Genomic DNA, 71554 nt, shown 5'->3' on the forward strand with positions numbered 1-71554 from the left:
GAAACCCATAGCTTACTTTAGTGAGAAATTAAAAAGAGCTCCACTGCAATATTCTACCTATGGCAAGGAACTCTATGCCTTAGTGAGAGCTTTAGCAAATTGGCAACATTATTTGTGGCATAAAAAGTTTGTGATTAGAACTGATCATGAGGATTTGAAGCATATTAGGGTCTAAAATAAGCTTAATAAGAGACATGCTAAGTGGATAGAGTTCATTGAATCTTTTCCATATATGACTAGTTATAAGTAAGGTAAAGAGAATATTGTAGCAGATGTTTTATCTAGAAGATATGCATTGATGAATACCTTGACGTCTAGGTTGTTGGATTTTGAGAGTTTGAAGGAGTTATATTCTAATGATGATAATTTTAGAAAAGTCTTTGGAGAGTGTCAAGTGAGCTTGAATAGGTGTGTGCAAGTTGTTAAGGAGGGAAATGAAGTTAGAACTCCTAGATTTGAATTGAAGAAGGGCTACTTGTTTAGAAATGGAAAACTTTGTGTGCCTATGTCTTCATGAAAAGAGTTGTTGGTGAAAGAGGCACACAATGAAGGTTTGATGGGTCATTTTGGAGTGTCAAAAACCTTAGCTATTCTTAGTGAACATTTCTTTTGGCCTAAAATGATAAGAGATGTGGAAAGAATTTGTGCTGGGTGTTTGGATTGTAAGCATACTAAATCTTGTACCCAACCCCATGGCTTGTATACCCCTTTGCCTATTCTTATCGGTCCTTGGCTAGATATTTCCATGGATTTTGTTGTTGGGCTCCCTAGGACTAAGAATGGTAAGGATAGCATCTTTGTTCCTATGGATAGATTTTAAAAAATGGCTCACTTTATTGCTTGTCATAAAAGTGATGATGCATCTTATGTTGCTACTTTATTTATTCATAATGTGATTAAATTGCATGGTGTTCCCCAAACAATTGTTAGTGATAGAGATTCAAAATTTCTTAGTCATTTTTTGAGGTGTTAGTGGGAAAATTTGAGAACCAATTTGCTATTTTCTACTTCTTGTCATCCTCAAATGGATGGTCAAACCGAGGTGGTTAATAGAACTTTAGGTAACATTCTTAGAGCTATGGTTGAAGAAAAGTTAACTTCTTGGGAGGATCAATTGTCATTAATTGAGTTTGCCTATAATCAAACAATTCATATATCTATTGGTATAACCCCTTTTGAGTGTGTTTATGGCTTTAATCCTTTGACTCCATTAGATTTAACTCTTTTGCCCAAAGATGTTATTGTGAGTGTAGATGCAAAAGTTAAGGCAAAATCTATGAAGAACATCCATGAGAAAGTAAGATTGCAAATTGAGAAGGCTAACAATGATGCAACTAAAAGAGCCAATAAAGGACGAAAAAAGTCACCTTTGTACCTAGTGATTGGGTATGTGTTCACTTTAGAAAGGAGAGATTTTGAAGCGAAAGGAAGAACAAGCTTATGCCAAGAGGAGATGGACCTTTTCAGCTTGAGAAGATTGTAGACAATGCTTACAAAGTGGACTTACCAAGTAAGTATTTGATTCGTAATGTTTTCAATGTTAGTGATTTATATATTTTTGATGTAGGATTTGCGAATTCGAGGACGAATTCTTTCAAAAAAAGAGGAGAGTGATGTATATCAAAGTGTCGTTACTTTAAGAAGGCATTTCACAAGAAGTCAAGCTAAGGACCTCCAAGCATATTAAGCTTTATGGATGAAGATGGAATCTTTGGAAGGCTCCAATATGGATAACTTGAAGATATTTAATATACTAAGTGTGTCTACTATTTAAATTAGCTTGTAATTTAAATGAAGGACAATTTGATCCTTTCTTACTTCTTTTAACCCTTAGTATAAATAGTTAGGTATTAGTGTTGAACCACTAGTTTTTTGGAATATTGAATATTTGTGCCTCCTTTGAGAGCTTGAAAACTCCTTGTTGATTTTTCAACAATTGTCCTAGGATTTGCAAGTAAGGTTGCTACCTTCTTGAGGATTTTAATAGATTGGTTGCTTTTTGATTCCCAATTAAGGGGTGTTTTGGTTAGTTTCACCATTACATCTTTTGATTGTTTGAATCTAATTGTGTCTGTTTTTCTTTAGTTTCTATCTTTAATTACTATTTTGCTTTTATAATCTTGTTTCACATCAATCACTACCACCTTCGCAACCACAACCCACCACTACCAACCACCACCATCAACCGTCATCACCAATTACTTCCACCATCACAACCACCATTGCTGACCAATGTTGCTACCAACTATTATTGTCAACCGCTACAAAATCTAGCACCTCCATAATTCTAATTATATCTACCGTCAACGCCTCCACGAACGCTAACACCAATTTCAACACCACCACCATCATCAACCACAATCGATCAATCCCTACTACCGACCAACTCAACTATCACAACTAGCATTACTGCAAATACCACTAACACATCATTAACTCCACACATTCTTCGGTCACCACCACTATTATTATCACAAGTATTGCCACCCCTACCACCACTTCAGTTACTATTATCACTATAATCTATCTCTACTAACATCCATCTACATTATCATAGTTAACAATATCTCCAACTAGAACCAACATATCATCAAATATTATGTATTCATTTTTCAATAATCGCAATCAACACCTCAAAAAACTAACATCAACCAACTACGAATCGCGACCGTCATAATAGTCACTACAATACCAACCATCTCTACCATCACAACTGTCACCACCAATATTACACTCACTAAAATCAATCATTACCACCACTACCACCGGCACAAACTATCTCCACTATCACTAACAAAAATAAATATTTTTTAATCAAATAATAATTTTAATGTATTAAATTAAATATTTTTAATATATAATTAATTTTTATTTGAATTGTATTTTTATTATATATACAAATAAATAATTTTGCACATTTAAATATTGAAAAATAAACAGTCTTAATCATTCAATTTTCAAATCAAGAGATAATATCTTAATCATTCAGATGTGCATTCAGATTCAGACATCTGAATCTTAATAAAAACAAATGCATCCTAACACTAGTTGCTATGAAATTAGATGACTGGGACGGGAATGTATCAGTGTTACTTGAAACTGAATGTGCTAAAGTTTCTAAACCAAGAAATAAATCGAGTGAAGATTTATGTCTCACTGAAAATGGCAGTGACTGGAATGATAGTGTTATAGTCGAGGCATGAAAATACCACCAAAATTATTTCTATTGAAGTCATGCTAAAGAAATCAGACAATACGAAGCACGAGTAAAATGTGGATGTGGAGGCGTCATCAAGGTTTCTGACAACTTTACAAATTCAAAAGATGACAGAGATGAAGGTGCTATAAAGATTGAAATAGGAGATAGTGACATGCTAGAGTTTTAGTTTTTTTGGAAAAATAAAAACTGAAATTCTTGATCTTATTATTGCAATATTATTGAGCTTTGATCCTGGAGTTATTACATTAGTTTTGTTCGAAATTAGCTATGTTTTACATTGTTATGAATTTCATGATAAAAGAATTCAGGATGAAAAAAAAACCTAGGTGGATAAGGAGTTCAAGAAGGAAATTTAGTTTGTCCTAGAAATTTTTACAATTATATTGCTCCTAGTGAATAAATAGACATTAGTGGTGTGGGAAGCTTAACTGGTAGATTCTTATTAACCGGTGTAGTTGTCGCGATGAAAACTTTTATTATTGAAGGTTATGGAAGTTCTGAAATGTGCATTTCTATTATGATTTTGTTGTATAATTGCACGATCTTAAGTGTTACTGAATATGTTGTCCTGTGTGTATCCCAAACTCTAAGGCAGTATTAATTGTAAACATGAATTACAACTCTGGTTATGTTGAATTGATGCAACAAAGTGTTACAAAGATAAGAAAAGTTTTTGTGAGACATAATTTCTCACCGTTGTCATCTGATCCTGGTGCACCATTGTGGAAAATGTTGTTTTCGACTTGTCTGCAAGCTAGGTAAACTGAGGTGGCTATTTGATTGTATCTTCTGCAAGATAATGTGTTCTAGTTGTCCCAACTTCTATTGTAGACTTGAAAATGGACAAGTTGTATGGTTGTAAGAAACTCTGAGAGAGTTGTTCGTGAATTGGTCAATCGAAAGTTGAGTCAAAATGAAGATATTTAGTTTGGGAATATTTGAAGAAGTAGTACTTTCACAGAGTTTGATTATGACATTTCGAGTTGCAGTTGGGCTACATATTTTGTTGTCAATTATCAAAGATTTTACTAGTGTAAGGTGTGAAGTTGTAAAAGTCAGGAAATTCACAATTGATTTGCAACTCAATCTTGATACAAATGGTGTATTAATTGGTTTGAAGGAAAGGAGCAAGTTTGTGAAGGAGTTTGTTACTAAGGTGATTCTAAAGAAACTTTAATGTTTCTACACCAAATGACTATGGAGTTGAGTGGAGAGGTACATTCATTGCAATAAAAGACGTACTTTAATTTTGAGATAACCCTTAAGAAATAGAGAGAAACTTTTGGTCCTTCTTGCCACGAGATGTAGTTAGAGATAATCAACTTATGCTACTTATCTTGAAGAACTTTTTTGGAAGTTTTCTTTTGATCCTAGTGCCTTAAGTTTGCATTTTGAAATGATTTTTAAATTTCTGGATTTTTGAATCATCCTTAAGGTCAAGGGTTGTTTGATCGGGGCGAAATTATTATGACCCTGGAAGTTAATTACAAAGAAGCTGAGAAATAAAGGAAGAGAGTTAATGAAATTATAACACGTGGAGGGTGCAAATTCATTTGGCAATTACCGAGCTTGGACGGTTGAGATTAAGCCTAGTAGCTCACTGTATGTATAACTCCTAACAAATCATAACGAGAGTAGAAGGAACTAACAAATCACAACGAGAGTAGAAGGAACTTTTGAAATTTCACTCTCATTCTTCGTGTTCCTTGTCTCTCATCTCTTTCTTTTCTCGCTAACTTCAAATCTAATTCTCACCTCTTTTTTTCTATAGATTCAAGGACAACAATGGACCACATGTAGTTTTCTTCATTTAGTTCAATCTCTCATTTCCTTGTATTCTATATCTATTTTTCCATTTTTGAATATAGATTAGAAAATTGCCCAAAAAATTCGTTGTTTTATTTAGATTTTAGTTGTTAATTGATAAAATATATAGAATATTATAGCGTATAATCAATTATTGATCGGGTTAATCGTTAACATTTCATACCTTTTTTATTTACAATTACTTAAAGACAAAAAACAACTAAAATCTAAACGGGTACGGATCCATTTATAGCCATTTTAGCAACTTAACCTTCACGATTTTAATAGATTATGACAGCTAAAGCAAAATAAATCACTTTCTCAAACATGCATAGTTAATTTTAACAAATTTCACGCACGACCTGATTGTTCCACCAACTAATTAGCACCTATAGTCATTGATTCATAAGTAGATTATGACAAGAATAATAAAAAAAACCTTCTTAATAGTAATATTAAATTTACAGATAAATTATATAACAATATTGTAGGATAAAACACGCGCCACTAAGTGAAATTACAAGATAGTGAGGTAAAAATGAGAAATGCTCTAAATTAAATCCTAATTTCCTTAGTCAGTTAGCCAAATGATATAGAGTTATAATTAAATAAAATGCTACTTGATTATCATTTCATCCAATAAATAAATTGATCAAATCAAGATCCAAATCGATAATTATAATACAATAACCTAAGATTCAAACAAATAAAACAATAGTCTTAACCACCAATCCAATAATCAAATTATCATTCAGAATTTTTAATTTGATTCAAATTTTGCAGTCTCCTATGAGAGAGTGGCATAATAAATCAGATTTATTAAATCTAGACCCTTATTAATTAGTGCTAAAAATAAAAAATTAGAAGAAAAAAGACCCATTGCTGTTTCCTTTTTCTGTTCCCCAAATAAAGATACTACTCCTACCAAATTTATCAAATTAGTCACTTTCTTCGCTATTCCCCCCCCCCCCCCCCCCCAAAAACCGAATTGCAGAACCAAATTGACAACTTTATAAAATTCAATAGCTTCTATACTCTTACCGGGACATAAAATTCAATTTTAGCCCATTTATAGTATTCTACAGTTTGAATTACCCTTTAGTCAGTAACAGCTGGGGCTGGTGAATTGGACCCATATGGGAAAACAGTTCTCGTAGAAGAGGAGGATTTGATCGTTACATTTCAGATAGCTTGAAACAAGAATCTGATCGACCAATTTGAGCCTGGTTCTTGAAAGGGTAGAGTCTTTTCTTTCTTTCTTTCTTTCTTTGGCTCAGAAGGTTTTTCATGTTTGTAACTCTCAATTGAGGTCCCTAGCATTTTTGTTTTGGTTCTTTTTTTGTTTGGGGTTATTGCATTTTGGATTTATTTGCTTGGTAGATGTTGATATTTGAGGAAAAAAAATGAGAAGTTTTCATTTGTGTTTGGTGATGGTGGCTGAAAAATAGCTCCTTTGAGTTGCACCAGACACAAAAAGCACTAGGTGATCCTTGCCATCTGTCGTAGCCTCGGTGGATAGAGTTAACTAGTACTTGTTGCTGGTGGGAGTTGGCAGGTATCCCGTGGAATTAGTCATCTGCGCGCAGGCTGGCTAGGATACCACAGTTATTAAGAAGAATAGCTTATTTGAGGGCATGTTAAAGATTGTGTCGTTTTTGTTTAATTTCTATTCAGGTTTCATGGATGGGATGTATGTGAAGCGTTGGACTTTCTTTTTCTTTTTCCTTTATTTTTTCCTGTAAGAGGAATTTGAGTTGAATTGATGGGTAGAAAGCTTAAGATAGTTCAATAGAGGGGCTAGAAGTTTTATAGTGTGATGTATATATCCATGATACAGAAAGGTTTTAGGTCCAAGTTTACATAGGTCGAAGTGTGCATCTCGAATTGCATAGAAGTTTAAGCTATTGTTATATCTAGGAGATATGCATTGACCTCTGAAATGCTTCCTTTCCCGTCACTTGCACCTCAATTTCTTGTCTTAACCAAGTACATTGAGTTATAGACGAGAAATAAAACAGCAACACACCTAGTGTAATCCCACAAGTGGGGTTTGGAGAGGGTGGTGTGTACGCAACATAATTGGTCAGTGTATTTTCCATCAAGTGATATAGACTGATAGTGTTCATAGCTGTCTTTCATAATTATTATGAATGTTTTTCTCGAAAAAATGAGCTAAGATGACTTACAATCAAGTATAGGTTGCATCTGCTCAAACAATCTTGTTGTAGTACATTGTCTTCAGCAACATATTGTGTTTAAGCTATGATTTTCTACTTGTCTGTTTAAATTTAAATCCTTCGTACTACAATTAGCTTCCCATATTACTCACGAGGACACATCGTCTCAAGTCAATAGTTATTAGGAAATTTTCAGAAATAGTATATGTGCAACACAAATTCCTTTTCATGAATAGGAATACCCGATGTTTACTGTCATAACAAATTTTGATTGTATTTTACTACTGAAATTGTTTTTTTTTCTATGATTTGCTTTGTTGATAATCTCAAACCAATTGGTTTCTCCTTCTTCTTTGTCACCCATTTTTCTTTCTTATTTTATCTAATGGGGATTGTAGAGCTTTATCTGGCAGTAAATAGATGTAGGAGATAGGGAAACACTTAGCCTCTGGAATTCTGATCCTGAACATAAAAAGGGCAGCCCGGTGCACTAAAGCTCCCGCTATGCACAGGGTCCAGGGAAGGGCCCGACCACTAGGGTCTATTATACGCAGCCTTACCTTGCTTTCTGCTACAGTCTGTTTCCAAGGTTTGAACCTGTGACCTCCTGGTCACGTGGCAGCAACTTTACCAGTTACTCCAACGCTCCTCTTCAATCTGATCCTGTACATGGAGAGGAAAATTCATTATGCCATTCAATTTATGATTCACTGTTCAACTCTTAATGCACATTAATCAAGTATAAATTGTATAAATTGGTATTACTAGTGTGTATTATGTTTGCAGCAAACTGGCCAAATCATACTGTGTATAAATTGTCATGCTGAATGCTACTTCCAACTGGTGGGGGTGGGATGAATTCTACAATGGATGACATGAACTTAATCCATCAGGCTCAGCGGCACCATCTTGTAGTGAGAGAGATAGGAGAAGAGATTGATTTGGAAATAGGGCCTGGAGATGATGACCCTTCATTTAGTAATAATACTTTGATTAATGTTCCACCACAAGAATCTGCAGTCGAAGAACTTGATGAGAGCAAGCAGATGATGATTCATCAGGCTTCCGGTGGGAATCAGGACTTGTTGAAGACACAACCGGCGAAAAAGAAAAAGAAGGTCATTAAAAGATGGAGAGAGGAGTGGGCAGATACGTATAAGTGGGCATATGTTGATGTGAAAGATGGCACAGCAAGGATATTCTGCTCTGTTTGCAGAGAATATGGTAGGAAGCATAGGAGGAATCCATATGGAAATGAAGGCAGCCGAAACATGCAGATGAGTGCTCTGGAGGAGCATAATAATAGTTTACTTCACAAAGAAGCTCTTCGTCTCCAAATGGCATCCAAAGATAAGATTGTTGTTGATAAACCTATATATGTTAAAGGTAATTTCTTTTTTTCATTTAGTTTGTTGGTGACCATATCCACCTTGTCCTTTTCACTTTTGTTTTTATCTTAAAAATTGTACAAGACTTCTAAAGCATTATTTATTTAATTTGTCTACACCTTTTCAATTACATGATAACTCTTAACTACGGAACCTCCTCTTTTGGTATATTGATGATAAATTCAGAAGTCATCTATTATAAATGTTTTAAAATATCCACTGATGCAGAAAAACGTATTTGTAGTGATCAATTTTTTTTCTTTTTCCCTAGAGGAGTTCATTTACTCCAACCTTCCCCCAACTTAAAAGTGAAATATATGGGTTTGATGTCAGTACTAAGAGCAGTGCTACTTCGTTAATATCTAAGCAAGAACTTGTAAATCTTTTCAACGTTAATTTTTTTCCAATTTCTATTTTGTAACTGAGAAATCCCCGGGGCCAATGGGGCACAGTTCAAAACATGATGGATAATGGGCCTACCCCTCTACCCTTCACTTAAATTCTGGTCTTTTGCACAGGTTCAAACCCATGATGTGCGCCTAACCCACACATCACACTGCACTCTTACCGCGAGACCAATCTCCAAAGGTATCTTTGGGCATCTTCCCACATAAGCCTTTTTCAATGAAGTAAGGTTATTTTACGATATCCTATTATGGATTTAGTTATAGGACGTTGCAAGGCAAAAACAGAGTTAGTGTAGACCAAATTAGGAGTTTGGGAAAAGGTTTTCTTTTTTTTGACCTATGGTGCTGGTTCGTTAAGAGAGGACCTGCAATCTCTTGAGTTGAAGTACTCAAAAACTGGGTAATTTTCTGTTTCCCCTTCCATTGAATTCAAATAAATTTAAATACAACATTGGTGGATTATCCACCGCTTAATAACAAGGAAATAACTTCCTACTACTAATGAAATGAGAAAGTGGAGGAATAACCTCCTTACTACTACAAAGAAATAGGAAAACTATAATTAATAGATAAGTTATCCTTGCTACTAATAACTGCTACAGAGAAATAAGAAAATATAATTAATAGCAGCTGAAAAAATCTGCTTTCTGATTAAATTTTCCATACCCAAACTGCTGGTAATCTAAAAGGGTGCTACCATTACTACCCTCCATCAGATTGGGCTTGTCCTCAAGTGCTAAGTGTGGAAAGTAGTAGTATTTCCCTTTTTTCAGCAAATTCTTCTTCATCGTCGATGAAATCAATCCAGAATAATTTCTTGCACTGATGGCCCCGATAGATTAGTTCGTCACAATTGAAACAAAGTCCCTTAGCCGTCTTTCTTCCATTTCAGATCTAGTCAATTTCTTTACAGATCTGACGGGTTGTTGAGGTGAGAAATCTGCTATTTTTGATTTACATGCATCTAATAATTATGAACAAAGGTGTTGTTCCTTGCGTTCATAAAGTCGGGAAATACTCATAGCCGTAGCCAAATCTGGAGGATTATGCAACTCTACCTCAATTGCTATATAATTAGCAAGACCACTAATATAACGTTCAATTTTATGCGCTTGTGTAAGCCGTGAAACCAATTGCTCAAACTTTTCTTGTTAATCTGCCACAAATCTAATTTGGCATAACTTAGCAAATTCTCCCAGCTTTTGACTTCTAATTGGTGGTCCAAAACGAAGGTTGCATTGACGTTTGAACTCATCCCAAGTGCATTGAGGCATGCCATTCTCTAGTTGAAGAAACGAACGTTGTGCAATTCCTCCCAAGTGAAACGAAGCAAGTCCAATTTTTTCTTTGTCTGGTGTTTGCTGGTGTCGAAAGAAATGCTCACACCTGTTCAGCTTCAGCCATCCCAAGGGTCTTCATGGCTACAAACTCATGGGAAATCCAACTTTGTATATTTAGGAATCATGGAATTCCCATTAGTTTCTGACCTTGAACTTGCAACCACTGCTTTACTTTTCCAACCTTGATTATGACTGCCATTTTCAGTTGCTTTTACATCCTCCTTTGAATTTGCAAAATCCTTTGTGAGCACATCCAAGCGAGCATTTATGGATTCCTTCCTTGCTAAATTGATTGCGCATTCTTGTTGAAATAAAGACAATAATTGTGCCAGTTGTTGTTGGATTAGTTCTCCCATAACTCCTGAGCATGCCAAGTTGTTATAGTTCCCTGTTATGGATCTAGATATGGGACGTTCCAAGGCAAAATCAGAGTTAGTGTAGACTGAATTAGGAGTCTTGAAAAAGGTTCTCTTTTTTCAACCTATGGTGCTGGTTTGTTAAGAGAGAACCTGCAATCTCTCGATTACTCAAAAACTGGATAATTTTCTATGGTGCTGGTTTGTTAAGAGAGAACTTGCAATCTCGAGTACTCAAAAACTGGATAATTTTCTGCTTTCCTTCCCATTGAATTCAAATAACTTTAAATACAACATTGGTGGATTACCCACCCACCTAATAACAAGGAAATAGCTTCCTACTACTAATGAAATGAGAAAGTGGTGGAATAACCTCCTTATTGCTAATAACTGCTACAAAGAAATAGGAAACAAAATTAATAGATAAGTTATCCTTACTGCTAATAAGTGCTACCGAGAAATAGGAAAACATACTAATAGCTGCTGAAATAATCTGCTCTCTGATTAAATTTTCCACGCGCAAACTGTTGGTAAACTAAAAGGGTGCTAACAGGTAATCCATTAAATAGCATCCAAATGAAGCAAGCAAAAGATTACAAGAAAGGGAGATATTGTCTCGTCATGTACACAAAAAAACTTCCATCTTTAAGGAGCTGACGCAATCCAAAAATTGAACACAACTAGTTAAAGGGGCCTGATTGAGCCATCTAAGCAAATACAATAAGCATTTTGCTTTGAGTACATGAGTATCTTCCCACATAAGTCTTTTTCATTTTATTCTTGTTGTATCCCTTTGGAAGATTATATCTTTCACTTATGGAAAAGTTAGAAGTTTCTAGAGCAGGCTTTATCCAGTATGCTTGCATGAATTTGCTTGACTATTGAGTGGGAAAATATATTAATTAACAATTACATCGACTCTTATGTTGAGAAGTATTTGTGCAACGTCGGGTATGGCTGGGTCTAGAGTTGGTTTTAATCTTCTATGCCATATTGATGGATGGGGTTGTAAATTTGTGTAGTTTCTCATAACGGGGCCATCTCTGTTCAATTCTTTGTGCTTTGCTATTCCTTATATGAAACAGTTTAGTCAAAAAAAAAAAAATCTTTGTGCTCTGTTTTGTTTAAGAAAAACAATAACCACCAAAATCTGTATGTTCTCATCTTCAACATTCACACACACGTATTTTCGCTCAAGCATACATTATCTTTTCACAAATCATTCTTGTTTCTTTTGTGTGGGTGTGTGATTTTGTTCCCATATACTGAGATACTTTTCTAACTTCTTCATTGCTGTTCAAATCCCTAAAAAGCACTTATGTCAAAAACGGCTGGATCGATTATTGAAGCTGCACTGAAAAGGGATCCTCATGAACTAGAATTCATACAGTCTGTTCAAGAAGCAATTCATGCTTTAGAAAGAGTCATTTCAAAAAACTCAAGGTATGTCTTGAATGTAAATCGATACTTTTGAAAAGTAATCATTACTATTCTGATAGGTGAAACTTTACTATATGTTAGTTATGTAAGCACCATGGAGCGGTTATTAGAACCCGAGCGCACAATTATTTTTCGAGTGCCGTGGGTTGATGATAGGGGTGAGACGCATGTAAACCGTGGGTTTCGGGTTCATTTTAATCAGACTCTAGGTCCATGCAGGGGTGGCCTCCGGTTCCATCCATCAATGAACTTGAGTATTGCTAAGTTTCTTAGCTTTGGACAGGTGATTTTCTGCCATCTATCTTAGTTTTTAGTTTTACTTGTGAACACTTATAACGTGTGTATAATTGCTCTAAAGAGTACAAGCAATTGTTGTATCCTTTTCCCATCTAATCTTTTTTGATGAAGGTGTAATATGAAGTTGAGTTGAGAAAGTATGCTGCTTCTCATAATGTTTGATTTGCTCTCATCTGATAGACTTTGAAAAATGCCTTGTCGCCTTACCGACTTGGGGGTTCTTCAGGTGGAAGTGATTTTGATCCTAAAGGCAAAAGTGATGGTGAGGTATACGTTTATCTTTAATCATGTTGATTTCTAGTCACAAGTTTTTTTTCAAGTGTTCAGACTTTCTTCTATAGTGGTCCCCGAAGTTTTCTGGCATTGTGGCATAGTAGTAGTAGCAGTTGTTGTTGCCGTTGTTTTTAAACCTTCTATTTTCTGCCTTTCTCACTGTAGGTCATGCGATTTTGTCAGAGTTTTATGAATGAATTGTATCGTTATTTGGGTCCTGAAAAGGTATCTAAAGACCAATGTCTACGTTTTTTTCCGCTTTCAGTTCCTGTCAAACCTGATCTAGTCTCTGTAGTTTGATTTATTATCTGATCATGTAGGATCTTCCTTCGGAGGAGATGGGTGTTGGTACTCGAGAAATGGGCTTTTTGCATGGACAATATCGCCGACTGGCGGGTCATTCACAGGTGAAGATGGTTAATTTTCTAATATTTGAGATCTGATTCTTCTGGTGCTTCAATTTCTTTCTTTTCCTGCATCCAGTGTGGCAATAGATAAGAATTGTATCAAGACCAGACAAGCTAATTTCCTTAAGGGTATACGAGAATCAAGAGGCTAATAATTCTCATATTATATGAAATATGCTGAATTTCATGGGTGACAGCAGAACTCAATGTTAAGCTAAATGATCGGATATTTTAACTCAAAGAAGCAAAAAGAAAAGAAAACGAAAAAGGGAGATATTATTCTCATCAAGATGAAGGAGGGAAGGACATGAGGGGATTCTTGTTTTCATTTTTTCAACTGTGAGTCCCGGAGGGCCAGTGACTCACGGTTTAAACCAGTCAATAATCGGCCCGCCCTTCTATTCTCCACTTAAATACCCTTTTTTTCTTTAATAAGGTTTGAATTGGTGACGTGTGCCTAATAACACATCAAATGCTATGCTCTTACCACTAGACCAAAGCCCTAGGGGGGCAGGACATGAACGAATACATGTCATTATGTTATATTTGTTTATTTGTGTTAGCTTAGCATTATGTATGTTCAAATCTGCAAAACTAAAGACAAGCTCCTTAGATAGATGCTCCTAGGCACGCTTTTCGATGTTAGTCCTTTCTAGCCTGATTCAGTCCAACAATTTTACTGGGGTTTTTTCTGGTAGTTAGGCCATGACATTATAACGGAGGAAGATAGGACTTATTGCAATGTAGGGTTTTTCCGGTAGTTAGGCCGTGACATTATAACGGAGGAAGATAGGATTTATTACAATGTAGGTTTTTAATTGTATGACATTATAATGGAGGAAGATAGAATTTATTACAATGCAGGTTTTAAATCCTGATGGCAAGAAGCGGCAGAATATAGGCAAGCAACAGGAGCAATCAGTCAATAAAAAGAATGGAGTAAATGAATTGAAAGGTCTAGAGATGGGAAGCATATTTATGAGTAACCGCAAGAAGTAAGGGGGATATTTCGCTATACTTGATCAATGATGCTTAATATAGTATTAAACTGCATAAAGAAAAGGAGATTGATCAAAAAAATCTAATTCTTTCTTGGAAAGCAGATTTGATATGTTTACAGGAAACTAAAGTGAAGGGGGATATTAGGGAGGTAGTAAATAAATTGTAGGGGAACAGATGGGTCAGTTTTTCTTAATTGGAGGCAAGTGGAACTAGGGGAGTTATTATCCTAATGTGGGATATCAGGGACTTGATGGTGTATATGCACCTAATGATAGGAAGGAAAGGTAGGAGAGATGGTGGGAAATGTGGATACTTTTGTGAGTACTTTCGACATCACCTTCTTGGTGCTATATTTATAATACACGTACCTTTTTCCGATAAACGTTTATTCATGCGTGAACTGCCAGATTTGGTGGCTTTGAATAAGAAGTTTACTTTAGACCTTTTTCTTTTGACTGAATATTGTATATCATCCAAATGATTATAAACATTTTGCTTTTCCCTTTCTCCGCTCTCTTTCTTTTCCAGTTACATGAATTATTGTTACATATAATATGTTATGCAGGGAAGTTTTACAGGACCTAGAGTTAATTGGTCAGGCTCCAGTCTTCGAACTGAGGCCACTGGCTATGGATTGGTAGAGTCTCTTTTCTTCTCTGTTTGTTTTGCATTGTTAAATAGTTGTCTCGTTCCTGCCAACTAGTTTGACTTGCAATTTTCAGGTTTTCTTTGCACAGCTTATACTTGCTGACATGAACAAAGAACTAAAAGGATTAAGGTACCGTCCTTTCCAAATGACAGATTTCCTTCTGTGTGAAATCAGAAATATAAGAGAAAAATAGCCTAATATTTGGGGCTTATTTTACTGATCTTCATTAATGGCAATATCAGTGGATCTGTTTGCTATTATAAGTGTACCTGCATCAGGGGGGCAGCTGAAAAATGGAAAGCCTGATAGAAATTCATGGAGATCTTTGTCAGAAGACATGATTGGGTAGCATTTAGATATTAAACTGTCCCTCTCCATTTGTCATAATTTATGGATTTCAGCTTGAGTTCATGTATGGATCTTCCAGTTTGAAAGCTAAATAGTTTCATGATCAACATTTATCAAAGTCCGGAACACATAGAGGTCCATTTAAATGGATATTAAAACTAGCATTTGGTCAAATCTTGGGCATATTTTTGAGAAATTATCATCTTAACACCCTTATTAATAGTTTAAGTGTACACACCATAGGTGGCACTTTATTAGGTCATCAATCATCATAACATGGCCCCTCCAAGACATATATTATGGGCTTCAAAACTATTTGCAATTTTGCATAGGCAGGTATCAAAGTAGAAAAGGAAAAGTTTGCTCTTGATATTTGCTGATGTATGAGGAGTATTTTGTGTGGCTGTTCCTATTGCACCTTGGCATCAAAGTACTGTAATGTCCATTAGCAGTTTCCTCCCATCTTATTGCCTTTACGTCTTGAGTTTCTTTCCTCTCATGATTATCATTGATAGATATTTATTTTGAGCTTCATAGCTACAAATAATATGGCACACTATAGCTGTATCATTACTCATTATCCTGACTTTAGTTTTTCCGTTTGTGATTTCGCTGATGAAGTTAACTAATAATTCCTAGGGTTTAGATTTTACTGAGCCGAGGCAGAAGGTTGTGTAGATTGAGTAGGATGAAGTCAATAGTTGAAAGCAGAGTTACTGGAACATTTCAATTTAGCCATGAAAAATCTGTTTGGCCACTTTGTTTTGGGATGAAACGATAAAAAAGAGATTAAACATGATGATGGGAGGAACACCCACAGTAGCCTAAAAATTGAGATTGTTCACAATACTTATTGTTCTCTTTGGCTTTGTTCCTTCTTCGAGGAATGTGTGGCTTTATAATAAAATCCTCTGGTTTACCTTGTCTTTTATGTTCAGGTGTGCAGTTAGTGGTTCTGGAAAGATTGCAATGCATGTCCTAGAGAAGCTTATTGCTTATGGAGCTGTTCCCATTACTGTATCTGGTAAACTTTCTGAGTTCTTTGGAAATATTTTCAACGTGCACTGACTACTGAGTGCAGAGACGGATCCAATTTTTGAAGTTTATGGCTTCCTGTAACAACCTCAAGTTAATATACAATAATAGTTGAATTCACAGATAAACATTTATTAGGTATTTAGTAAATTTCTTAATACAAATACAATGTTTGGACAAAAGCTACTGGGTTCATGTGCTTTAAGGTTAAAACTGCCTTTGACTGAGAGGTATTCCATCACAAATCTGTATTCCAATAGCAATTAGTCCAGTCTGCAACCTACCTTATTCAAATGAATATTATTGCTTGGCTTAGAGCTTACCATTTAGGGATTACTGAGCAATCTGTCTATGCTTGTAATAGATATTCTTCTGGAAGGCGAGAATGAGAGCTTGTTGCGCCACTTATACATTGCAGATACAATAGGGTACTTAAATTATTAAGTTTGCGAATTACGATTTAACAGACGCAAAGGGTTATCTGGTGGATGATGATGGATTTGATTTCTTGAAGATATCTTTCCTGAGAGACATCAAAGCTCAGCAGAGAAGCTTAAGGTTTTTCTTTTTTCTTTTGTTTTCATAATAGCTATGCAGACAAATATATTTTTAAAGTTTTGAGCAAATGGCATACGCAATTTTTGCAGAGACTACTCTAAGACTTATGCTCGCTCAAAGTACTATGATGAAGCTAAGCCTTGGAGTGAAAGGTGTGATGTTGCATTCCCCTGTGCCTCACAGAATGAAATTAATCAATCTGACGCCATTAGCTTGGTAAACTCTGGTTGCCGTATACTTGTAGAAGGTATTGGTCAACATCCATCCTGCTATCATTCACACTTTTTCGTGATTATTTGCCATGATCCTATTCCTACTTGTAAATGAGTGGTGTAGTTGCCATGTTTTATTTTACCACTTTTAACTGTATTGCTGTTCATTTTTAGGCTCCAATATGCCATGTACCGCTGAAGCAGTTGACATTTTGAGGAAGGCTAATGTCCTAGTTGCTCCTTCTATGGCTGCTGGTGTGGGAGGGGTAGGATCTTCTGTTCTCAACTACTCTCTGTTGATGATATGTATCTCGTTTGTTGAAAAATAGCAAGCTCTACCTGAATTTGCTTCGGAAGTCATTTTCTTTATACATAAAAGGATTTGAAGATTTAGCATTATGGCATTCTACTATCTTTTTCCTTTAGTTCAAAGTAAGTTAATGGTTCCACGTGGCACTAATACTGGCATTGGATCTGCCAACATGGGCAAAATATAATGCTAAAGTAGTAATTTCAAACTGTAATATCGATCTTCTTGATGGATTGTATTGGGAAGGCTAAGGATGAAGCATCTTGGTATCAGGGAAGAAAAATGTTCATTCCTGTGAACTCCTGATGAAAATGGGAGAAGGAAGCTACATTCTCTTCATCCGATCACAGTTTTATGTTTACACCGAAAAGAATTTCGGAATCTGTCCTGCAGTTCTCTGGCTTTTCATGAGGGCGTATAACATTTTTGATGCCCTATAATTCTTGACAAAAGATTCATTTCCAATTTCTTCCGTCATCTTCTTTTTACTTGATTAACTTTTCCTTTATTGGTGTCTTATTTTTAACATCTCCTCTACGAGCTAGAGCTTGTGAAGTAGTAGTTTTATCATTTATGAAGCTTGTATTAGACACAAGTTTAGCAAGAAAATTAGGGCAACAAGCATAAAGCACCACCAATTTGTGTCAACAGTATATTTAGATAAGGAAGGGGAGCCTTGGAGTAATTGGTAAAGTTGCTGCCATGTGACCAGGAGGTCACGGGTTCAAGCCTTGGAAACAACCTCTAGCAGAAATGCAAGGTAAGGCTGCGTACGATACACCCTTGTGGTGGGGCCCTTCCCCGGACACCGCGCATAGCGGTAGCTTTAGTGCACCAGGCTGCCCTTTTTTTTTTTTTTTTAAAGTATATTTAGCTAAGCTCATAGTATGTGTGACTTGGTTCCCATATTTTCTTCTGTGGTGAAGTGACTTTGCTGCAACTTGATTGTGTCCATTTCTTAGATTGATGAAAGTTCTTACTATCCATTGCAGGTTGTTGCAGGGGAACTTGAACTGAAAGAGTGCAATTTGAACTGGTCTCCAGAGGATTTTGAGTCTAAATTACAGGTTAACACTTAAATCTTGATGCAGAACTGGAGTTTTTTCTTTTTCCTTTTGGTTATGGGAGGAGGGGGTAACAGTTAGAGGTGTCAATGTGATAAAACCTCTCAGTTTGTAAGTGATAGTCAAATAGATGTAGTTTGAGCAATTGCCAATCAAATAAAATTACTATGCTTCTTATTGTGCTCTAGCAGACAGAATTAACGATTGCTGGAGTCAATTTTGTAAGAATATTTCCGTGTTATTCATCTTCATTTAGTATGTTATCATGCTTGTTGGCCTTAAATATTCTGTAAGCCAACACTAATTGTCTCGAGATGAGCTAGCAGTATCATTTTTCCTCCAGGTGCTTCTTTTGTCTGTTTTCCATTTTGATGCAAATGTCACACCTAGTTACAGTGAAGTTGTATCTCTTTCTTTCTGCAGGAAGCTATGAAACAGACTTACCAGAGAGCCCTAAAAGCAGCAACTGATTTTGGTTATCAAAAGGAAAGTCCAGAGTAAGTTTCTAAAACTAACACCACGAAAGATTAGCGTGGGCAGTTAAATACATTCTTCCGGATCTAGTGTAATCATATTAAACGGTCAGAAGGAAATTGTTCCCGTGATAGGTTCTTGCCTGAGTAGATATTTTCTTATTCAAATGTGCTCAATTCAATAGGTGGTTGTCTCCTAATATTTGCAGGGCGTTGGTCCATGGAGCAGTGATCTCTGCTTTCCTAACGGTTGCCAATGGTATGGTGGACCAAGGATGTGTATAAATTTCAGTTTTTTCTTGATGTACTTTCGTGCCATATCCAAATTACATTTTCATTTGGCATCAATAACGAAGAAAGAGTGCTGTTGGATCCATCGCATCATCAGGCTACTTTTATGATCTTGCACAATGCTTGGCAGTGTAGATGGTGAGAGGAATATATGTACTATCATTGTAATGTACATGTATTATGTAGCTGAATTATGTCAACAACTTTGATAGGATACACTTCATTATCTAGGTTAGCTAGGTTATGATGTTAGCTGGTAAAATCCAAAAGTAATTGTGAAAGCAAAATATTTGTCTTATTAAGTTGATGGGCTTAATTTTCAGCAATGAAATCCGTATAATTTTGTTGGACTTGAATAAACCTTTTCAAAGTTAAAATGAAAAATGCTTTAGGCAACTAGACACCCAATAGTCAAATGCAGTTTAACTCACCAAGAAAAAAAAAGGGAAATGCGTTTTATTCATGTTCGTTGATAAGAATCAAGATTTTCCAATATCAAAATTTTGCAAGTCACATCTGATACTTTCTCAAGAACAAGGGATAAACATGAAGAGGACAAAAACAATTTAGATGATCTACGGTAGGTGAATATTGGGTGAATTTTTTCAGTTGTTTTAATGGATGTAATTATCCAAAACTTATGTTGGTGAGAAGTAGTGAAAGCGCAAATGGGGGTGGGGTGAATCGAACTCTTTCTATTTCCTGGTCAACCATCTGTAATAGAGTCAATTGATAATGGAGACAGTAAAGAACACTTAAAAATGTATAACTTGAATGGCAAAAAGTAAATGACATAGGATGTTTTTTGTTGAGGAATGAGAGTAAAGAAAGAAAAAGGAGGGAAACTCAGTTACTGTACCAAGAAGTTAGTTACATTGTTGAAGTTAGTTAGTTAGTTGACACTTCACTGTTAAGTTATCTTCTACTTTATATATAGTCGACTATGTACTACAAACAAAGATAATACATCAATACAAAATAATGATTTACCCTTCTTTCTTCTCTGATTCTAAGATAGTTGATCTTCTCCTATCTCTTCCCTCATTTCTCTGCTTACAGTGATTCATTCTTAATGTGAGTTACTGCATTATTATTCATGTTATCAGAGCCAACTGAATTGAATCAGTACTCTTATTGATCCTTCAAATTCTGATTTGAATTCTTTGGTGTTCATCTACACATTCAAGAATTTCAGAATTCTGAAAATTTCTTGAGTTACTCCAAAAGTAACTGCTTGACTAATTGAGTTGCTTTGAAAGGAACTCTACTCTATTAAAGATGACTACTGATGGATCAGTTCGCAACAATAGTGGATCAATCCAATAGCCAGTGCAGACTTCATTGGATTGCAATCATCCTCTGTTCTTCTCTTCTGTAGATGTATCAAGTACTTCTTTTGTATCTTTCCAATTAAAGGGGAGTGAAAATTATGTTGTATGGAGTAAGGCTGTTCGAATTGCACTACTAGGACATAATAAATTTGGTATAGTTGATGGCTCCTGTAAGAAAGAAAATTTCTCTGCTGACCTGGGAAACCAATGGGAAAGAGTCAATGCTATAGTACTTTCTTTGCTTATGAATCCAGTGTCTACTGAATTACTTGGAGGGGTAGTCCTTGCCTCTGCTGTATATTCTGTGTGGTTAGATCTTAAGAAAAGATTTGATAAAATAGGTGGTTAAAGAACTTAATAACTCTCACCAAGAAATTGCAACCATGACTTAGGGAGTTCAATCTGTGTCTGTATATTTCACTAAGCTGAAAGACTTATGGGATGAGTTTGAATCTTTAGTTCCATCTCCTGTCTATAGCTGTGAAAAATTAAGAGATTTCTTGGATTATCTTCAAAGACAAAAGTTGTATCAGTTTCTAATGAGCTTAAATGACACATACTCCCAAGCAAGAAGCCAGATCTTGTTTATGACATCACCACCAACTGTCAACATGGCCTACTCTATGATTATGAGTGATGAGAATAAAAAAATTGTGGCTCAGTCTGTGCATGCCATAGGTCTTCTTAGTGCTGCTCCTAATGCAGCTGATACAGTTTTCATGTACTCTAAGACTAACTATAAAGGTGGTAGTTATCAAGGTAACTATCAGAAAGGGAAGAGAAACTATGTGTCAACCTATAATCTAGTATTGTGTGTGATCATTGCAAGATGAAAGGTCATTACAAGATAGATTGCTACAAACTTGTTGGTTACCCTCCTGGACATCCTAAACATGGAAGCACAAGATTCATAATTGTAACGCCCCGAGAGTACACCCTGGGCGCCACACGATGCTTATGGTCCCAAGAGACCACAAGCTAACCAATGAGCTGGTACCTACTGTGAGCATTGAGTAAAACTAATAACAAAAGATCATATGCGGAATTTAACTGAGGAATGCCATAAAGTTTTAAATCATAGTTCTGATAATGTCTGTAAAATAATACTAAAAATACTGATAAAATGACTGACAATAACAACCGAAAAATTGAAGACTGAATAACTATCTGTACTAGTCTGAAAAAATCTCTATTGACTGACTGTGGAGCTGAGGGGACAAATCCCCAACTAACTCCTACTGAATAGAAAATATTGAAACTGATAAAGTAAGCGAAGGTAAATAACTGCTACAACTGATAATCTTGTATATCTATGCATGATCAGGGAACTGAGCATCCTAACCTATAATATTAGACATCATAGCGCAAAAAATGAGTATGCGGTCGGTACTTTAAATGTACTGGTATGCTAAATGAGGTTAGACTGATATGCATGGGTTCATGTGCATGAGTAATAACTGACTGAATGTATAGCATGGAGTATTGAATAAAATACATGAAATTTGTAAAGACTGAGAATTTATGACCAAGCATAAAACATATTCTGAATATAATTTGTAAACTGAGATACTGAATACTGATAAGTGAATAACTTATATCTGTATGCTATGGTCAAGCAAAATTAAAACTGAATTACTGAGCTGATTACTGGACTGAAATTGCGGGAGCTATTATCTAATCGACATGCCCCAATGAGAAAATTGGGGTCCAACCTGTGACCCCAGTTGGAAGGGTGTCAGTATCGTGCCACGGGTACTAACACTGGCTATGTGGATCCACTAATATGTTGTCCCGAAGGACTAAGGGTGTCAAGTCTAAACTGATGGGTGACTCTTTATATCTTACGCTGGCTATGTAGTTCTGGAGTACAGGGACTGCTACTAACGACTCTGCCTAACTGACGGGGAAGCTGCCATCCCTGCACTCGCTAGGTGCTAAATCCTATTCCCAACTGAACTGACTCGGGATACTAAACTATTCTATGTTTAACTGATTATGATAACTGACTAAACTGATAATGCTCATAACATATCTGAAACTATTCTGAAGATACTGAGACTAAGTAAACAACTATATTTTCGGGTATTCATAACCCCCAAGACTCGATAACAATAATAGCAAAATAATACTAAAACTTTGAGGACATAATGTGAAAGCATTTATTCAAAATTCATTCTTATAGGCATTTCATCAAACACTTGATATTCGTAGTTTAAGCCAAGCATGGGAATAGTTTAAAGCTTGTTGTAATAGGATGTTTTCAACATCAACAACACTAATTGTGATTTAAATCAGCGAACAATATTATTCAAACGTGTGGGATTTAATAACAATAATAATTCCATGTAAACATGGTATAGAATCAAGATTCATGGGGATTCATGGTTAAAAATCACAATAACTTGCAAAAATCATAACTTTAAATTTAAAATTAGATTCTTGGACTCCATGGGTGGAAAGGACTCATGGATGAACATTTAACATGCCTTGGTTTCTGAATTAGTGAGACTTGTTGGTGAATTCTTGAGACTTGGACTTGAATTTGATGAACCTAGGGTTTTGTTCTTGAGAAGTTTTGTGAAGAATGATATGTTTTGCCCTTTCCCATGCTTAATTTTGTATTTTTGACTGATTTAACTTGGGAAAAAAATGACCCAACTACCCCTCTAGACTCGAGATTAATTACACAAAACGTGCCCAGTGATGCTGCAGATGATGCATCACATCGATGGTGTTGATGCAATTGTCGACGCGCCGCGTCGATGGTGGCGACGCGTCCTGATCGCGTTGGCTCACTATTTTGGTCATCCAAACATGTTTCAAACGATGTCCAAAAATTCTGAAACTCACCCGAGATAATCTATAGATAACCCTGATCATGAATCAATTTAAAAATCAATAATTTAAGATCGAAAAGATAAAAAATGAGACCATCGAAATATCGAGGACAAAAATGAGACTAAGTCTTAACACTTAGCTGTAATTTTTCTAAGTCTGGGACCTCTTTTGACATGCTATATAGGACTAAAATGAACTAGGACTTTACGAGGTCTTACAATAATGAAGCTAGGACTGGCTATGATCACAAGTACAAGTAGAGGAAAATTGCTTCTAGTACTCACAATGTTGTGGTTGACGATTGGGATCAACATCACCAAAATTAAAGTGTTGGACTGCTATCTTTACCCCCCAAGGTTCACACCTGAGCAATACACTCAGATATGCAAGATGCTGGAGCAACACAATCAAGTGACATTATCCATGCATCTGCTAGTGCAACAAATATGTCAGGTATTGGTAGTACCTTGATGGTCTACAATAATCCACCTGAGTGGATTATTGACACAGGTGCTACAAACCATATGACTCTAGATATTGATATTCTAAACAAAAATTCAATATCTCAGGCAGTGAATCCAAAAAATAGTAATACTACCAAATGACGATGTATCACTAGTGGCACACACTGGATGTAGTAATATTTCTAAAAATAGTACTATCCAAAATATTTTTCATCTACCCCAGTTTAAATACAATTTGTTATCAGTCTCAAAGGCTACTAAGCAACTTAACTGTTCAACTATATTCTTCCCTAACTTTTGTGTATTTCTGGATCTTTGGAGTGGGAAGGTGAAGGAGATTGGTAGAGAGAAAAATGGACTATAATTCTTATTGAGACAAAAGCTTTCAGGACATGGCAAAGTAGCAGGCTGTGTGTTCAATACTCAGAATACAAATAAATATGATCTAAGGCTATGGTATAAGAGGCTTGGACATGTTCCTTTTAGGATACTATCTCACATATTTTCTATTTCAAAGACTCATGTCAATGACAACATAAATAAGTGTGAAGTCTGTCCATTTGCTAAACAAACTAGGCTAGCCTTTCCTTCTAGTAGTACATCTAGGGTTAAAGCTTTTGATTTAGTGTATATGGATCTCTGGGGTCGTTATAAGGTTCCTACTTGTGATGGACACAGGTCCTTCTTAACTGTTGTGGATGATCTTACTAGAAAGACATGGGTATTTTTACTCAAGCTGAAAATTGATGTCATTGTTGTTCTTAAGCATTTTTTGTATTACGTTCAAAACCAATTTGATACTTGTGTAAAAGTGATTAGAACTGATAATGGTACTGAATTTTTCAATCACATGCGTTTTGAACACTTTGCAAATCTAGGCATAACTCATCAAACTTTTTGCTCATATACACCTCAACAAAATGGTATAGCTGAAATAAAGCATATGCATTTGCTAGAAATAACAAGAGCTATTAGGTTTCAAGATAATATACTTTAAGGTTTTGGGGAAATTGTGTTAAAGCTGCTACATATCTAATAAACAGGATTCTTTTTTCTGTATCAGGATATATCACACCTTATGAAAAATTGTACAATAAGAAACCTGCACTAGATCATCTAAAGGTCTTAGGCTGTTTGTGTTTTGCAAAGATAGTACATGAATTGGATAAACTTAAGCCTAGATCAAGAAAGTCTATTCACATGGGCTAATCAGAAACAAAGAAAGGTTACATCCTTTATGATCTTACTGGCAAGATATTCTTTGTCAATAGGGATGTCATTTTCTTGGAAGATATATTTCCATTCAAGGACACTATGACTCAAGCTTCACAATCTTTATTTCCTACATGTGACTTGACAATAGGGAGTAGTGATGAGTTAGTTACTGATAAGACAAGAGATGATCCTGGTTCATAGTTACAAACACCTGTTGAGAACAGCTCACAACCACAACCAACTATTCAGAATGCCTCACAATCACAATTTTAGACTGAATAACTAAAAAATACAACTAATACTACTCTAGTCCAGTCAACTACAGTTCCTGCTGCATCAATTCCTACTACAACAAGATACTATACCAGAAGAATAACTAGACAAGCTGTTAGACAACCAGCTACTGAATTGCCTCAACAAGCTACTACATAAGCTAGAATATATCCTGATCAAAGAAAATCCACCATGGGCACACATCCACCTGGATGGATGAAAGACTTTGTGTCATTAACTATAAATGACAATATTTTATTTTATATCCTCTCTCAAACTATGTTTCTTATGTTAATCTGTCTAATAAATATCAATCTACTTATCTAAATTCTCTAACCTTGTTGAACCACCAACTTATGCAGAGGTAGTTAATGATCCTAGGTGGGTAGATACTATGCAATCTGAGATAACTACTCTTGAAAACAATAATACTTGGCAGGAGGTCACTCTTCCTAAAGGCAAGCATTCTATAGGGTGCAAATAGATTTACAAAATTCAAGTACAAAGCTTAAGGAGAAATAGAAAGATTCAAGGTAAGGTTGGCAGCAAAAAGGTTCAGTTAAAAGGAAGGGATAAACTATCAAGAAACCTTTAGCCCAGTGGTGAAAATGGTTACTCTGATGACTCTCTTGGCTATTGTAGCAGCTAGAAATTGGCATATCCATAAAATGGATGTATACAGTGCCTTTTTACAAGGTGATTTATAAAATGAGATCTATATGGAACTCCCATAAGGTTTTAAAGGTCAGGGGGAGACAGGTGTGCAGACTTTCAAAATTCGTATATTGGTTGAGCAAGCACCAAGATAATGGAATGCAAAACTGTATCAAGCCTTGATCAAATGTAACTTCAGACAGATTCAGTATGATCATTCTCTATACATCAAAGAGACAAGTGGAGGAATAATTATTGTACTAGTTTATGAAGATGACATACTAGTAACTAGTAGCAGACTTGATCAGATAAGTAAAACCAAAGAGGATCTTCACAAAGATTTTAAGATGAAGAATCTTGGAAAACTAAAGTACTTCCTAGGCATTGAATTTGCAAGGTCTAAACAAGGAATTGTGATGCATCAGAGGAAGTATACACTGGCATTAATCTCAGAAATAGGTCTCAATACTGTTAAATCAACACCTACTCCTCTTGCTACTATAGGGAAATTGATAACTACAGAATATGATCAACATGTTTCATATGATGCAAGGTCAAAATATTAAGTACTAGCTGATCAAAGGATGTACCAAAGGATAATAGGGAATTTGTTATACCTCACAATAACAAGATCAAACATAGCATACAGTGTGCAAACCTTGAGTCAATTCTTGCAGTGTCCAAAATAGTCTCACATAAATGCAACACTTAGAATAATCAAATATATAAAAGGAAAACTAGGATAAGGTAGTCTTATGTCTAGCTAAAAGGAGATATTTTTACAGCTCATTGTAATACAGATTGGGCTGCATATGCTTTCTCTAGGAAGTCTATTACAGGCTTTACTATTAAATTAGGTGAATCTGTAATTTCTTGGAAGTCAAAGAAATAATCAACTATTTCTAGGAGTCCAACTGAATCAGAGTATAAAAGCCTTGCCTCAACAGTTGCAGAACTTACATAGCTAGTTGGTTTGATCAAGGATCTAGGTGTTCAACTACAACTACATGTGACCATATTCAGTGACAATAAAGTAGCCTTGCAAATAGCTGCAACTCCTATCTATCATGAGAGGACTAAACATATAAAAATAGACTGCTACTTTATGAGAGAAAAGATCCAACAAGGGCTGATCAAGATTGAATATATATCCACTCATGACCAACCTGCAGATGTTTTTACTAAAGGCTTAACCAAGGTTCAACATGAATACTTAATGTCCAAACTTGGCCTTGTTAATATTTTTGCAGGCCAAGTTTGAGGGAGAGTGTTGAGGAATGAGAATAAAGAAAGAAAAATAAGGGAAAGACAGTTACTGTACCAAGACGTTAGTTACATTGTTGACACTTCACTGTTAAGCTATCTTGTACTCTACATATAGTCGACTATGTACTACTAACAGAGATATAATTCTAAATATATCAATACAACACAATAATTTACTCTTCTTTCTTCTCACTTCTTCTCTGATTCTAAGATAGTTGATCTTTTCCTATCTCTTCCCTCATTTATCTGCTTACAGTGATTTATTCTTAATGTGAGTTACTATATGATTATTTATTTTTATACTGATTGGGATCTAATATGAATCTTAGTCCAGTTTCATCGGGTTGCAAGAGTGTTCTTTGTAAGCTCTTTGAGGTTTGACTTGTACAGTTGTGAAGGAGTGTAGCTATTGCATCTACTCACAATCTCTTTTCTAGTAACTTTTGATATGATGTATCATCAATAATATTTTTTTAGAGTCGTTAAACAAATCTTCAAACTTGACTTGTTGTTGGTTGCCTTCTATGATTTTGACCACTAGAGCTCTTGGTACTTGTTGCTTGATTATGAATCCTTATTGAGTCTTTTTTCCCTTTCCTTATGTGAATACAATATTTGTTTTCATCTTATTCAACTTCATTTTTAATAAATTAGTTTTACTTCTTAGAATTTTCTTATTTTCCTGTACATGTAAAATAAGTACTTTCAATAAATAAGTCATCGTTTAAATTATACATTAATCATCTTCTTCTTTTAAATGATGACGACAGATGAATTAATTAATTCTAGTCAATTTTTCTATTTGTAATGTCTCTAAACTTTATAACAAGTTGACTCTCTTGAATGTGGGCACTTAGTGGACTCATTTGAAGTTGACTTATTCCCGCGCTCGTTAATGTGTGCAATCACATATGATAAAGATACAATCACCACGAATATATAATTATGTAACTAATATGATGCAGATATGAACAAAGATAATTTTTAGAGCAACAAAACAGCTAAAAAGAATAATCAATTGCGCTGATGTCTAAATAACGCAAAGTTTAGGACAATTCAAAAAATATCTAATGAGGCTTAAGAAAGTAAACCAAGATGAAAACCATAATTTCCTTCATAACATCAATTGGTGCCAATAAGATATTTTGTCAGACATTTTAGGTGGAAGGTCTTTCAAAAGTTTGATAGCTTTTTTATCACTTGATCTAGCTTTATCTTGAGACGCGCAACATCAATACTTGTTTTCTTCATATTGTCATGAATTTGCCTCACATTGCATAAATTGAAAGCCATAAAATTCATGAGACTCAAGTTTTGCATCTAGAGCTGTCAATTTAACAAGAACTTTTGAAGAGCAATGATAAAAGATCATAAAAAAAAAAAATACGAGATCAAGAATTTTGGAAAGAGAAACAATCATGGTATCATTACAATCATCCTTCTTCGTTCAAGTATCATCAAACAGAGTTATCTCATACTATCAAAGGCTATAAAATTATAGCATTGCTTGATAGTGATATTAGGGATGATCATCAAGGCAAATGCAACTAGCTTCAAGAAGACTGGTGATAAGCATACTATAAAAAAAAAGGAAGGAAATAATAATTAACAAGAGACTTTTGTAAATAACAAAATTTATCTCTCCTAAGAGAGATTGGTAAAAAATTAGCAAATTAACTTTCAATTAAAAAAAATATAATTTCAATACTGCCTTTTATGACATGATTTCTAATAAAATAATACTTAATATCAATATTATTTGCTTTAGAATGATGCACACAATTTTTTGAAAGAAAAATAATATTTGAATTATCACAAAATATTTAAGATGGTTTGAAAGATAAATCATAATCACTAAGCCGATGAGACATAAAAAACAATTGAGCACAATATTGTGATATGCAAATGTAGCCAATCCTTATGATGGGGAGACATAAATTCTTGTTTTTAGCTATTCCAAGAGATGAGAGTTTTTTCAAGATATTAACATTTTTCACTAGTACTTTTTCAATAAATATATCATAGAATTTGATGTATATCTCCATTCCTTTTTTCCAACTAAAGAATCGTTTTTTTTAAAATAAGATATCTTTATTTGAGATATTCCTTCTTAAAATAAAATTTTAACTTTTACATGATTATATTTGATATGATTTTCTCACTTGTTAAGCAAATTATATATGCAAAAACTTTATCCGATACTAATAAAAATTAAGAGGAGAAAGAGACGAGTTGAACTCTTTTGGGATTTTCTAGTTAATTATTTATAACAGAAGTTAATTGGTAATAGAGTGTAAAGAACACTTAAAAATGCATAATTTTAAAAACAGAGTAAAGTGGCACTTGATGTTTTTAATACTAGTTAAAATTCTTGTGAATTTTATTGTAGACTATAGTGCTCTTGGATTGCAAAAGTATTCTATGTAAGTTTTTTGAGGTTTGTCTTTTACATTGTGGTGAAGTTTAATTTCTATGTCTATACTCAATCTCTTTTCTCGTTGTTGGGATTCAATATTTTTTTTTGTTGGGATTCAATATTTTATTTTCTTGTTGAAATTCATTGTGAATATCTAGTCAATTCTTGTAAATATATTTTAGGTACATGCTAGATATTTTTTTTCCTTTTTTTTAGATGTACCCAATATTTTTTTTTCTTTTATTATGTAGGGTTATTGTATTAGGTTGGCTATAAATAGGGGTATTTTGTACAAAGAATTCATCAAGTAATAAGAAGGAAAATCTCTTACTCTACTTTGTTTATTTTTGCATGGTATCAAGAGCAATTTTTTTTTTTCAATTTCAGTCCTTAATTTCTAACTTCTTCTTTGTCCTTTTTAAAGATGACTATGTTGTATCACCTTCAAAATCACCTTCTGTTATTAGCACTTCACAATCTGAAAGAAGTGATAGTATTCCTACAATCAACGTAGTGGACTCTTCACACGCTTTCTACATTCACCCTTCTGCTCTTACAAGTATGAACCTAATTTTCACCATTTTTTATGGGAGAAACTACGGTGGATGGAGAAGGACAATTATTTAGCTCTCTCAACAAAGAACAAACTAGAATTTATTGATGGATCCCTAGTTTGTCCTAAGGCTGAAACAGGACTTCAAGGAGCTTGGTCAAGATGTAATGATATGGTCCTATCTTGGTTATTGAATTTCCTTTTCAAAGAAATTGCTGAGTCTATTTTGTATTTCAAAAGTGTCAAAGTGTTGTGATCTGATCTATAAGATAGATTTGATTAGGCTAATGGTGCTAAACTTTTTCAACTTAAAAAAAAATTAAATACAGTAGCTCAAGAAAATTTCAGTATTTATGCTTATTTTACAAAAATAAAGAGTCTATGGGATGAGTTAGATGCAATAAATTCATTCTCTGCATGTACTTGTGAGTGTGAATGTGGGTAAAAAAAAAGGTGCAAAGGCTTATCAAGATGAGAGACTTCTTCAATTTTTTATGAGTCTTAATAACATTTTCATAGGTGTTAGGAGTAATATTTTGTTGTCTTCCCCTCTACCCACTATTGATCACGCTTACTCCCTTGTTATTCAAGACGAAAAGCAAAGAGAAATTTATACCACTCCTGTTTATCCATGAGAATCAGCTTCTTTCTTTGTTGGTAATAGTTGGGAAAAGAGGTTCAATGAGTATAAAACTCAAGCTGAAAATTCTATCAAGAATAGTTCTATGATGTGCAATTATTGCAAGAAAATAGGGCATGCCATTGACAACTGTTATAAGATTCATGATTTTCCCTCTGATTTTAAATTCACTAAATTTTAAAAATATCAAAAGAGATCTGTTGCTGATAATATTTTTAACACAAGAGAGAGATCTCAACAGACTGCAGAGAATGTCACAAATCTGAACTCTTTAAACGAAGATAATCTTTCGTAACTCTCGTAACTTTTACAAAAAATTGAATCAGAAAGATGCAGGAAATGTAGATTCATCTGCAAACATAACCTGATTTGGTATGACTAAGTTTTTCAATTCTTATGCTTGTTTGTTTATAATTGACCACGATTCTTGAATATTAGATAGTGGAGCATCTGAACACATAACTTTTGATAAAAAAAACTTTAAAATCTTAATTCTTCTTTCAAAAGCTATAACAGTAACTCTTCCTAACTCCCACAATGTCAAATTTGCTCATTTAGGATCTGTTTCTCATGTGCATAATTTAACTTTGCAAAATATTTTATATATTCCATCTTTTACGTTCAATTTAATTTCTATTCATAAGTTGTGTAAACAACTTTAGAAATTTATTCTTTTCACCGCTAACACTTATTTCATGTTGCAAGACCCTTCATAGAAGAGCCCTCAGGTGCTTGGTAGATAGCAATAAGGTCTATATGTTCTCAAATCAAGTCGTTCAGAAGTTTCTATAAAGAGCCTACCTAATTTTAATCCTCATAGTCTTTTCTTTTCTAGTTATTTAGAAGATAAATTTACTTCTTGTCAAGTTATTTTGATTTCAATGTAAAGAAAAAACTATTGCACTACAAATTAGGGCATATGTGAAGAAATAATATGAAGAATTTTTTTTCAAATTCTGCATCTTGTTCAAATTTTTTATCTCCTTGTGTTATTTGTACCATGTCAAGCCAATATAAGCTATCCTTTTAATCTAGTGTTATTTTAATTAAATCTATTTTTGATCTAATACATGTGAGTAACACCCTGCATTTTTGAGCTAGAAATTGATCCGTCGTTCCTACGTATGTAAACTCTAATTTCATGATTTGTATGTGAATATATGTGTCATGATCATTATCCTAGTATTAAGAATACTTTTGAATTGAAAAATGTTCATAAAAAATACTTAGAGCAAAGTTGAGCTAAGAGCCTTTGATTCGGTCAATTTTTGGTATTCGATTCTACAAGGGTCAACTTTGAATGTGTAAAACTTTTTATAGATGTAGAATTTTTTAGACCAAGACCCACCAAATGATAGATAATTGAGCTAGCTTTCCAGATATATCAATTTCGCCTTAATTCGATACTCGAGCGAAAAGTTATGCCTATTTTTGTGAGAAATAGTAAAGTTCCATGATATGGCCACGTTGCTCGATCTCTGCCTCAGAATAAGGAGCGCGAAGCGTCGGTCTCTCCCTTGGAATAATGTCTGCACCACGGAGATGATTCCCTCACTGTTCCAGCTCCCTAAGGGTCAAGGGGAAATTGAGTCCTTTCCCCTCAATTCCAATCGCTCAAAGCACGATTTATAACACTAAAAGGGGCATTGTTTTTTCATCTTCCTCAAAATTTCTCATATAGAAACCTTCTCTTTTCCCAAGAATAATAATTCAAGCTTATTCTCTAAAGAACGCAAGGATTCAAACTTTAATTTCAAGAATCCATTCAATTAACGTGTGTGGATATTCATCAATGGGTCCTTTTCATCCATTGAGCCCAAAAAATCTTATTTTTAACTTGAGAGTATTAATCTTATTCTACTTCATGTAATTAATCCACGAATACCTTGCCAAATCAATTAAAAGTCATGTTTACAAGTGTTTACAAGTGAATAAGCTATTTCATGTTTTGAGTTGAAAGATTTCATGCCATGTTCCATTGTTTTTACGCTAAATTCCCAAGTTATGAATTTAGCCATGTAATCATGTTGTTTTCTCATGCCTAGCCCATCTCCATGTTCAAATCCACGTTTACTTTTTGGATGAAATATTTATGTCTTGAGTCTTTGAACCATGATTCCATACTATAGTTTTAAGCTTGATATCTTATTTTATGATCATTTAGTACTGGCGGGTTATGAACACCTGCTACCTATGTGTTTACATGATTTCAGATTTTCAAGAAATAAGTCAGTTACACCATGACTTCTATCATTGTACTCAGTTGTTATGATCACGTTGAGCACTATCAGTTGTTATGTTCAGTTGAACTTAAGTCAGTACTAGTGTCAGTTCAGTTGGGAGTAGGATTCAGCATTGAGGAAATGCAGGGATGGCAGCTTCCCTGTCAGTTTAGGTAGAGTCATTAGTAGTAGTCCCTGAGTTCCAGAACTACGTATCCAGAGTAGGATATGAGAGGTCACCTGTCAGTTTAGGCTCGACTTCATCTCAGGGGTCACTCGTCAGTTTAGGCTTAACACCTTGGTCCTTTGGGACAACAGATTAGTGGATCCACACAACCAGTGTTAATACCTGTGGCGCAGTACTGACACCCTTCCAACTGGGGTTACAGGTTGGACCCCGATTTGCTTAGATTGGGACATGTTGATTACATGATACCTCCCACAATTTTAGTCCAGTTATTCAGACCAAGTACAGTTCAATTTTACATAATCAGTATTCAGATATTAGTTAATTAGTATATAGTTATCAGATAATCAGCATATAGATATCAGTTAACCAGTATTCAGATGTCACTTATTTAGGATTTAGTTATCAGTTATTCAGCTTTCAGATATTAGTTAGTCAGTATTCATATATCAGCTGCTTAGTATGCAGACATTATCTATCCATTTACTTAGACTTCAATTATTCGGTCACACAAGCATCAATAATTCAGTCAATCAGATCTGCTTAGTACAGGTTATGTTTGGTTTTGTGTGTTTGTTCATTCATGCTCAAAATATTTGTATATTCAGATCCTTGAGTTATGTTAGTTTTCACCCTATAGTTTCAGACCCAGTATTCATACATCATCCTCAGTACAGTTTTTACAGCATATTCAGCCTTATGATAGATTTACTTACAACATTTATGTTTCTACCGCTTCCTGGCTTACAGAATTATTTTCATCTCATGATTTATAAATTTCACTATGATTTATAGTTTTCACATATAGCCACGTTTCAAATGTATGCTTTAGCAAATAACTTATATCCTCAGTTTTAAAGTATGTTTTAAGTATTTTCATAATTTAGTGCATGTCTCTATATACTCAGTACATTCTAAAGTATTGATTCACATATATGTCTATGTGCTACATTGTCTCAGAATATAGGTACCAGTTGTAGCCTACACATCATAATTAGATAACTTGTAGCTTCTAGCCAGTAGGTGATGAGTTCTCTTGTTTTTGGGCCTCCAGTCAGTTGTAGTTCATACACTATATTATTATTATTCTTGTGTATTGATTTGTGGCAGTTGGAGGCATGTCTTAGCCACCTACAATCAGTATAACAGAGGCTTCATAGATAGTTAGTCAGAGCCACTCATGTAATTCAAGTTTCCTTATTCAGTTTTATTATTTTGTAAAATTTATCAGTATTTTATTTATTTAGACTTTCTCATAATCATGTTTTCGCTCAATAAATTTAGTTTTTATACAATTCAAATTAGTTGCTCAAGCAGTATGCCAGTTCGTGGGTTAGCTTGGGATCACTTGTGGTTCCAAGCACCGTGTTATGACTAGGGAGTAACCTCGGGTCATGACAAACTTAGTATCAGAGCACAAGGTTCAAGTATCCTAGGGTGTCTATGAATCCGTGTCTATTAGAGTTTTGCGAAACAGTATGGAGATATTTGTACTTTTCTTTGATAGAATACAATGCATTTAAGAAATATTTCTCTTTTTCCATATCTCAGATAGTGCAGTAGAAGTGTTCTCTAAGGAACTTTTGCAGATTCTTACATTAATCCATTCATGCCAACTCTGCCTTATTCTTGAGGCAGCAGAAATGGCCAAGCTTAAATCCTAACAGATAGAGTTTTCTCAGATAGTCCTCATAGACAATTATAGGATTGAACGCAGGCTTGAAAGTATCCCATCAGTGCTTTTAAGTTCTGAAGTTTGAAAGATTCCATTCGTGTTCATAAAAATCGTGCACTAAGCTAAAGTCAGATATGCTTTCAGATCCCTTTTCAGAATCCTATGACAGCATATGATCTAGAGTTAGGAGCATGGACCCAGATATTTAGCAGCAGTAAAGTGGGGATAGTGATTATCTAGATTTAGTAGATTTTGTATCCATGGGGCTAGTTGTATGAAAGATGAACCAGTAGGCTTAAAACATTGCATGTAAGAATTTAAGTTTATTGATTCAAAATTAAGTATGATGATGTGGGTGTGATTTAGAGGTGTACCTAAGGTGATATGGGATTGTATTATTTCTAAGTTTTTATAGTGTGTATTCTTGATAGTACCCTTGAGTTGCTAAGTATGAGTGATGCTAGTTGTGTAATACATGATGTTCTTACCAGCAAAGTTATGGGCTATAGGTTGTTAATGTCAGGTATTTTGGTGTAATGGTAATCTCATGGTTTAGGGAAAAATATAAGTTTAGAAATGTGATATTAGTAGGCTATGAAGGAAGTTAGTATAGTTCATTAAAAGTTAGGAATATCCATGTTAAGTGTTAGAATCTAAGTTTGAATCTTGGAAGATTGAACAAATAGAAAGGAGAATTGAAATTCTAAATGGTGTGAACTCAATGTATGGTGATACTCATGAAGATTCTAAGTTAGTTAGTGTTTAAGTTATTATATGATGCCTATTGGGGCTATAGAAAGCTAAGAGTTGTATCTCAGAAAGAAGTACTAGCGTGAGCCTTACACTTTCAGGTATTTCGAGGTCAGTATTGTTATATCTCGGGCTCTAGAGTAAAGTGGTTGTAGTTCAGTTTAGAGTTTATTAGAGGGTCCACAAACTTAGAATTTTGGCTTAAATCTAAGAGGGAGATGATAGAACAAGTAACAAAGTTAGGCTCTCAGATTCTAGTAGTGATATTAGTGTATTGTAGAATATCAGTAGGGGAGAAAGATGCTCGACCCATTCTTATTTTAGTGCAAAGTTTTGTATTTCAGTCATCACGACATCTACTCATGCCTTGCATATCAGCTCCATGATCATAGCTCATATTCATGCACTTTCCATAGAATCATGTACGCTTTCAATTTCTAGTATGAGAAGTTCTAGTACACTCAGTAGTAAAAATCATATTTCATGAATTTATGAACTCCAAACTCAGGTCATGCAGCTCATGACTCATGTACTCATGCTTTGCAGAATGTTCAGCCCAGGTACTCATGTTACACTCTTAATGATTAGAGAAATTCAGATTATGTCATGTATGTCTTTAGTTTAGATCTCTGTAATGAATTCATGTCGTTGATACTCTATCCCTCAGGAATCAGTTAAGTATCAAAGTTAAGCGTAGTATTCTTTCATGATTCAAGTACTCATGTTCTAACCTTTCAGTGACCTCTTCTTAATGTTATGATAGTGGTGATGAACAACTATTTAGATGGGAGAGAGTAAATGTTCCCTATTGTGGAAAGATTGTCGTATGCTTGTTTTGTATAAGGCTATAAGTTTGAAGAAATATTGAGGTAGAGCTTTTTATATATGCCATGGTTAGTTGAAATTTTGTGTGTGTTTTCTTAAGGATAGGGCATGGAAGTTGTAATTGATAGAGGTTTAGAGAATATGAGAAAAATGATTTTATGGTAGTTTTCCTAGAAGTTCATATGTGGTTATGAATATAGGCTTGAATGTTATATTGGTGTATAAGTGGATGGGTGCATTATGCGCTAGTGAATTCCTAATAAAAGGTTGAATTTAGTTGTTGAAGTGGTAAGAAGAATTATTCTTGAGATGAGAGCTGTGAAACACGCATGAGGTATTGAATCCATGGTTTAGACAAGTATTATGGTGTTATGTGCAGTACCTTGTGATTTCGAGTTAGGCTTGAACATGGTGAGAGTATGTAGCTCAACTCAAACTTTGGCTGGAGTAGTAATATATACCCATGCGAGTATTTGAGAAGTGGGGATAAGCTTGAAAAATGTTGGATAAATACTCTAGTTGAGTATGAACTTTCAGTATAATTTAGTTCGTATAGACAGCAATCCAGTTTAGCAGTCAGACAGACAAGTTTCTATGGTTTTCCATCTTTCCACCTAGTCTTACTATCTGAAGTTTTATGAATATGCCTATTCAATGAGGTAATTCATTCATGTCCATGCAAGTTGTAAATTCAATTCAGTCAATGCAAAGTTGAGTTAAGAGCCTTTGATTCCGCCAAATTTTGATATTCGATTATATAAGGGTCAACTTTGAACGTGTATAACTTTTTATGTATGTGGATTTTTTCATCCCAAGACCACCAAATGATAGATAATTGCGTTAGCTTTCCAACAATGCCAATTTTGCCTTAATCTGATACCCAAGCAAAAAGTTATGCTTATTTTCGTGAGAAACAGTTAGGGTCCACGATATGGCCGCGACGCGCGGGTCTCTGCCCCAGAATAAGGTCCGCGCCATGGAGGTTATTCCCCCACTGTTCCAGCTCCTCAAGGGTCAAGGGGTAATTGGGTCTTTTTCCCTCAACCCAATCGTCTAAAACACTATTTATAACACTAAAAAAGGCATTATTTGCCCATCTTTCTCAAAATTTCTCACGTACGAACCCTCTCTTTTCCCAAGAATAATAATCCAAGCTTCTTATCTCAAGAACACAAGGATTCAAACTTTTATTTCAAGATTTCTTCAAGAATTCATTCAATTAAGGTATATGGATATTCATCAATGGGTCCCTTTCACCCATTGAGCCCCAAAACCCTATTTTTAACTTGAGAGTATTAATCTTATTCTACTTCATGTAATTAATCCACGAATCCCTTTCCAAATCAATTAAAAGTCATGTTTACAAGTGTTTACAAGTGAATTAAGCAATTTCATGTTTTGAGTTGCAAGATTTCATACCATGTTCTATTATTTTCATGTAAAATTTCCAAGTCATGAATTATCCATGTAATCATATTGTTTTCCCATGCCTAACCCATCTCTATGTTCAAATTCATGCTTCTTACTTATTGGGTGAAATGTTTATGTCTTGAGTCTTTGAACCATGATTTCATACTACAGTTTTAAGCTTGATATCTTAATTTATGATCATTTAGTACTGGCGGGTTATGAACAGTTGATACCTATGTGTTTACATGATTTCAGATTTTCAAGTAATAAGTCAGTTACACCATGACCCCTATCATTTTACTTAGTTGTTATGACCATGTTGAGCATTATCAGTTGTTATGTTCAGTTAAACTTAAGTCAGTATTAGTGTCAGTTTAGTTGGGAGTAGGATTTAGCACTGAGCGAATGCAGAGATGGCGGCTTCCCCGTTAGTTTAAGTAGAGTCATTAGTAGTAGTCCCTGAGTTCAAGAACTATGTTGTTAGCATAGGATATGAGGGGTCACCTATCAGTTTAGGTTTGACTTCCTCTCAGGGGTCACCCGTCAGTTTAGGCTTGATACCCTGGTCCTTCAGGACAACAGATTAGTGGATCCACACAGCTAGTGTTAATACCCATGGCACGGTACTGACACCCTTTCAACTGGGGTTAGAGGTTGGACCCCGATTAGCTCCGATTGGGACATGTCAGTTACATGATATCTCCCACAGTTTCAGTCCAGTTATTCAGACCAAGTATAGATCAGTTTTACATGATCAGTATTCAGATATCAGTTAATCAATATACAGTTATCAGATAATTAGCATACAGATGTCAGTTAACCAGTATTCAGATGCCACTTATTTAGTATTCCGTTATTAGTTATTCAGCTTTTAGATATCAGTTAGTCAGTACTTATTTATTAGCTACTTACTATACATACATTAGTTATCCATTTACTTAGATTTCAGTTGTTCAGTCATACAGGCATGGGTCAATCAGTTAATCAGATCTGCTTAGTACAGGTTATGTTTGGTTTTGTATGTTTATTCATTCATGCTCAAGATATTTATATATTTAGATCCTTGAGTTATGTCAGTTTCCATCACATAGTTTTAGACCCAGTATTCATACATCATCCTCAGTACAATTTTTACAACATATTCAGCCTTACAGGAGATTTACTTACAACATTTATGTTTTTACCGCTTCCTAGCTTACAGAATAATTTTCAGCTCATGATTTATAAATTTCACTATGATTTATAGTTTTTACATATAGCCATATTTCAAATGTATGTTTCAGCAAATAACTTATATCCTCGGTTTTAAAGCATGCTTTAAGCATTTTCATAATTTAGTGCATGTCTCCATATACTCAGTACATTCCAAAGTATTGATCCACATATATTTCTATATGTTATATTGTCTCATAATGTAGGTACCAGTTGTAGCCTACACATCATAATCATACAATTTGCAGCTTCCAACCAGCAGATGATGAGTTCTCTTATTTCGGGGACTATAGTTAGTTGTAGTTCATGTACTATATAGTTATTATTCTTGTGTATTGATTTGTGGTAGTTGAAGTCATGTCCCATCCACCTACAGTCAGTATAGTAGAGGTTTCATAGCCAGTTAGTCAGAGTCACTCATGTAATTCAAGTTTTCTTATTTAGTTTTATCATGTTGTAAAATTTATCAGTATTTTATTTATTTAGACTTTCTCATGATCATGTTTTTGCTTAGTAAATTTGGTTTTTATACAATTTAAATCAGTTGCTCAAGTAGTATGCCAGTTTATGGGTTAGCTTGGGATCACTTGTAGTTCCAAGTACCGTGTTATGACTAGGGGGTAGCCTCGGAACATGACAATATAGATACTTGGGAACCATACAAATCTACTACACATGATGATTTTAAATACACTTACGATTATTGATGACTTTAGTAGGGCTACTTGGACATATCTTCTGAATACTATGTCTAATACTTTTCTCATCCTTCAATATTTTCTTTCTATGGTAGAAAGACAATTTAATTCTAAAGTTAAAATTAAAAGAAATGATAATGCTTTTGAGTTAGGAAATGAAAAAGTACAATCTGATTTCTTTCTTTTCAAGGAAATTATTCATCAACAACTTGTGTTTATTTTTCACAACAGAATGAAGCAGCTGAGAGAAAACACAAGCATTTATTGAAAACATCAAGAGCCCTTTTATTTCAATCTCATCTTCCTATTAGTTATTGGGGAGAATGTCTTTTAACTACAACTTATCTCATAAACAGATTTTCCTGAAGTGTTTTGAATTCAAAAACTCCTTTTGAAATTTTATTCAAAAATAAACCATCATATGATCATCTAAAATATTTTGGGTGCTTATGTTTTGTATCCATTCTATCTATTAATAGAACTAAATTTGATCCTAAAGCAAAACCTTGTGTTTTTATAGGATATCCCTATGGAAAGAAGGGATATAAAGTATTGAATTTGCAAATCAAGAAAATTATAATTTCCAGAGATGTTATTTTTCATAAAGAATATTTTTCTTTTATGTCATAATTTGCCTTCCCTTCTACTATACTTCCTTCTGATGTGTCAAATTCTTCTACTTCTCTACCACAATTTTTCCTTCCTTTATTAGATTACTCTAATGATTATGAATCTACTTCTGATTCAGTAGTTTTACCCACTACTATGCCTCAATTTCTATCAAGTTTCAGTGATGCGCCACCTGCTAACTCCATATCTGATATGACTCCAAGTTCTCCGTAATTACATATTGTTCAAACTATTTTAAGAAAATCTTCTATGACTCATAAGAAACCTGATTATTTGAAAGATTATATTTGTAATGTTCTCACCTTACAGATGTGACTACTACCTATTTTCTCAGTCCTGTTACTCCTAGTTTCTTGTCTTTTAATGCTTTATCTTTTAATAATCAAGTCATGCTCAACTCCATTACTAGTTACAAGAACTTGTTAATTATATTCAAGCAACACATTATCCAGGTTGGAAAGAAGCCATTGATAAAGAACTTGTAGCTTTAAAGTTAAACAACACATGGGATGTTATTATTCTTCCTGTTGGAAAGAAAGCACTTCCTTCTAAATGGGTCTATAAAGTCAAACAGAACTCTAATGAAAGTACTGAAAGATTAGAAGCTTGATGGGTCATTAGAGATGATGTGCAGAGAAAAGGTATTGATTATAATGAAACTTTCTCTCATGTAGTCAAGATGACTACTATCAGATGTATTTTAGCCATTGCATTGAAGAATAATTTGTGAATTTTTCAGTTAGATAATAATAATGCTTTTCTTTATGGTGATCTCCATGAAGAAGTTTATATGAAATTTTCACCTGGTGTTACACCACATCCTCCAAATCATGTTTGTTTGCTGAAGAAATTTAACTATGGGCTTAAACAAACATCTAGACAATAGTAGGCTAAGCTTGCTTCCACTCTGAATGTTAAGGATTTTCAGTCACTCCCTAAATGATTATTCTCTTTTTTTTACTAAGTTTGGTGATTCTATCTTTATTGTAGCAGTGTATGTAGATGACATATTATTGACTTGCAATAATAAAGGTGAACTACAAGCTTTAAAGTTGTTTTCAGATAAGGAGTTCAAAATCAAGGATCTTGGTCCTTTGCATTCTTTTCTTGGCATGGAGGTTGTTCGAGAATCTACCGAAATGCTTATTTCGCAAAAAAAGTTTGCACTAGATTTATTGAAAGAATTTGATATTCTTCATTTATCTCCTGTGTCTTCTCCTTTGAATCACAATGGCAAACTATAGGCTAATCAAGGGATTCCTATCCAAGATCCTACTTTATTGTAACACCCCAATTTTCTGAACTAAAACGTTACACGGTTCTCATAACCTCGAAGGACCACAAACTAACCATGACTGATATCTGTACCTGTAAACTGCATAATATCTCATAAAATATGCGAAAACATGAACTGTAAGGCCATAAGGTTCAATACTGATACATATCTAAAAAATATGGTATAACAATACCAAAAAGAAACATAAATACTGAAGTCTAAACATCTAATCTGATATCTAGTCCGAAAGCCTCTAACTGAACTGAATAAGGAGTTGAAGGAAAATGTCTCTAACTAACTCCATGAACTGAAAAACTAATCTGAAATACTGTAATAAAGTAATAATACTATTGTCCTCGAATGAAAAAGAGCACTGACTGCTAAAATCTGCAATGCTACTGCTGCTCTGAAACTTGTGCCTCTGTACCTATGGCGTCAAATAAAACACCATAGCGCGAATGCGTCAGTACAACTGAATGTACTAAGTATACGAGTGAGGTAGGCTAAATGCAAAGGGTTTTATATGCATGAACAATGCTGACTGATATGAATGTGAGAATACATACATACATACATACATACGTAACTACAACTAAACTCGTGGTGATAGTGACTACTGAGTCTGAATACTGACAACATTAGTTTACTGATGCTGAGATACCGAATGACCAAGTTTACTGATATTAAGATACTGAATGACTGATTTTACAGATATTGATATGTAATTCACTAATAAGTGAGGAACTGATACTGTATTACTGAATACTGGAAGACTGATACTATATTACTGATAAAGAAATAATTATTTTTAATAGTTCTGATTATGAAGAACTGATTTGATTGACCGTATATAACAGTCCTGAAACTGAGCTCGTGATGACATGACTACTGAGTATGGATACTGATGACATGTATTTAATGATAACATATTATGAATGATAACTGAATTCTGATAACTGATATATCTGATAACATGAGTTTTGATAACTGATAGGATGAATGACTGTATCTGACAGTCCTAAATCTGATGGAACTAGCTGAGTTCCGTACTATATTTGAGTTGACTGTATCTGACAGTCCTGATATCCTGAAGAACTATCTGAGTTATTTTACTGAGACTGATACTGAATCTGTGGGAAGTAGTTATCTAACCGATATACCCCAAATACGCTATAATAGCTAAGTTGGGGTCCAATCTCTACCCTGATTGGAAGGGTGTCAATACCGCACCACTGGTAAGGACAAGCTGTGAGTGACCCTCATCTGGCAGGTACTCTAATGAGAACGGTGGGAACCCTCATCTGACAGGTTAAGCCACCTCATCTACCCTCAACTGACAGGTATTGATGTCTCAACCTATGCTGGCTACATAGTTCTGGAACACAAGGACTGCTTCTAAGAATCACACCCTCTACTGGCAAGTGAGTTCCCATTCTTGGGTTCGCTCGGTGCTGAATCTTACTCCCAACTGAATGACACTGAACTGATTATACTGAACTGATTTCCTAGTTCATACTAAAATTAACTGAACTGTTACTGATTGTTCTGTTTAACTGAACTGAACATGGACTAAGTTTATTGTGTTCCGATGACTAGTGGAACACTACTGAATTCTATTAACTGACTAAATGCTACTGAGTTCTATTAGCTGACTGAAGTCTACTAAACATGGCTTGACTGAGAGTATCATGCAAACATGACATGGCTCTAGGCACACAGTTATATTTTTCGGGTACGAATACCCCCAGGACTCGATGGAAGAAAACTGACATGACTTGGCATACAAGAGTACTTGACCAACATTAACAATCCATAATATAGCATCTACGGGGAATTCATAAATCATGTGGTTTTCATAACCTTTTTTCATATATCTAACATCATGGTCAATTCTAACATCATGACAAGCCAACAACATATTCATAGCACATTAATAGCATAGAAATCATCTTGATCAAGTAGACATGGCATAAGTTAAGAGACATGGCAAAATCTTGGAGCATGAAGACTAGGTACTTGATCATCATTTATCCATTGAGGCACATTATCAAACACATGGTAGGCATAGCTTTAGCATGGGAGTCAACTTAAGCCTATGGATATGGTATGGAATCATCATTTAGATCACAAATTGGTCAAAGTGCTCAATTCTTCTTCACTTAGGCATTTTAACAAACACCTTGCATGTACTATTTAGGGCATAGGCCTAATGATCAATTTATACACCATAACACCATAATTCGACTCAATTCCACCAATTGAATCCTCAAAATATCATGGTATCATGAACAACATGTAAAGATTCAAACTTTATTCACACAACATGGAATTCACATGAAATCATAAAACATGGAGTAAGGATTTGTTAATTGAGCACTCTTAAATCATGAAAACATGATTATGCCTATTCTAGGCATTTCGTCGAACACCTTGCATGCACACTTTATGGCATAGGTGTTCTTAATAATTTAGTCATCTTAAACCACCCAATTTCATGGGTTTTAACTATAAGCACACATACTTCATGAGAATCACCCTAAATTAACATCTTGAAGCATAAACAACAACTATCAACATGTACATGATCATATCTCAACAAGACAATCATAATATAGTATTTAAAGCATGGTTCTTGGACTCCTACGGATGAAAAGAATCCGTGGATGAACACTACGCATACCTTAGGTGGAAGATTCTTGAAGAAATTCTTAGACATGTTCTTGATTCCTTGACTAGGGTTCTTGTTCCTTTGAAAGAATAAATTGGTTCTTTAGTTTGAAAAACTTGAATATCATATATTCTTGAAGAAGGATTTGATTCTTGTTATAGGTTATGATCTTGAGAGAAACCCTTCTTTTGATGTTGAAGATAAATGAGGAGTTATGTTCTTTAATTGATGGGATTTGGGTCTTCAAATTGAAACCCTAGCTTGAGTTCTTGAGAGGATTTTGAGAAGAGGAGTATATTTTGCTGCAAATAAGCCTTAATCTCGTGTTTGGGGTATATATAGGGGTGGAAGATGACCAAAATATCCCTAAGGAACAATTAAGGTCAAATCTGTCCCTAATTGACTGTCTGATAGGTTGAAGTAAATTGATCATAACTTTTTATTTAGATGTCCAAATGGGATGAAACTAATTTCATTGGAAATAAGACTCAAAGATCTTTCCATTGATATATAGAATATCTCACATTTCATTATATATTGAGAGTTATGATCGTTTGAAGTTGACCCTGAAATGCTGAAAAAACTGGGCAAACACTGGAGTTAGCAGGCTGCGCGGGCTAATCGCCCGGGGCTTCTGTTTTGGGCACCCAAACATACCATTACGCTACTCCAAAAATTCTAAAACTCACCCGGAATATACTACGAGCTTTCCCGATCGTAACTCAACTTGAAAATTAAAAAACGGATGTCGAGAAGGTCGCCAAATAAATCCCCAAAGTTTGGAGGTCTAAAATAAGACTAAGTGTTGAATCTTGAACACTTAGCAAAATTTTCTAAGTCTTGGGATCTTTCATGGAGCTTTACGAGCTGAATTTGACATGCGATTTTGTGGGGTATTACATTTATACATGCATTTATTTGGTAAACTCAATTATCTAACATATACAAGGCCTGATTTGTCATTTACAGTGCAACATTTGAGTTAATTTATACAGGACCCATGTGAATCTCATCTTAAAGTTTCATGGCAAGTGCTTGGTTATCTGTTCACTGATTCGGATCTAGGTATATTCATGTCTACTTTTGCTTTTTTGAATTGATGGTATTTTGTGACTCCGACTGGGTACTTGTCTAGATTTATGAAATCAGTAAGTGACTATTATATTTTCCTTGGTTCCTCTCCTATTTCATGGAACTCAAAAAAAATTATCCATCTCTCTCAACTCGGCTAAAGTTGAATATCACTCTATGAGGAGGATCGTAACTAAGCTTACCTGATTGATTCGCCTTTTCGAAGATCTCGACATCTCAATTCCTTTACCAGTACCTCTTCATCCGGACAGCCTTGCCACCATTTATACCGCAAAAAAATAAAAATCAATTTTTCATGAACGGACGAAGCATGTTGAAATTGACTATCACTACATCCGTCAGCAGTACATTGTCGAATTAATCTCATTATCGTACGTAAAATCTTCTTTTCAGCTCGCTGATATATTTACTAAATCATTGACGGGGCCTTTGCATCATCAACATCTTGGCAAGTTGGGTGTCTCTTCCACATCTCCAACTTGATCGGGGGTAGGGGGTGTTGGGATTCAATTTTTTTTCTTGTTGGGATTCAATATTTTATTTTCTTGTTAGAATTCATTGTGAATATTTAGTGAATTATTGTGAATATATTTTAGATACATACTAGATATTTTTTTTCTTTTTAAGATGGACGGACCCAATTTTCTTTCCTTTTATTATGTAGGGTTATTGTATTAGGTTGACTATAAATAAGGTACAAAGAATCTATCACGTAATAAGAAGGAAAATTTCATACTTTGCTTTGTTTATTTTTGCACTCGTGACTTTTGATACAATACACAATAATTTTTTTCTCTCTTCTCTTTTGAATACACAATAAATCTAAATTGAAATTCAATATTTATTAGTAGAGTGAAACAAAAGAGTTTGAGAAACTTTAGAGAAAGTCATCATATGTTTTCAAGTAATTTTTTTAGATCAGTCATTAAATTCATTGGTAGAAATGACAACTTAAAAATTTTGAATCTTGAAAGGAGAAATTAGATTGATCTCTTTTCAAGAATAAGTTTGATTTGTTGTTGCTCGTTGTCTTCTAGGATTTTGATGACCGTGAACTAAAATTCTTAATGCTTGTTTTCATATATGTGGTTTCAATTCTCCTTAATTGATACGCTGAAATCTTGGCCTTTAATAAATGTTGCCTTCTTTTCTTCGTTGTTTTTGTGTGAATTTTTATCAAGTCTTTTATTCCTTTTTTTTTGTTGTTGGTGTTGATTAATAGTTTCACATAAATAAGTACTTATTTATTTTCTTCTCCTTAAAATTATTTAATAACTCAACTTTCTTTTAAGGTGTTTTCTTATTTTTCTTATAAGAATTTCATGCACATGTGAACAAACACTTGCATTAATTCAATCATCAACAAAAATAAACACTAACAAGTAAGTGATATCTTATGAAATTGGTTAAGATACTTGCAAGTCAATCCAAATTACTATCTTAAAGAAAGCTATATATATTTAAGAAATTCAATTATGATTTCTAAAGAAAAAATGTAACATTTAAAATATAATTTCTAAACGTTGGAGACTTTAAATGATATTTGTAAATAATGAATCATCAAATATATTCTACTTTTTTTTTGTTTAAGTTTACTTATCTAATCTAATATATTAAAATTAATTGTCTAACTTTTTCTATATAATTTTTAAAAAAATCAAGAGAGAATTTAATCATGTTATGTCTGTTTTATCTTTATTATTAACTATAATTATTATTTAATATATTTTTTTAAAAATATTAATTTATTATATTCAAAGAACAATACATTTCAGTTTTTTCAATGTGTGGTCTGAGCATACTAACTATATGTCTATTGTAGCACAGGGGTGGAGGCAAAGAGTACAGGATGAAAGAATGAAGCATATCTAGGAAAATCTAAAGAAACTCAAATCTAAATTCAGGAAACTGAACAAAGAAGAGTTTCAACATATCTCTTAAAAGATTGAAATGTGTAGAAAATGAATTGCAGAATATTTCGCTAGAATTAAAAAATGAACATACAAATAAATTGATACAACTAGAGAAGGAAACATTACCAAACTAGAAGAAAAGATCTCTTATAAAAGAGTATTATGAAGCAGAAATCTATAGTTAATTGAATTAAGTTGGGAGATGCTAATACTAAATCTTTCTCTGCAGTTATGAAGGAGAAGCAACAAAAGTGGAAAATTGTACCTCTCACCTCTCTTGCAAGCATGAAGCTAGTGGATCCAGATGTAATCAAGAGTAAGATTATTCAATTTTATGAAAAATTGATGGGTACTAATACTAGTAGTTTGCCTGCAGTAGAAGTTTATGAAGCAAGGGCCAATCATCAAACATGATTAGAAACTGCAGCTCTGTAAAAAGGTGACTATCAAAGAAATTATGAAGGGGCTCAAAGATATTGGTGCAGAGAAGGCACCTAGAGTAGATGGATATAATGTCATATTCTTTAAGTCAGCATTGTAAATAACTAAAGATGACTTAATTGCTGTTGTGAAGGAGTTCTTCTATACATGTAAAATGTATAAGACAGTGAATTATAATTGTTGCCTAAAAATGCCAGCTCTGCTTCTATAAAGGAGTACATGCCTATAGCATGTTGCACAATATTACATAAGCTAATTTCCAAAGTGTTAGCAATTAGAATTCAAAGTTATAGCAAATATAGTGTATGATGCTCAGTCAAGATTTATTCCTGATAGAAAGATATTAGATAACATAATTCTGGCCCATGAGTCAGTCCAAGCTTATAGTAGGAAGCATGTACTCAACAAGATACATGTTAAAAATTTGATCTACAGTGGACCTGTTTTAGGCAGGTGCTAGAATATGTTGAATTTTTGACTAAATTTATAAATTCAGTAATAGAGTTTGTCCAAACTGTCAACTATTAAAAGGTGTGAATGAAGAGTTTATAAAACTATTTAAAGCTGCCATAGGTTTAATGCAAGGACATCCAATTTCTCCATACTTATTTGCATTATCTATGGAGTACTTAAGCAAATCTCTGAATGGGTTGAAGCAAGACCAGACTTTCAGATACCATCTTTCAAGCAAGACCAGATTTTCAGATACCGTCCTAAGTGTGCAGAGCTGAAATTAACTCACTTGAGTTATGCAACTGATCTTTTATTATTAGTTAAAGATGACTTACAATTAGTAATTCTATTACATTAATATTTTCAACAATTCTCATTGGCATCAAGTCTAAAGGCAAATATGGAGAAGAGTTGACCTAACTTTAGAGCTGTTCAACAAAATGACAAAAATATTTTGTAGCATCTTGGCTTTGTAGAAGGAGAGTTGGCTTTTGGATATCTTGAAACAACATTGTCACGTTGAAAAAACTTACTTTACTTCAGTGACAACCACTTATTGAGAAGATAGTGAAGAGGATATCTTCTTGGACTGCTAAAAAACTCTCTTATGCAAGTAGAATCTAGCTGGTCTAGATTGTCTTATTTGGGATCCAAGCCAATTGGTCCCAGATGTTTGTTCTACCAAGTAAAGTGGTGAAGACAATTGAAGCATACGGTAGGATCTATGTTTGGTCAAGCACCAATACCATTATCAAGAGAGCCTTCATTGCTTGGTATAAAGTGCGTAGCCCAATATCTTGTGGTGGATTTAATATTGTAAACCTTAGACTATGGAATAAAGTTGCAATTACCAAAATGTATTGTGATCTCACTCATGAGTAAAATAGATTTTGGTTAAGATGGATACATGCCTATTATATCAAAGCACAAGATATCTTCACTATGGACATACTAAAATCGGCTTGTTGGATGACAAAGAAATTACTTGAAGCTAGGAGTATTTGGACGTAACATCAACGTCTTGTTATTAATACTATGGTGATTATCAGAAGTCTGTACGTAAAGTTGATAGGAGACAGAGTTAAAATGTCATGAAGTGTGTTATGTTTGCTAATGATGCTCGACCTAAGGCTATATTCAAAATATGGCTACAGTTACATGCCAAAATGCTCACCAAAGATAGATTAATCTATTAGGGAAGGATGTTAACGCAGTTTGTATGATGTGACAAAGAACAACTAAAATTGAAGATCATTTATTTGTAACTTGTGAGTTTACTAGACAGTTATGTCCAGGCTGCTAACTTGGATGTAGAGGCAACATCATCAATGCAGTAACTGAAAGATCACCTCCAATGGGTCATACAGTATGCAAAAGGGAAGATATAACAGGCTCAAATTTTCAAAATGGTTTATACTGAAATAATTTATGCTATTTGAATGAAAAGAAATCAGAGTGTGTTTGAACAAAAGGAGATGAATGCTGCGAATATAGCAAGAAGGATTGCTTATGTGTGTAATGTTAGACCTAAACCTAGCAATAGAGCAATAGTGCAAACCTGACAATTGTAATTGTAGTTTTTCTTATATGGACGTGATAAATATGATAGTTTGTAGTTGAGATGCAGTATTTAAACTAAGCTAATAGTGGTATTGTCTGTTTTGTAACTCTCATTCAGTGATTAATGAAAAATATTAGTCACCTAAAAAGGGTAATATAATAAAGTAAAGTATCATTTTGATTCATTAATTTTGAAAGGATGTTACTGAGTAAATATGAATAAGTAAAAATACAGGAAAGGAGTAAATATGAATTAGTAAAAATAAAGGAAAGGAGTAAATATTCAAATATTGTCCTAAGTGGTCAAGATTATCTACATAATAGTATAACATAACCATTTTTGCTGAGAGTTACAAAAAGCCCACCTATATAAAGAAGACCGCACCCTATTTTTCCCCCAAAAAACCTAAGAAGAACCTAACATAAGCCACTGAAGAGCCAAAACCAAAAAAAAAAAAGAAAAAAAGAAAAAAAGAAAAACCTCAAAACCCCCGTATAATCCCAAAATCCTTGTTGTTGTTGGATTAAGAATTCTGCATTTATTGGGATTTGTTCAATGCTTAAATGCGCCTTTTCTCCCTCTTTACTATTATTTCTTCATATTTCATGTCTTTTCTTGATGCACCAACATAAAGGGTTTCAAAGCAATCATTGAAGTTGACAACTTTCAGTTCTGGTACTACTATTTTCTGAACAACATGAGTGATTCTAAGGTGGGTTTTACTCATTCTTGATTTTTTTCTTTTGCTTTTTCATGTTTTTGAATGTTTATTTAGAAGTTTTTTTGTATTTATGTAATAGAATTGGTTGTTGAGTTGTGGTTGTGTTATTGAGATTATGGTGTTTGGTTGTTTATGGAAAACAATTGAATCTTTAAATGTTTGGAATGGTGATTGATTGAGACTATGGTGTTTGTTTCTTTTGAGTTATGTTTAAACAAATGTTTTTTTTGATGTTCGGAGTGGTGATTGGTTGAGATTATCGTGTTTGGTTGTTTGAAGTTGTAGAAAGAAAATTGAATCATTAGATGTTGGGAATGGTGATTGGTTTAGATTATGATGTTTGGTTGTTTTGAGTTTTGGTAAAAAAATTAAATCTTTAGTTGTTCGGAGTGGTGATTGGTTGAGACTACGGTGTTTGGTTGTTTGAAGTTATGGAAAGAAAAATCTAATCTTTAGATGTTTGGAATACTTTAAAAGTTTTGTGTTATGGTAAAAAAAATTGAATCTTTTGATGTTCGGAGTGGTGATTGGTTGAGATTATCATGTTTGGTTGTTCGAAGTTATAGAAAGAAAAACTGAATCATTAGATGTTTGGTTGGTTTAGATTATGGTGTTTGGTTGTTTTGAGTTTTGGTAGAAAAATTGAATCTTTAGTTGTTCGGAGTGGTGATTGGTTGAGATTATGGTGTTTGGTTGTTTGAAGTTAGGGAAAGAAAAATCTAATCTATAGGAATTCTGATTGGTTTAGATTATGGTTTTGGTTATGGTAAAAAAATTGAATCTGTAGGTATTCGAAGTGGTGAATGGTTGAGATTATGGTGTTTGGTTGTTTGAAGTTATGGAAAGAAAAATCTAATCTTTAGATGTTTGGAATACTTTTAAAGTTTTATAGTAAAACAAATTGAATCTTTAGATGTTTGGGATGATGATTGGTTTTAGATTATGGTGTTTGGTTGTTTTGATTTTTGGAAAAAAATTGAATCTTTAGTTGTTCGGAGTGGTGATTGGTTGAGATTAAGGTGTTTGGTTGTTTGAAGCTAGGGAAAGAAAGATCTAATCTATAGGAATTCTGATTGGTTTAGATTATGGTTTTGGTTATGGTGAAAAAATTGAATCTTTAGGTATTCGGTGTGGTGAATGGTTGAGATTATGGTGTTTGGTTGTTTGAAGTTATGGAAAGAAAAATCTAATATTTAGATGTTTGGAATACTTTAAAAGTTTTATAGTAAAACAAATTGAATCTTTAGATGTTTGGGATGATGATTGGTTTAGATTATGGTGTTTGGTTGTTTTGAGTTTTGGAAAAAAATTGAATCTTTAGTTGTTCGGAGTGGTAATTGGTTGAGATTATGGTGTTTGGTTTTTTGAAGTTATGGAAAGAAAAATCTAATCTTTAGATGTTTGGAATGGTGATTGGTTTAGATTATGGTGTTTGGTTGTTTTGAGTTATGGTTAAAAAGTTGAATTTTTAGTTGTTCGGAGTGATGATTGGTTGAGAGATTATGGTGTTTGTTGTTTGAAGTTATGGAAAGAAAAATCTAATCTTTAGATGTTTGGAATACTGTAAATGTTTTGAGTTACAGTAAAAAAAAAAAATTGAATCTTTAGATGTTTGGAATGGTGATTGGTTTAGATTATGGTGTTTGGTTGTTTGAGGTTATGGAAAGAAAAATCTAATCTTTAGATGTTTGGAATACTTTAAATGTTTTGAGTTATAAAAAAGTATGTTGGTGAAGTGGAAAGTTTTAATTGCTGACCAATAGTTTCTCTTTTATGGAGTGTGTTATTTTTGTATTAACCAATTTATTGGAATTTCATTGAGAAAGTTTCCTTAACTATGATCCACATGTTGGATAGCTATAGATAGCTAGGTCGTACAAGAAGTGTAAAGTGTTAGAACTAATTATACAATAAGTTAGAAGCCCCAAAAAAAACCGTAAAACATCATGCACGAGAGGGTAAAAGAGCATAACTCTCAAAAATTACTCAATAACGCAATAATATAACTTAAATATATCCTCAAAAACATTTCAGAAGAGATGAAAACACACAACCAATATCAGTTTTTTCTACTTACATGTATGTTATTGATGTTGTGAAGCAAGTACACCATTTTTTTTAAAAAGAAGATCTTTAATGAGAAAGGGAAAATTTTCAAATTGATAATGTTTTGACCTCAAAAAATAGGAAAGTAGGAAGTGATAAATAGGTAGGTGTCAACACAAGTGACACGAAGAATATCAAAATACTATATATGAATTGTAAAGAATGTGAAAACAGAATACTTTTATTATATTAATGGCTGATAGCTAAAAAGATGTTTAAGTGTGAAAAAGCTTATCATGTAAGTATAAATTTATCTTTCCAAAGGTATATCCTTCTGTATCTTAATATATCGATAATTTCTTATGTGAGAGGATGGATATGGATGGTTTCAGGATAGGTAGAGGAGGTAAATTGAAAGTATTGAGTAGAAGTAATTAGACAAGACATGACACAATTTCATCTTACCGAGGACATACGATCTTAGATAGGAGGGTGTGGAGGACACAAATTAGGATAGTAGGTTAGTAGTTAGCAATAGACTGTCTTGCCGTCTCTTGTCCTTAGATTTCTATTACTATTTGTCAATTCCTTATACCTTGATTATTGTATTGTTTGTTTTAGTTTTTGTTATTTTACTATCTGTTGTTTTGTTATTATCGGTTGTTTCTTGTACTTCTGGTAGTCCTCTGGGGTCTGCTTTGGATCGTTTTTTCTTGAGTCAAGAGTCTATTGGAATTTGGAAGTAACTTCTTTACCTCTGAGGTAGGGTTAAGGTCTGGATATACTCTACGGGTAAGATCTGCGTACACTCTACCCTCCTAGACCCCACTTTGTAGTCTACACTGGGTACGTTGTTGTTGTTCTTGTACTAGCTTTTGTATGTAGCTTCTTTCTTTTTTCGTGACTCTTATTTTAAGAAATTAAATAAATGAATATAAAAGATAATATTGCAATAAATGTAACTCCCGTCTTAGCCGACTCTATACATAGGACAACAATGTAAATGAATTATTATTTTCAAATTAAGTTTTGGTAGAATTTGTATATGGATCTTTCCTTCCTTTATTTTTCTTGTAATTTTCTTATCTTTTACCTTTTTGAGTTGGTTTGTTTTCATTTTTTTTTTCCTCTGATACTCTTTAGTTAATCTCTCCATTATGCCTATACTCTGCATTTAGTCTCCTAATTTCATGCAAAGCCCTTAAAATCAGGTTTTCCCCCCCCCCCCCTAAAGTACTTAGTCATTTCTCCCATAAATATAAAGTACTTCAATGGAAAAAGGAGAAAGGAGAAAAAGACAAAAGAACTACACAACCTTCAAATTTATTTATCACAAATAAGATTCACACATATATGGAATCCTTCATTTCCTTTTCTTCCCTTTTCTTCTATTTTTTTTGTTCTTTTTCCCTTTTCCACTTTGTTTGTTTTCATTTTTTTTTTCATTTTCCTCCACGTATGAGTTACTCCCCATTTCATGCTTTTTTTTAAAGGAAAAAACTTATCTCCTCACAATTTTATGCATTGGTTCTTAAATCAGTTTTTTTTTTCTAGAGCTCTCTCATTATTTCCTCCTATAAATTGAAAGTGCTTCAATTGATAAAGTGAGAGGAAAACTAAAGCTCAAGATTTCATGTCGTAAAAGTATCCAAATTAGCTGTAGCTTCAGGCCAAAACTTTAACGAAACTTCAGACTACTGATAAAAATTTTAAACCCCTCAGCGAAGCTTGCTGGCTCCTTTTGTTATGCCATGTGACTGGTCTGTAGTAACTTGAAGAATCGATATAACATGGCGTGATGCTAAATAAATATTCTACAAGATAGTAATAGAACTGATGATGTCTGAAATTACAAAATACCGTTGGGTTGTTTATGCTTGGATCTGCCTTCGCAAGTCTCGCTGCATTTTGGGAGCAGAGCATGAAACAAACTTGATCAGTGGATTGTAGAAGAATTTCACTTTTGGTTCTTTGACCTTGTTCATCTATCCATCTAACTGTTTATGTTTATAGTCTACATTGTTTGATATGATTACAATGTAAAGCGAGATTGGGAATGCATGTAGTGTATCTGTTTATATAGTGGTGTTCATTTTTCAAATTTAAAGGTGAAGAATCCTTTCAAATTTTGTTACGAAGTGATTAATGGACGAACTTGTATGAATTTACTCATGCCTCTGCCCTTTTCTCAGTAATGTGCTTTCATTCAGTTAAAGTTTGGGCCTAAATGTCATCCCGTCAGAGAATTGACCCACTAGAGGTGAAATAGCCTTTAAAAAATAAATATTTGAGATTTCTTGATCCTAGGCTTATAGAAGTGAGCTGCATTTAGCTTGGTGTATGAATTCCATACATTTGTGGTTACACACGTCTTGTGAAGGCTAATTTGGATTTGAACTTGTGGGGGTGGCAGTTAAGACTCAAAGGAGCTGGTACGACTGCAGGCAGAAAATGAACTTGGTACATGGATTTGACATTAGCAGTGTCAGGCCGATGGTATCAAGTGTGGTTTGGACTTGTCAACTCTATATGAATAATTTATGGGCTTTGTGTGAAAAGTATTGGTGGATATTTGATAAAGTAATTGATATGGTATGATGGGGATGGAAAACGACTGAATTGCAGTCAGCAGAGACAAAAAAAGCACTAGGTGATTCTTCCTATCTGTCCTAGCCTTGGTGGACAGAGTTCCACCAAAGTTACCTGATATCTGCTGCTGGTAGGAGGTGGCAGGTATCCCGTGGATTTAGTCGAGGTGCTTGAAAGCAAGCTGGCCCGGACACCACGGTTTTAAAAAAAAAAAAAGAGACTGAATTGCAGTCTGTTCTTTTTGCAGCTTCTGTAGATTTGCTCGACAGTTGTGATACTTTAGTTATTTGACGTAATTACTGACTACCTATGATTCTGCCTTTGAACCCCCCTCTCATTTTGGTTGGTGATGATAGAGCTAACATTGCTGCTTTTTTCTTGATATTTTGCAGGTATTTTTATTCGGTTCATTTACTGAAGATGAAACAAAGTCATTGCTGAACCAGCCATCTAATTGTGATGGGAATAAACGCATAGAAGAGAAGGTGCTAGTTAATTCCTCAAAATTGGTGCCTGATTTATCTTTTGGAAGTTTCAGTGCTGTATTAGATTCCCAATCAGCTTCTTCAAAAGAGAGAGTAGGCTCAGATTCCTCTACTACTCTCAAGGGGCAGAAAGCTGGGCATGAGAAACCAGATGCAGATAACTTACAAAGAGAAATCAAGCAGAATGGAGATTGCTACATCAATGGACATGAAGAATCTGCAGTGGTACACAATATAGACTTAAGCAATTTATATGTGTCGGAATATGAGGGTAAAGCTATTAAGAAGTTGTCTGGTACTGCTGGACGAGATGATGATGCACTAATTAATAAAGGAAATTTGAATGGGACCACTAGCAATTCAGCAAAAAGTGCACATTCAGCACAGGCCCCTCCAGAGGTATCTGGTGGGCCTCTTGAGGTTGCGGGCTTGATACCTCGTGGTTTAATCAACTCAGGGAACTTATGCTTCCTTAATGCTACATTACAAGCTCTTTTGTCCTGTTCTCCTTTCGTTGAGCTTTTGCTAAAGCTAAGGATACAGAGTATTTCGAAGGCGGAGTATCCAATATTAGCTGCATTTGTGGGGTTTCTTTCTCAGTTTGTCGTACCTAGTTCTACAAGTTCAATGAAGAAAGATGCAACCAGTATTGAAGTCGGTACGCCCTTCAGCCCGGCAATGTTTGACATAGTTCTGAGGAGATTTACTCCTGATGTGCATAAATCCATTTCTGGCAGGCCAAGGTCTGTACTTATTTACACCACTTAGTGGTGATAATTGCCTTCTTTCTGTATGTTCTTCCGTGTTCTTGTTATGATAGACCTTGAGATCACCATTTTGATATGCACTTGCATAGCCTATTGATATCCATTGTCTGTTGAGAAGAGAAAGGCAAGGAATTTGCTACCAAATTGTATGAATTACACATTTGCCTGACTGGTCTGATTCTCCTCTTTCTTCAAGCTCCTATAATTGCAAAAAGGAAAAAAAAATAAAGAAGAAGAAGAAGAAAACACTGTGCATGTACCACAGTTTCTTTCTCTTCTTTTTACTACTATTTCTTTTCTTGCTCCTTCTGTGATTATTTTCTACGGATCTGACTCACTGGCATTACTGAATAATGTATTTGTTTTTTTTCCTGATTAACGTAAATTGGACAAATCTGTCATATCTTTTGTAAAGTACCTCAAATAATCCCTTTATTGACATTTTCCCAGACAAGAAGATGCACAGGAGTTCCTTAATTTCGTAATGGATCAGATGCATGGTGAATTACTGAAGCTTGAAGGGCAATCAGGTTCAAGTGGGAAAAATTCATCTCTTGTTTCATCAGAAGAAGATGATGAATGGGAAACTGTTGGCCCAAAGAACAAATCTGCTGTCACAAGAACTCAGGACTTTGTTCCGTCAAACTTGAGTGCCATTTTTGGAGGACAGTTGAAGAGCCTTGTAAAAGCTAGAGGTAGTGTTCCTTTTACCTTTGTGCTATTTTGCATTTACTTGATGCCGATTAATGATCTCTTAATTCATCAAAGAAAGAAAGATTTGCTCGTTATCTAAAGACTGTATGCTGCTTATGAAGAACATAAGATCACTAGATTCGTCAATCTTGGGGATTGGTAATTTGCCTGGTGAATTTTCTATGCTATTTTCATAAGCTTTCTCGTCCTAGATTGCCCATGTGAATCCTGATTCTAATCCTGTTTCAGCTTTGATAACCGTTTAAGGGGATGTGGATCACCGTTATGCTCATGCATAATGTCTTTTATCTATCTTTTTTGGTAGGAAAGACAAATTTGTCAGACCTATGAAGTCCATTCAACTTTATTTGAACTTGGTTGAGTTTTTCATTTTGATCTACTTTGTTGTAGGGAACAAAGCCTCTGCCACTGTTCAACCATTTTTGGTGCTCCATCTTGATATTTCCCATGAAGCTGTTCATAACCTTCAAGATGCTCTCCGCCTATTTTCTGCCCCTGAGACACTCGAGGGATATAGAACAACGGTGGGAAAGGTAAATTATTCTTCTACCTTTTGGACATTAGGTTTAATAGTTAATACTTGTCTGCCTTTGGGGAATGTTCCAGTACTTAATGTCAAGTATTGAATTTTTCAATCTACTGGCATAAAACTGTATTTAAACGTAGATGAATGACTATTCAGAGGCCTCTAGCGTACAAGTTCCCTTAGAACCTTCTGTTGTTGTTAAGGACATTGTTCGCGCCCACTCACCATTGTTTTTGTTTTTACTTTTGATAGTGGTATTATTCACAAATTTAGAAACAAGGAAATGCTATGAGTTACAGTAAGGAGTCAAGCTGTCCCTACTACCTATGACAACTGTTAGGAGAGCCTAAGAAATTCCATGTATTATACAGTTGTTTTGACTTTTTCCATGCCAGCTCCAAAAGCTCCTCCTAAAGTTCTCTGCATTGCTAATTGAAACTCAAAAATGTTTGAGAAACTTCCACTTACTAAGTCATCAAGGAAATGGAGATAACAACCCATGCTTTTCTGCCAATGTGGGGCACTTAAAACTTCTCCCGCATGTCCAAGGGGATATCTGAAGCACGGATAAAATAACCATAACATGGGGATCCAAAATTGGGTAACCTAGAATTGGAGTAAGTCAAGTCTGATATCATGTTAATTAAATGAACCTTTTCCCCAAAGCGACCCCTAAAGCTGGCTCATAAGGTGAGAATTGGCCAAAATAATCCGTATCAGGAGACAAGTCGGTAGCCCATTCCATCAATAAATGTAGGACACTTAACCAATTTTTATCTTGTTAGGATGCACGGGCATATCACAATTTAAGTGCTGTAAAATGATTCACTTGATTATATTTCCTGTCAACAGGATTTGTTTTGTTTTCCTCTGGATGATTGACAAGTTATTACTGGTTTAGTGTTCTCACTGATCAAGGCAGGAACTACCTGTTGGTGATCTGTAACATTCTTTATTTCCTCACAGGTTGGTGTGGATACTGCCAGAAAATCTATCAGCATACAGACACTTCCTAAGATGATGATTTTGCATCTGAAGCGGTTTGGTTATGGAAGCTATGGAAGTACCAAATTGCATAAACCGGTGCGATTCCCTCTTGAACTGGTGATAAGCCGCGATTTGCTTGCTTCTTCGACTACCGAGGTAGTATTTGAATTTAGTGTTCTTTGTCAACCCTCTATGCCAAATCATGGGAACTAACTTTTGATTTTTTGAAGTCAAACTTCACAATTTTATAGTGTTATAAGAAGTATTTTGAAGGTCATTTTGTAATCTTTTCATCCGTCATTTACTCTTAAGTGGGGAATGCATTACAAGTCAAAAGAAATTTTTTCTTCAAAAACCCTGTCAACTGTGCATATCGACTTTCCATTTGGGCCCAAAAATGAAAAATCATTTTTTTCATACATTATCAATGAAGCAGCACATTCTTCTACTATGGTATGATATATGAGATAAACTTAGGCAAAACTTTTATCTTTGTTCTTGTCGTTTAACATACAGGGTCGACGATATCAACTTGTTTCAACTATCACCCACCATGGGAGGGAAGCTTCTAAGGGGCACTACACTGCCGATTGTCGTCACCAGAGTGGGAAGTGGTTGCGGTTTGATGATGCCTCTGTTACTGCTGTTACCACCAACAAAGTGTTGCATGATCAAGCTTACGTTCTATTCTATAGACAAGTATAGGCAACCTGCTGTTTTAATCTAATTAGGTGAAGGAGCTGCGATAGAAGAAGACATTCTAAACCCATTGGACATTGCTATACTCCGGTTTCTGCAGTGCTGTGCTCTCCAGTGTCGACTCAGATAACGACTAGTGTTTCTATTACAAGGTCATCAGGGAAATGGAGCATCCATTGTCATCCATGGAATGTGGTAAATGTATGGAATCTTGTTTACCGGTTTCACTTTTCCCCCCTCATTGTACTAGGAAAATTTGAATATTCTGAAATGGAATCGAGGTCTAGATGTTTCTTGATATTCGATAAAGGATATATGGATTTGTCTCCATCAGTTATATTATATAGAGGCATTGCTTATTTTGATAGTATCTTGTCCTTGAAGTAGTTTATTTGGCTTTTCTTTGTCGTGGCTCTTTGATTAATTGTGAAATGAAATAGCTTAGCAAGCAGCAGAAAGTATGCATCATTCAAACTTTACTCTAGAATCACAGCTTCCACTTTCTGCTGGAAGTAAATTTACCATGTTTCTTTAGTTCAATGTTGGTAAAGAAGAATTGCATATGCCATCCAGTGTTTTGTGTATCATTGCGCAGTGGTTGGCTCTATAAATTTGCAGTAATATATTCTTTCATGGAGCTAAGGTTCAAAATATAGAAGAAACAAGCGTTTTCGATACTATTACTTGGTCAATTTGCTTCACTTAGTCCCTTTTTCATCGCCACATAACTTTCCGGTCGAGGAATGAGAGATCATTTAGTAATATATTCATTCATGGAGTGAAGGTCCAAAACACAAAAGAAACAAGTATTGAAGAAACAAGCATTTTCAATACTGTTACTTGGTCAATTTGCTTCACTTAATCCCTTTTTCATCGCCACTTAAATTTCTCGTAGAGGAATGAGAGATCCTTTAGTAATGTATCCATTCATGGAGCTAAGGTCCAAAATATTGAAAAAACAAGTGTTTTCAATACTGTCACTTGGTCAATTTGCTTCACTTAATCCTTTTTTCATCGCCACTTAACTTTCCGGCTGAGGAATGAGAGATCCTTTTCCTATTACATGAATTTAATTTTCATTTTATCCGGAAAAGTCATCTTTTACTCAATGAACTTTACCACTTGATCCAATTGTGTTCAAGTTTAGGAGCTAATTTGACATACATGAAGACAGTCAAGAGCAGTTATATTCACATAGTGTGATATTACCATGGCTAGTAGACCTTAAAATAATCGAGGTACGCAGAATCTAGTACGAAGAATATCATCATAACTCTTTTGAAAATCACAACTCTTTTAAAATACATACATGGTCAAAGTGTTAAGAAGCTCGGGGGTTTGGGCCACAGGTGACAAAAAAGTTTTAAAATGAAGTGCAAGTGACACAAGTCTTAATTATTAGTTGGGGGTGACAATTACTTTATTATGGGTTAAGAAAGTTGAGGAAGTTTGAAAATAATCCACAAGTTTTTAAATTTACACTCTGATCCCAATGTTTACCTAAAATAACGAGAAACGGAGGGGAAAAAAGGCGTCTTTCTCTCTTTTCTCATCCATTATTGTTTTCTCTCTCTTAGCGATTTTTGTTGTTCATTGTTTCTGCTGCTTTATTCATCATCTTCTGCTTTATTATCATCTTCATCTTCTTCTTGTCGATCATTTATTGTTGTTGTTGTTGTTGGTACAACGCTACTGCTGCGACATGACCAATTTCTTAGGTCAAATTTTGTTTACTACATCACTTTCCACTCTGGAATTACTTCATAGGTGACTTTGGTAAGTAAAATTATGATTTTTATTCGTATTTGTCATCTGGGTACACTTCTGTTTTTCCAACAATGGACAGAACCCCAATCATGAATCCTGCATAAGTACCCACAATTTAAACAGATCAATGATCTGGTGCATCAGATGAGTAATCTATTGCATCAGAAGATTTATCTATTGCATCAAACTGTTTATCTGTTGCATCAGAATATTTATCTGTTGTATCAGACGTTATCTATTGCATCAGACGTATTATCTGTTGTATCAGGATGTTTATATGTTGCACCAGACTAATTATCTGTTGCAAAGAATGATTAATCTGTTTGGAATAACACAAATCAGTCTCTGCCACAAACGTAACAGATAACCAATATGTTTCAACTCTTGCTATTGCTACTGGATTCAAAATTATTCCTTACGTCCAATGACCCGTCCCAAATTTCCTAATTCGATTTCTCATTTTTCTTGTCTTTTTCATTAATCAAGAAAAGATTAAAAAAAATTCATGTTTTTACCCTTTGCATTAATCACTTTTTCTTCAAATTAAAACGGAAACATCATTTAATAGGGGGACTATACGCCGACCGACGTTAAAATCTTTCTTCTCTTATGAAATTTCGATTGAATAACAAACAATGGTTATTTCAAACACGTCTACTGTCCCACCAACTGATCAGTGCGTTATGGTAAACTAGACATGTTATTAATATTTTTCTTAATCAATGTGACATCTCAATTTGGGACGGATAATTTGAGACGGAGGGAGTACGAATTAAAACGTTAGAACCAAGCAACAAACTAGTCATCTGTTGAAATAAACTATTTATCTGTTGCATCAGACTTCTTATCTGTTGCAACATAAGTAATCTGTTTTGAACAACACATCAGCTCCTGCCACAAACCCAACAGATAAATCTTGCTATTGCTACTGGATTCTAAATTATTCCTTTTTACGCGAATCGTCGACATATTTGTTGAGAAGATAATAAACAAAATAAAAATTAAATATGGATTAAAACGTCAAAGATCAAACATAATTTTTTTATTAAACAAAAACAAATAAAAATACATATAATAGACTAAAAGAAAAATAATAATCTAATTATTATTATTATCATCATCATCATTATTGTCAGTCGACCAATCTTCAACCGGAAGTAGCAAGGCCTATCTCGCAGAGCATTCTTGCTCTAACTCCTCCCAGTTTTCATTGCAGGTCACGAACTTGATTCTGAAGTTCATTCATGGCGTCTTGCAGAAAAGCAACGTCCCACACTGGGTCAGCCATAATCTTCTAAAATGTAATATGAAAGACGAAATGCAATAAATAAGTAGAGTGTAGTTGAATGAACGATTGAGTAAGGAGGGACCTATTTATAGAGGATTGAATTTGAATGAGAGGCAAAAAGGCGCGAATATTCACCTCCATTCATTAATTACAATTTCAATTAAATTAAGAAAATAAATATTTTGATATAAGTCATGACTTTTCAGATTATTATTAGTAATTAGTTCTTTCGAAGAATCATTTTTATTGAGTTGTGGCAATAGATTCAATATCTGTTGCATCAGATAACACATATGTGACAACAAATATATTATCTGTTGCAACAAATATAAAATATGTTGCATCAGATAACCTATCTGTTGCAACATATAATATAACCGTTCACCTCCATTTATTAATTATATTTTTGATTAATGTGAAAAGTTATGACTTAATTAAATTAAGAAATATTGTGATAAGTCATGACTTTTCAGATTATTATTATTAATTAGTTCGTTCCAAGAACCGTTTTTATTGAGTTGTAACGACAGATTCAATATCGGTTGCATCAGATAAATCATCTGTGACAACAGATATATCATCTGTTGCAACAATAGTGAACCTGTTGCATCAGATAATATATTTGTTGCAACATATAATCTACTTTTTAAAAAAAAAAACTATCATCATATCATTAATCCAAATTTGCTTACTTTTTTATTTTATAAATAAATAAAAAATATCTTTCCAAATTCCTTAATAAAATAATAACCATTTTATTATATAATAAATTATTTTAAAAAATAAATTCAAAAACAAAAATGGTGAAAAGTCACGATCAGTTATTAAAATTAAATAATCATTATTTTACGGTTATAAATTGTGTTTATCATTTATTTTCTTATTATTTATTTACGAAATATTTTTCATATTCAATAATCCGAAAGTCATGTCTTTTCTTTTTCACCCTCTCAATAACAACAATAACCCTTTTTATTAATAACCGCCAAGTGCAACATATGATTGATCTGTCGTAGCAGATTAACCTTCGTTGACACAAATTTCTCAATCCCTACCACCAACCGTCGACATGTTGAGAACAAGGAATAAACAGAATTATTATTAAATATTAAATAAGAATTAAAAATTCAAAGTCGACCACAAAATGAAATGAATGTTCATAGATTTTTGAATCCCTTGTGTAGATCCGATATACAAAAGGAGGAAAATACATGAGCTAAAATAAAAAAAAAAACATTACCTAATTACTATTAATACTATTATTATTATTGTCAATCAGACATTTTTCATCCGGCAGCCTTGCTCCAAAGTCAACCAAATCTCTCTGGAGTTTATCAAACTGCCTTTGAAGTTCACGCAAGAACTCGCTATGAATATTCTTGTACGAATCTGGATCATCCATATTTGTAAGGAGGGACCTATTTATAAATTATTGTATCTCGGAAAGAAAAGAAAATTACTTTAAAATAAATCTAACAGATGGGTAATCTGTTGCAAAATGTATTCTTTCTGTTAGATAACTTACAAACAACATACTGACAATCTTTTGCAACAGATGTATATATTTGTTTGATTTCTGCAACATGTTGATCAACTGTCGTAACAGATGTCTCCAATTGTTTGACAATATAAATAGATGTGTCATCTGTTGCAACTAGCTATTTATCTGTTTATTTAATTTAAGTCATAGATGGGCTAGGAAGAATAAGGTGTGCGCAAATGGATCCACTATCATATGTGTGGGAGTTAAGTATGTATTACTGATAAGGTGACCGGAACAACACACACAAAGTACTATTTTTGTGAATGCAGTTTTTAACCGATTAGGAATTGATCACTCAAACAAGATCCTGCATTGTATCGTTAAGTTTGATGGGATCGAAATTGATAAGGATGGGGACCTCATGAAGATGGTGCAGATACCCTGTTATGAATTACTGACGGTTGTTGCTCGTGTTTATTCGTGTCAAGTTTTGAGAAGGGATCAATATTTGTCGTCACTGCAGAGAACCAATAGCGATTGAACTTAACTTTAAGTGTGCATTGGACCCTTAGAGAGCCCTCGAAGCCTTGCACTGCATCAAACAAGAATGAAAAACCAATAGAAATTTCCCTGGCCAAAATTTATATGGTTGGGTTACTCGCTCGGGGTAATGATTATATGCCAGAAGGTGCGGTAGGAGAATGCCTTCGAGGAAAAATGGGTGGTTGATGGAAGACTATATCATCTGAGAGCTAATTGAAGAAGAGACATAGGGTAGAAAGTAACTTCTAACGAATCTGGCCGATGAAATTATCTTAACAGATGTGAAATCTGAATCAAGTGCAAATATGAAAGTGAATTCGGTAATGTAATTTCGTTTGTTGTCTCTCTGAAAGAAAAATAATGCAGATGGACACTTTTCTAGGGAGCCGCATGGTCGAGATTATCACCTAGATAGAAAATAGAAGAAGAATAACAATACAGCCTCACGGGCATCGAGGGTTGAAATGATGTACAACAAGTCTAGAAAACTTACGCCAACAACAACTGCAGTTAAACTAAGGAATCTAAGCGAAGGCGGCAATTTTTGAATTTTAAATTTCATCCTATGCCTTCTTGTTTGTGTTTTCGATCAGGTCCACTGCCATTGAACTGATCAAAACCACAAACGATAGTGAAAGGCAAATTGAGTATCATTGCTTCCTTAGCAATATGGTTATAATTGATTGTGTTTTCTTACCTTAACATGCTTTCAACATTCCTTAGAGAAGATCAGATGCTTGCTGTAGTATGTGAATCCCGATAATTTTCAAGTTTGCCTCCAGCTTGCTGTTCTGTATTCAAGCTGGTCGTTGCCGTCTTCGAAGTTGGTAAGGAGTTTCTCATCTCTTTTGAGCTCGATCAAGAACACTACCTTCAAAGTTGTGGCATTCTAGAAGACCTCCAGAACACTTTCTTCAGAAGCCTTAAAGGATACATGGAGGGTCGCTGTGTTTATTTTAGGTCAAAATATGTTGATGCACGTTGGAGATGTGGTCCCAACAGTTAAACGACATACTTTTATCAAGCGTTGCTCCATGCATCTTGCTCAGCTAATTTGATAAATTAGTAAGCATGGAGTTATGTAGCGTGTGATCTAAATCGACTCTACCAAGCCTATCAAACATTATGTAACTCCGAGCTCATTACCTTATAAAAAAATATGCCCGAGTTAGTGCACTAATCAAATAAGCTCAATCTGTCAGCCTTTCTACTGATCACTCTTCTCCAAAATAGATGACAAGATATCTGCTATGTAAAAGTCTACACCGTCGCCAGACATGCTTGCCTGAAAGCAATCAACAAATATATTCAAATTAATTGCTCCCAAGCAAGCATGTCTGGCGATGGTGTAGACTTTTGCATAGCAGATATCTTGTCATCTATATTGGAGAAGAGTGATCAGCAGAAAGGCTGAGAGATTGAGCTCGTTCAATTTGTGCATTAACTCGGTCATATTTTTTTGATAGGGTAATGAGCTTGGAGTTACTGAACGTTTGATAGTCTTGGTAGAGTCGGTTTAGATCACACACTACGTAACTCCATGCTTACTAATCTATCAAATTGGTTGAGCAAGATACATTGAGCAACGCTTGATAAAAGTGTGTTGTTCAACTGTTAGGACCATATCCTCAACGTGCATCAACACATTTTGACCTAACACAAACACAATGACCTTCCATGTATCATTTAAGGCTTCTGAAAAAAGTGTTCTGAAGGGCTTCTAGAATGCCACAACTTTGAAGGTAGTGTTCCTAATCGAGCTCACAAGAGATGAGGAACTCCTTACCAACTTCGAAGACGGCAATAACCAGCTTGAATATAGAATTAGCAAGCTGGAGGCAAGCTTGAAAATTATCGGGATTCACATACTACAGCAAGCATATGATCTTCTCCAAGGAATGTTGAAAGCATATTGAGGTAAGAAAACACAATCAATTATAACCATATTGCTAAGGAAGCAATGATACTCAATTTGTCTTTCAATATCATTTGTGATTTTGATCAGTTCAATGGCAGTGGACCTGATCGAAAACACAAACAAGAAGGCATAGGATGAAATTTAAAATTTAGAAATTACCGCCTTCGCTTAGATTCCTTATTTTAACTGCAGTTGCTGTTGGCGTAAGTTTTCTAGACTTGTTGTAAATCATTTCAACCCTCGATGCCCGTGAGGCTGTATTGTTATTCTTCTTCTATTTTCTATCTAGGTGATAATCTCGACCACACAGCTCCTTAGAAAAGTGTCCATCTGCATTATTTTTCTTTCAGAGAGACAACAGACGAAATTACATTAACGAATACACTTTTAGATTTGCACTTGATTCAGATTTCGCATCTGTTAAGATAATTCCATTGGTCAGATTCACTAGAAGTTACTTTCTACCCTATGTCTCTTCTTCAATTAGCTCGCAGATGATATAGTCTTCCATCAACCACCCATTTTCCCTCGAAGGCATTCCCCTACCGCACCTTCTGGCGTATAATCATCACCCCGAGCGAGCAACCCAACCATATAAATTTGGGCTAGGGAAATAACTATATTGGTTTTTCGTTTTTGTTAGATGCAGTGCTAAGCTTCAAAGGCCCTCTAAGGGTCCAATGCACCCTAAAAGTTAGTCCAATTGCTATTGAATCTCTTTACAATGACACCAAAACTAGATTCATTCATAATGCTTGACAAATAAACATGAGCAACAACCGACATTAAATATTAATAGGGTATCAAAACCATATTTATGGTCCCTCAACCTTATCAGTTCGGACCTACCAAACTTAACTGTAAAATAACAAACATCTTGTTTGAACGATCTATAACTTACAGTAAAAACAACATTCACAAAATCAGTGCACTCTATGTGTGTTTTCACGATAACATTATCAGTAATACATACCTTCCACATATGAAGTGGTTTCATCTACAAGCAGCTTATTTCTTCGAACCCATCTTTATCGCAGCCTCTTGTGATGGTCCAGCAAACGTTGATCAACTGTCTGTTCCTTATATCTACAAAGAAGAAAAAAAAATTGATATTATAAAAAAACACTATCCATCTGTTGCAACAGATGTAGAGTTTGATGGAATACATCAAACTAGCCTTTCTGGTGGTTTGATTTGTTCCAACAGTTTCTCCATCTGTTGCAACATCAACAACAGCATAAACATCAACAACAAAGAAATAACAATATTTGTTCCAACAACATCATCAACAACAAAGAAGCAACATTCTTTGTTCCAAAACCATCAACAACAACACACCACAAGTTCCAACAACGCCAACCCCACCAACAACATCAATAACTGCATCAACAATAAAGAAACAAACAAAATACATACAAGAAAAAATAATACTGCCAACAAGTCTTTTAAACTTCTCCCAACAGATGACTTTTTTCACATATTGTAATAAAAATTCTCGGTTTGTTTATTCAATACTTAAAAGCTCCTTCAAATTTTTTTAATAAATATGATATGGGTAAATAGTAATTAAATAAAAAAAATAGATGTAAATAACTTGCAAAGAAGAAGACGAGAATGAAAGAGCATAATTAATCATACCTTAATATCAAAAAAGGGATCAAAACAATAATTTTAGTCGAGGAAAGATATGAATCGGTTTAGATCCAAAAGGATCTTTATGAGAAGAGAAGAGAAAAGAGAGAAAAAATATTGTGAACCTAAAGAGGAGAGAAAGAAAAAGATGATGAGAGTTGAATAAAATAAACTGCAGCTAAAGGAAGAGATGAGATAATTTTTATAGATGTATTGTGTACGTAGACGTGGGGGTTTTCAATATTCATTAATTAATATTTATTAATTTCATTAATTATTTGAGGGGCACGAGGAAGACTAAGACTAGTGACATTGAAAAGACAAGACAAGACTGCTCAATGAACTCACTTTTGAGATATCCAAGAACCATTTTTTATCGCCTTTAGTAGTAAGTACTACTACTTGATATTATCTACTTGGAACAGAAGCTTGCTTTAAAATTAAAAGAGAAAAAAAAAATTCAAACAGATATGTCATCTGTTGCAACATATATAAATATCTGCTTAGAAATCTGAACAGCTCAGTCATCTGTTACAACAGATATTAATATCTATTTAAAAATTCCAACAGCTAAGTTATCTGTGACAACAAATGAAAATGTCCATTTGATAATTAATTAAATTAGATATGTCATCTGTTACAAAAGATATAAATATCTATTTGAAAATTTTCAACAGCTCAGTCATCTGTCACAACAGATGGAAATATCTATTTGATAATTAAATCAGATATGTCATCTGTTGCAACAGATATGAATATCTATTTGAAAATTTTCAACAGCTCAGTCATTTATTGCAACAAATTTTATTACAATTGATTTAGGTGAAACTAACGATGAATGAAAAAGCTCCCAGGGTCAACTACAAATCCAATCGATTCTTTGCAATTGCATCACATTGGTATTGTGTTCATCCCGACTCGAGTCGTCGATCAATCACTCTGAGTTGAAATAAGTTCTCGTCAACTCAATGTTAGGATAGTGATAGTACCTAAGTTGATTTAAGTGGAACTAGGGATGAATGAATGAATAAGCTCGCAGGGTCAACTACAAATCCAATCAAGTTTTTGCAATTGCATGGCGTTGGTATTGCGTTCATCCCGACTCAAGTCGTTGATCGATCACTCTGAGTTGAAATAAGTTCTCATCAACTCAATGTTAGGATAGTGATAATATAGGTGGGACTCGGGATGAATCAATAAGCTCGCAGGGCTAACTATAAATCCAATCGAGTCTTTCCAATTGCATGACTTTGGTGTTATGTTCATCCCGACCCGAGCCATCGATCGATCACTCTGAGTTGAAATGAGTTCTCATCAACTCAATGTTTTAAAAATTATATCTTTTAAAAATTTTAAAATTAATTAAGATCAATTCGGACCAAATTGGCAATTTCAAAACATGTCATTCTTTTTCAAAATTACTAATCAACCCATATAAATCATCCATTTGCGCGAAAAACTTTTCATTTCAAATCTTAAGTTCTCGCTCTTCTCTCTCTCTCGGGGTCTCCTCTTTCTCTCAACAATACAAACAACATCTACTCAACATATTGCTCAACTCTTCAAATCAGGTCGATTTTATTCCCATTTACGACTACATATAGTTATTTTTTGACTTCATTCTCGCTTGTATCCATCGTTTTATTTTTCTTCGCAGGTAACAGCGTTCGAGAAGAGTTTCACATTTGTTCTTTATTCTAAAAAATAGGGCTTTTTAGTTAATGATGAAAAAAAGACTTTTAGTTGTATTATCTTCGAGAATGGGTTGACAATTTTGAGTTGTGATGCTAAAAAAGTAGGAAGCACCTGAGAAAACCCTAGTTTTTCTCTCAATATTTTGTTGACTGTCATGGTATTGTTGGATGGTGTTTATGGTGTTGTTGGTGGCTGTTGTTGGTGGTGTTGGTATTTGTATTTTTGGCGGTGGTGTCGGTGGTCTTAGTGTTGGTATTGGTGGCATTGGTGGCATTGGTGGTGGTCTTGGTGGCACTGGTGAAGACATTGGTTGTGGTGGTTGTGGTCCATCTATTGCAACGGGTGGAAGATTTATTGAGAGATATTAAATAGGTCTTCAAACAGATTTCTCATCTGTTCTAACTGATGGGTTATCCATTGGAGTATTTTCTTGTAATGTGGCGTAGAAAAATTTATTAAAATTTGTCTATCTGTTGCAACAGGTGAAATATCTGTTGGAAAATATTAAATAGGTCTACAAACAGATTCAGGTTCTCCATCTGTTCCAACTGATGGGTTGTCCGTTGGAGTATTTTATTTTGGTTATGTGGCGTAGAATAATTTATTGAAATTTGTCTCACCCTTTTTAAAAAAAAATATGCAGACATCAAATGCAATGTATTTTTTATTTTTTCTATTGTTTGTAGTTAAAAGATATCTCCTAAAAGAAAAGAAACTGAAAGTGGAAAAAGCGGATCAACTTCTGATCACCAAACAAAAAAGGCTAGAGTACAGATAAATTCGAAGAAACTTTCAAAACAATCTCAGTCAGGGCAAAATGAAGCCGAGGAAAGTGATAACTCCTCCTCACCAATAGGGCGTAAAATAATATCAAAATTCCAGCATGATTCTGTCAAAACCATTAGTATTGACAAGTTTCGAGTTGCGATGCCGATGAATAGCCCTAAAGCAGTATTTGGTGATCTTGTACTTAAATGTCATTTGGAGAAACCTTTTGACGAACTTAGGAGTATTATGAAGAAGAAAAACATAGATGGACTTTTTAAGAAGAGCTGCTTTACACACTTTCTTGAACTGTCTGGGCCCCGCCCTCTCCATTTCCCAATGATCATGGTATATGGCCTTCTCAAGCACATGATCAAGTATGCGGGGGATGATGGAGGTCCAAAGGAGGGCAAAAAAAAGATGGATGAAGTCTAGATCAACTACTGTGGCATGCCGGTTTATTTTGGATTGAAAGAGTTTGTCATAGTGAAGGGCTTATGATGCAATCATCCAGAAGAACCTCCCATCAAGAAAACACCCCACAAAGGGTCCAACAAACTCAAGGTAAAAAAAGATGGGTTGTTGGGCATTGTTGGACCTAGCTACAGAGTGGAGGATTTAATGGCGGATCTCAAGAATAAAGACATACCAAAGCACTACAAGGAGAAATTGTGCTTAGTTTGGTTTGTCCATTCCATTTTATTGGCAAGAGACGTCAGGAAAGTCATAGAACATGATTTGTTGGTGTTTGCTGATGATTTTGAGAAATTCAATGATTATCCCTGGGGATACGACAACTACTACTTGACTGTCAAATATTTACTGAAAAAGCTAAATCCAAAGACGACTATATTATACGGCTTTCCTTGGGCTTTCATGGTAAAATTAATCACTATTTTTGCTCATTCATTAATTTATATTGGGCCACAAAAGGACCGCAATCCCTGCGTTGTAAAAAAATAAATAATCCATATCTTGCAGTTCATGCAAGCGTTGTGAAATTTGTGAAATAAAACTAAATCATGACACTTAAACTTACAGGCTACCAATGGTTTGTTGAGCAATTCCTTCAACATATTATACATCAAATAGATTAGCCATTTTATTTTGGTATGCTTCAATCGTCGACCAATCAGTACGAACCTTTTGGTCCAAAAAGCCACTCATATCAAGGTAAGTAGGCAATATTTTGGCCAGCTTTTGTATCTTAGAC

General features: G+C 34.5%; 2 protein-coding genes across 3 annotated transcripts; both read left to right on the forward strand.

Annotated features, from left to right (window-relative positions):
* The first annotated feature begins 5763 nt into the window (after positions 1-5763).
* On the forward strand, positions 5764-19384 carry LOC107839840 (NADP-specific glutamate dehydrogenase). Of its 2 annotated transcripts, XM_016683480.2 has the most exons (16): positions 5764-6264; positions 7990-8589; positions 12008-12137; positions 12216-12417; positions 12612-12698; positions 12870-12929; positions 13025-13111; positions 14679-14750; positions 14836-14891; positions 16049-16134; positions 16613-16703; positions 16793-16950; positions 17090-17181; positions 18218-18292; positions 18713-18786; positions 18972-19384. In XM_016683480.2, exons 2-16 carry the CDS (start codon positions 8031-8033, stop codon positions 19045-19047), a joined length of 1905 nt encoding a protein of 634 aa, XP_016538966.1. In that variant the 5' UTR covers positions 5764-6264; positions 7990-8030; the 3' UTR covers positions 19048-19384. The 2 variants fall into 2 exon arrangements, with proteins under 2 accessions (XP_016538966.1, XP_047253886.1); XM_047397930.1 differs by lacking the exons at positions 16793-16950; positions 17090-17181; positions 18218-18292; positions 18713-18786; positions 18972-19384 and having other exon boundaries at positions 5972-6264; positions 16510-16641.
* A 30715-nt stretch (positions 19385-50099) lies between these two features.
* On the forward strand, positions 50100-59620 carry LOC107839848 (ubiquitin carboxyl-terminal hydrolase 24). The gene is made up of 6 exons (XM_016683491.2): positions 50100-50428; positions 55465-56300; positions 56775-57019; positions 57429-57571; positions 58531-58707; positions 59068-59620. Exons 1-6 carry the CDS (start codon positions 50414-50416, stop codon positions 59254-59256), a joined length of 1605 nt encoding a protein of 534 aa, XP_016538977.1. The 5' UTR covers positions 50100-50413; the 3' UTR covers positions 59257-59620.
* Positions 59621-71554: the final 11934 nt, after the last annotated feature.

Source organism: Capsicum annuum, chromosome 1 (assembly GCF_002878395.1).
Source record: "Capsicum annuum cultivar UCD-10X-F1 chromosome 1, UCD10Xv1.1, whole genome shotgun sequence".
Classification (NCBI taxonomy): Eukaryota; Viridiplantae; Streptophyta; class Magnoliopsida; order Solanales; family Solanaceae; genus Capsicum; species Capsicum annuum.

Coding starts and splice junctions, on each gene's coding strand:
- LOC107839840 (XM_016683480.2), top strand. CDS start 8,031: ATGCTACTTCCAACTGGTGGGGGTGGGATGAATTCTACAATGGATGAC. Junction 8,590..12,007: donor TAAACCTATATATGTTAAAG/GTAATTTCTTTT, acceptor ATCCCTAAAAAG/CACTTATGTCAAAAACGGCT. Junction 14,892..16,048: donor AAAGAACTAAAAGGATTAAG/GTACCGTCCTTT, acceptor TTTTATGTTCAG/GTGTGCAGTTAGTGGTTCTG.
- LOC107839848 (XM_016683491.2), top strand. Junction 57,572..58,530: donor ATAGAACAACGGTGGGAAAG/GTAAATTATTCT, acceptor ATTTCCTCACAG/GTTGGTGTGGATACTGCCAG. Junction 58,708..59,067: donor TTGCTTCTTCGACTACCGAG/GTAGTATTTGAA, acceptor TTTAACATACAG/GGTCGACGATATCAACTTGT.